We start from the raw sequence: 70,046 nt of genomic DNA, 5'->3' as shown, positions 1-70,046 counted from the left end.
ATGACACAAACTATGTAATAAGTGTATGTCATAATATATTCATTTATGTCATCAGGCACAAGCCTCACCCACAAAAGTAGGCCAGGACTCTGAAATTGAGAGGTGCAACTAACTGCCTTGTCAAAGTTCAGGAGCAACAATAATTTAAAACATCCGGTCAGGCTGACTTGTCTTGACAAACAAACGCAGCGGAAAGTTCTGCTTTGAGCTCAGAATATGTCAAATGATGGTCCAGACCATTGTGACACATTACTGTGATTTAAAAGTACAGAATTCCCATTATATTTATGCACTGTCCCCCTCTCTCTGAAACTGTGAATCAATGCATAGGCTGGCTTTATTCATGCCAGGAACCACAGACTCCAGTTCTTCCTTCAGACTCATTTTTACTCCTGTCTCCTGGACATGAATGAAATTGCCTTCAGAATAAGCGCATGTCTTTATCTCTCTCTTGCCACCTAGACAGAATCTGCGTCTACTTGCATGCACTTTACATACATTTCTTCCATCGATTTGTATGAAATTGTGCCACCTCTAAAATCAAGTTTGCATTCAGTCTGAAAACACCTTAAACTCAAAAACAGGTCTCGAACCCCTCTGGGTCGTTGTTGTTTTGTATCACAATAGTTTAAAGCTGTTCAAAAAATACATGAAAAACAAAGTCTAGCACAAGGCGTCCTTTTTATTCTACATGCATAAGTGTAGATGTGGTTTGGTACCTCAAGTGTCAGCTAATGATGGGAGAAACACAACTATCAGGTTCTTTATCAAACATTTTTCCTGGGCACATTTGATTAATCCACCAAAGTGTCACACACTGATGGATTCAGGCCCATTAGTACAAATTACATGAAATCTTTGCTTCAACTGAAGATGCTGTTTTACAAAACCTTCCATTTGTTCGAGAGCCACCTTCATGATTTAGTCTAGAAAACATGTTTGAATTTTTGTAATTTAAGTAAAGTCTATATCTACTTTAAATCTAGGTCTAAGATTAGCTAATATAACAAGAAGTTACGAAGTTAGTAACTAGCCAACCTGACCATTGGAACAGCATTTGCCTTGAAGGACTTTTTGATACCAGTGTAGCCCCATTTTCTCCAAATAACACACGTCTTCTCAAGGGCAGCTTGAAATGTATATAAGTTTACATGCAACTTCATGCAACTTCACACTTATTTCCGAGTTCAGACATTTAAGATTCAAGCTAACTTTTGAGGCTAGATATTGCAGATTTAAGTTTTCTCTATTTACTTGTTTGTGCTTGTTAAACTTTGCTCCACAAAGGTGCACATCATCCCCTCTCTAAGATTACTGATGAACACCCACGGGAGGCATTAATTACGTCAGTATTTACTGAAAACATTTACGAGTAAGAGTTTGAATATTTAATGTGTCTAAATGAGTTATCAGGGGATTGGGGATTTCGCTCTGTGACACCTCAGAGTATTTCACCAAACTAAAAACAACATTCCCATAACAACAATAACTCACCTCATTATCTGGAAAGGTTAGCAAAACTCTTTTGAGAGAGACTTTTACTGACTTGCATGTAATGCTGTTTTCTGTTTTGTTTTGGGCATTAGATGTTAAAGCAGAATAATATAAAACCTAATTTAAAAATCTAATACACAATCTACTGCTATATGTTAGTGTACTCTTTTTTTAAACCGTAGGGATACAACACATGGCCATCTGATGACAAATCCAAATTTGGACAAAGGGAAGGAACTTAAATGGTAGGCTGAGGTACCTCAATCAAGCAAACATGCTCTGGAAAACAATTATTTTTACAGCTTAATGTTTTCGTAATGGAACAATAACTCGCAAAGCATTACCCAAAATCTATCTTTAAAGCTGGAGTGTGTAACCTTTGTCGCAGTTCTGTCTCTCTGTATTTACCTTGGATGTGTTATATTTACGCATTCTAATTGCCCACCAATATCTTCCTGGAACTATCTGAAGTCTACGTGAATGACGTGACGATTTTGAATAAGATAGCTAGGAGCAAGGGGTTGAACGCATTTTGAACTTCATTGATGCGTCTCTACATGGCTCTGCTGTCAAAGTTCAGGAACAACTGGTAGCCAACTCTGTCGAGACCGTTGCTCCCCAATTCAGCCCTGGCAAACCAATCATTGCTGGTTGACGTAAAACGCATCACTACTGGTGCACCAGCATAGGAATGTCTGTAGTTTGCTCTTTCATAGAAGTCCAGTATTCTTTGTTACATGTACCAAAAACTTGACTTGCTGGTGGAAATACTATCACAGCCACATGGTTGTCATTGTCCTATTGATGGGGTCCAGAATGGGAGTCTTATCTGTTATGAGTCTGTGAGATGCAGATGAAGAGAGACAAAGGAAGGAAATTGAAATGCAAGAAAGTTGGCATGCTGTTGAATGGTAAGAAACTCCTTGTGTCAAGACCATGATGGTTAATGAATAGTAACCCTCATCCCTGAAGTGTTCTGTTTCTGTCTGCCTTTAGGCCTACATGTAGACCTCAATGATCTAAAACCAATGCAGAGCTATCAGTGCACAATTGGATGCACCAGGCAAGACTCCCACCACCCAGTCAATGGATGAGACACAGCAGGAAACAAGTCGAACTCACTGGGTTTCATATAAGGACCTCATCCTTTCTTAGGTGTTGCCACAAGGCTTAATGCTAATTAATTCCCCTAGACATAACAACACACAGTATCTCTAGTACTACCTGCACCATGACGTATCACATTACATTTAGCTGATGCTTTTATCCAGATCAACTCACAATCAGTGCATTCAAACATGTGGATACAACCCGAAAATTGCAAAAATCATGCAAGTACATCAACTTTAAATATCAATGCTGAACTGCTTCAGTGCTACATTTACAACCAATAAAAGACAGAGAAAGCGTTTTTTTATGGGCCAAGGTGCAGTCTGAACAGATGAGTTTTCAGTCTTTGACAGAAGATGGGCAGAGTTTCTGCCTTTCTGATGTCAATTCAATTCAATTCAATTTTATTTATATAGCGCCAAATCACAACAAAAGTCATCTCATGACACTTTACAAATAGAGCAGGTCGAGACCGACTCTTTATAATGTTATTACAGAGACCCAACAGTTCCCACCATGAGCAAGCACTTTGGAGACAGAGGACAGGAAGAACTTCCTTTAAGAGGCAGAAACCTCGAGCAGAACCAGACTCTAGGTGGGGGGGGGTCATCTGCTTTGACCGGTTGGGTTTGAGAGAGAGAGTGAGACATAGAGAGGGAGGGAGAAAGAGAGTGGGAGAGACAGACAGACAGACAGACAGAAAGAGACACAGAGAAAGATAGACGTCCAGGCAGGCCTGAGCCAGCCCTAACTATAAGCCTGATCAAAAAGCAAAGTTTTAAGCTTCCTCTTAAAAGTAGAGAGTGTGTCTGCCTCCCGGACCCAAACTGGGAGCTGATTCCACAGGAGAGGAGCTTGATACCTGATGGCTCTGGCTCCTGTTCTGCTTTTGGAGACTCTAGGAACCACAAGTAACCCTGCATTCTGGGAGCGGAGTGCTCTAGTGGGGTAATAGGGTACTATGAGCTCTTTAAGATATGATGGTGCCTGACCAGTAAGAGCTTTGTAGGTGAGGAGAAGGATTTTAAACTCTATTCTAGATTTTACAGGGAGCCAGTGCAGAGAAGCTAATACAGGAGAAATATGATCTCTTTTCCTGGTTCCTGTCAGTACACGTGCTGCAGCATTCTGGATCAGCTGGAGAGTCCTCAGGGACTTATTGGGACAGCCTGATAATAAGGAATTGCAATAATCCAGCCTAGACGTGACAAATGCATGGACTCATTTTTCTGCATCTATTTGAGACAGGATCTTCCTGATGTTTCAATGTTACAGAGGTGAAAAAAGGCAGTCCGTGAAGTTTGTTTTACGTGGGAGTCAAAGGATCCTGATCAAAGACAACTCCGAGATTCCTCACGGTGGCGCTGGAGGCCAGGGCAATGCCATCTAGGGTAACAATATCCTTAGATACTGTGTTTCTGAGGTGTTCAGGGCCAAAAACAATAACTTCTGTCTTCAACGAGGTCAACATCAGATAATTACAGGTCATCCAGGTCTTTATGTCCTTAAGGCATGCTTGGAGGTTGGCTAACTGATGAGGTTCTTCTGGCTTGATCGATAGATATAGCTGGGTATCATCCGCATAGCAATGAAAATGTATGGAGTGTTTTCTAATGATATCTCCTAAAGGAAGCATATATAAGGTGAATAGTATTGGTCCAAGCACAGAACCTTGTGGAACTCCATGACTGACTTTGGCGTACATGGAGGATTCATCGTTAACATGTACAAACTGAGTACGACTTAAACCAGCTTAGTGCGGTTCCTTTGATACCAATTAAGTGTTCGAGTCTCAGTAATAGGATATGATGGTCAATGGTGTCGAATGCAGCACTAAGATCTAACAAAACAAGTACAGAGACAAGTCCTCTGTCTGATGCAGTTAGAAGGTCATCTGTAACTTTCACCAGTGCTGTCTCTGTGCTATGATGAGCTCTGAAACCTGACTGAAAGTCCTCAAGCAACTTATTGTCAAGTAGAAAGTCACACAGCTGGTTGGCGACTGCTTTCTCAAGAATCTTGGAGAGAAAGGGAAGGTTAGATATAGGTCTATAGTTGGCTAAAGCCTCTGGATCAAGAGTGGGCTTTTTAAGAAGAGGTTTAATTACAGCTACTTTAAAGGACTGTGGTACGTAGCCTGTTAATAAAGACAGATTGATCATGTCTAGTAAAGAAGTGCTGACTAAAGGTAAAACCTCTTTGAGCAGCCAGGTTGGGATGGGGTCTAAGAGACAAGTTGATGGCTTAGATGAAGAGATGGTTTTAGTAATTTGGTGAAGGTCAATGGGAGAAAAGCAATCTAAATATACATCAGGTTTTACAGCTGTTTCTGAGATTCCTGTGTTTGAAGGTAAGATACCACCTGAAGACAGGAGGTGATCAATTCTGTCTCTAATAGTTAGAATTTTATCATTAAAGAAGCTCATGAAGTCGTTACTGCTGAGGGTTATAGGAATACATGGCTCAATAGAGCTGTGACTTTCTGTCAGCCTGGCTACAGTGCTGAAGAGAAACCTGGGGTTGTTCTTGTTCTCTTCTATTAATGTTGAGTAATAGGCTGCTCTGGCTTTACAGAGGGCCTCCTATAAGTTCTAAGACTATCTTGCCAAATTAAACGTGATTCCTCCAGTTTGGTGGAGCCAAGTTTCCTTTCAAGTTTCTGTACTGTTTGCTTTAATTTGCGGGTTTGGATGTTATACCATGGAGCCGACTTTCTTTGTTTTATTATCTTCTTTTTAAGAGGGGCAATAGAGTCAAGTGTCAGTCGCATTGAGCCTGCAGCACTGTCAACAAGATCGTCCATTTGGGAGGGACTAAGGTTAGCATAGGAGTCCTCAGTTGTATTGAGACATGGCATTGAATTTAATGCAGATGGAATCACTTCCTTAAATTTAGCAACAGCACTATCAGACAGATATCTGGTGTAAGCTTTTTTGCCTAATGGCGTGTAGTCCAGTAATAGGAATTCAAAAGTTATTAAATAATGGTCCGATAACAAAGGATTCTGTGGAAAGACAGATGTTCAATTTCAAGTCCATATGTCAGAACCAGGTCGAGGGTGTGATTAAAACAGTGAGTGGGTTTCTGTACCCTCTGACAGAAGCCGATCGAATCCAATAAAGAGGTAAATGCAGTACCAAGGCTATCCTTATCAACATCCACATGAATATTAAAATCCCCTACAATAATGACTTTGTCTGTTTTAAGGACTAAACCTGATAAAAACTCTGAGAATTCAGATAAGAATTCAGAGTATGGACCTGGAGCGCGATAGACTATAACGAATAAGACTGGCTTCAGTGTTTTCCAGGTTGGCAGTGAGAGACTCAGAACGAGGCTTTTCAATGAGTTATAATCCAGTTTAGGTCTAGAGTTCATCAACAGGCTTGAGTCAAAGATGACTGCAGCTCCACCTCCTCGGCAGGGAGGGATCCAGGGATGTGAGTATTAGTATGACTGGGCGGAGTGGATTCATTCAGGCTGACATACTCTTCATGACACAGCCAGGTTTCTGTCAGACACAGTAGATCAATGTGATTCTCTGATATTAGCTTGTTTACTAATACAGCTTTAGATGACAGAGATCTGATGTTTAACAGTCCACACTTAATTTTCCTATTGTTTTGGCCTATAGCAGTGGTGGTCTTAGTTTTTATTAAGAGAAGCGTGTAGGACTGCGACTCTGCATCCTGGTCTGGACTCTGGGTTGTCACGGTTTTGGTTCACTAATAAAGTCGGTCAGATTTCTAGATATGAGAGCTGCTCCATCCAAAGTGGGATGAATGCCGTCTCTCCTCATCAAACCAGGTCTCCTCCAGAAAGTCCGCCAATTATCTACGAAGCCCACATCGTTTGCTGGACACAACCTCGACAGCCAGCGGTTGAATGATGACATGCGGCTAAACATATCATCACTGGTCAAATTGGGAAGGGGCCCAGAGAAAACTACGGAGTAGTTTTTGCAAACGTACACACCGACTCCACGTTAATTTTAGTGACCTCCGATTGGCGTAATCGGGAGTCATTACCGCCGACGTGAATAACAATCTTACTGTATTTACGTTGATCCTTGGCCAGCAGTTTTAAATTTGATTCAATGTCGCCCGCTCTGGCCCCAGGAATGCATTTCACTATGGTCGCTGGTGTCGCTAACCTCACGTTTCTGACTATGGAGCTGCCAATTACCAGAATCTGCTTCTCAGCGGGTGTGTCGCTGAGTGGGGAGAACCTGTTCGAAACATGAAGTGGTTGGTGGTGAACCGTGGGCTTCTGCTGAGGGCTATGCTTCCTTCGGACAGTCACCCAGCCTCCCTGGCTTCCCGGCTCCCGGAGTGGTAGCTGGGCCCAGCTCATAGTGAGGGAGGAGCAAACTGATTAGCAGTAGCAGAGTGTAGCGGATGGGTTGCGATATATGGTTTGGCAAAGCCCTGGATGTAGAATGGGCTTGAGCCATGCGCAGTATGGTAAGTACCAGTGTCTTGAATCTCATTCGAGCAGCCACCAACCTGGCCAGTACAGGGTGCGGAGGAGCGGGACAACTTGGGTAGCCGGGCTGCTGCATTCTGGATGTGCATTTGGGTGGCACATGCAGGTTCATGTTCAGGTGTGAGATGGACACACCACAGAGTTCTCAATGGTAATGGAGAGGTGATGGTGGAAGATGCCTTCCCTGGATGGAAGAGCAGCTCAGTCTTGTTGAGGTCAGGTGGTGTGCAGACATCCACTGAGAGATGTCAGCCAGACACGCAGATACAGCAGGGTTTCAGACCAGGGAAAAGACAGAATTAGTTGAATGTCATCTGCATAGCTGTGGTAGGAAAAGCCATGTGAGTGAATAACAGAGAAAAGTGATTTGGTGTAAAGAGAAAAGAAGAGGGGACCCGGGTACTGAGGCTACAAGGTTAAGACACAGATTCTCTCCAAGTTACCCTGTAAGTGCAGTCCTTGAGGTAGGATGTAGTTTAGTTTTTAATAATTGAAAGACTGTTGATTGTTAATATGTCAAGCTACTAGTTTGCATCCTTACCCATCTGTTGACGGTGCTGACAAGTGATGATGGTGGCTGATGGAGGAACTCTGGGCCTCTTTGCCATCGATGCGGATGCCTTAAATGCTCCAAAGATAGGCATCACACAGGGGTTATTGACGGAGTCCACATATTGCCAGCTCTTGACTTCTGTCAGATCTTTGGATCTCTGTGATACGGGTTCCCACAAAAACCTTGTATCGTCAGAATCCAGTATAGGACAGTGGTAGAGTGGGACTGGAGTGACTTGCTGGAGGGGGATGGTAAGTTCTGTCTGGAGAACTTTGGCTAGCTCAGCACCAAAGTTTGCATCTTTACCCATCTGTTGACGGAGCTGACAAGTGATGATGTCACATGCAGTGGGTGTGAATACAGAGCTCATAAACAGTATGTGAGGACAGGCAAACCCTGCAGACCAGCTCTGCCCACATGGAAACAAGCCTCGACCCTGTAAACTGTCTGCACAGGGAAAAAGATGCACCGATGACTTTGGGCTTAGAATGTGAACTTAGAAGCAATGTCAGCTCTAAAGATTAGTTATAATTGTTGTCAATGTACGAACTAGAGAAAACGTATTTTGCTATTATGCTCCAATGTCAATCAATAGGTTAACATTTCAGATGTCTGTAATGTTTCTTTAATATGTCCTACAAAAATCAATCACAGGCCAACATCACTGTTGCACTGCAGTATCAGGGGTTACTAGGAATAGTGTTATTTTCTATTTTAACTACAGTACCATGCTGTGTGTTTCTCTTCATTAATGGGACCTTGTTATTCACCTTGAGGAGTAAACCAGTGTTTCGTGAGACCTCACGTTACATTCTTCTGTATAACCTCCTTTTTGCAGACACTGTTCAGATGGCACTGAGTCAGTTACTGTACATACTGGCTGCTTGTAGAATAAGACTGACGTATCCTGTATGTGGTGTTCTTGTCATGCTTGCTGATCTCACAAGTGTGATCTCTCCTCTCACACTGGTGGTGATGTGTCTGGAGAGATATGTAGCTGTGTGCTACCCACTGAGGCACGCTACCATCATCACCATCAGAAACACAGGGGTGGCTATTTGTTTGGTTTGGGCCTTCAGTTCACTAAATATCCTCACTCGGGTTCTGTTGCTGTTATGGTTCCCATTTGAAGACCTGGAGAGTCTGCATCTGAAAGACTTTTGTGGCAAAGAAAGCATGTTGCTTGATCCAATGTCTGATCTTTATGACCAAGCCTATTCTTATTTTCTGTTTGTATCAGCTGGTGTGGCAGTCGTTTCTTCTTATATCGGTGTGATGGTAGCAGCCAGGTCGGCCTCCACAGACAAAGCTTCAGCCCATAAGGCTCGTAACACGCTGCTGCTGCATCTGGTGCAGCTGGGCCTCAGTCTCTCCTCAACTATACACAACCCCTTACTCCTAGCTATCTCAAAGGTCCTAGAAAGGATAGTGTTGGTGCGCATTCAGATTGTTGTTTATGTGTGCATTGTCATCTTTCCCAGATGTCTGAGTGCTCTCATCTATGGTCTCAGAGACCAGACCATCAGACCCATCCTCATGTACCATCTCTGCTGTCAGTGGAGATGCTTACTGTCTCTCTCACTCGTCCCAGCCAAGGCAAAAAACAGCATAGTTATCACTTAGATATAGATGAATATTATTTTTAACAAAATGTGTAAAGAAGTGGTCTGTTCATTTAAATGTGAAAGCGCAATAAAATATTTTGTCTCTAAAATCAGTGAATAATTGTGATAAATGATCGTGATCTCAATGTTGTTGAAAATAAACGTGATTATCATTTTGGCCATCATGCAGCCGTAATCAGAGCCACAAGACAACCTGAATATAACAGTGAGCCTTGAAATATCCTTTAAGATAAATGAAAATGTATATGGGGACATGTTTCATTCAAGAAAATGTGATCAAGTTAAGTGACTTAAGGAAAAACATGACTTTTTATCATAATATAGAACTAAGGGTAAAAATATTTAAAACACAGTGACCTAGACAGAACCACCACCTCCTATTCATTTTCTAGAGATGAATCAAACGGAAGCAGCACAATGTTAAAGGACAATTCTGTTTCATTAAATCATGGGTCTTATTTTAGTAACTCTGGTTGCCGTTTCAGACAGTTATTATAACATTGTACCCACCAAAGTAATTGCTGAGATTTCTGAAATGTAGACCAACGGGGCAAGAAAAACGAGCCGTCAGACAATCACAGATGTTGTGGCCTCTTGGAAGCTTGTATAGCATAGCGGAAATGAAATCCCCTAGACATGAAACCAAATCATTTTACCAGTATAACCTGTTCCATGACAAAAGCCACAACTACAAAAACAAGCCCAGAGTAGTATGAAACCATCGTTATCCTTTAGCTAGTCCTTTTAGTTAGTGAGTGGATCATAAACGATAGCATGCTAATATGTGAAATGTGACAATGTTAAAATAATAACATTAGCATGCTAACATTCATACTAATGTGCAAATAAAACAGTATGACTCTGCCTGAAATCAATACCTTTGTTTACTCGTTTACTACTTTCTATGTACTGCATACTCAATAGTGAGCAGTCAAAGAGATTTCGAACTGACTGTTATATATAAAAATGTGCAGCTGCCTGTCCAAAGCTGCGGTTCAAAGACAGTTTTGTGAGGATGGGAACATGTAGGACTCACTGGTTTGGGTTGGACAACAATGGAAAATGATTCAGGCCAGAGAATAGGTTCCAAGAGGATACTTTTAATTCCAGTGCATGGAGGTTACAACAGTGAATGTGTGTGGTTCTGAAAATTAACAAAGGAAGAATATCTTTAAACCCAATCTTCTAAATGTATAAATTCACAATCTTACAAAGAAATCTGGTGAAACAGCTCTCCATTATAAGAAATGTTACATTTGGTATTCAGAGAACCATGGTTATTAACATAACTTAAACTAGCGTTCGCCCACTTTTTAAGGTCCTCGGGACACAGTATTAATTTTACAAACACAAACAGGAAACTACACAAAGGTTTGCACGTAAACAGAAAATACATTTGCTCTACAGTTGAAGAAGCATGAGAAGGTTCTCACTTATTCACTCACGCACAAATCACGATAGAGACGTTTAAAGGGATTAATTGTCCCGGCTGACTTTAACTGAACTGTCTGTCGCTGTCCTGAAGCGGGTGCTGGCAATATGCATGTCCGTGCGCTCCCCGTCGCTCGCCCCAGTCATATGGGAATGTGCAAAGTGGCCGCCCACGAATGTCTCCTGAGAGATGAGAAACAGGGAAAAAGTCAATCAGGCCGTATTGGGACTGTCTTCATTATGGGGCATTGGAAGTGGAACCAGGCGGGCAGGTCTTTAATTTGGACAGCTGCTGCCCGTCCCAACAGGCCAGAGAGCCCATGGAAGCTGTGGGTCCACAATGAGAACCACCTGGACCACCTCCACTGTCTTGCTGTCCCTCCTTCATTTCTGTCTCTCCTGGAGGATGGGCAGGTAGTGGCGAATGAATGATGACCAGAAGTGGTCAGCCTGGACAGGCCATGACTTCAAAGGTGCTCCCCTAGGAGGTCACTGGAATCGTACATCACCTGGGGGAGAGAAGCATCGTGGTGTCCCATGAGGAGGATACTTGGTGTTATTGGGTCCGTGTCTGTGGCATCTGAAGATTAGTAGCCCAAAGGCTTGGCGTTCAGAATGGCCTCGACTTCTACAAGCACAGTCTGTAGTACAGGTTTAGGGATAGTCTGTTCCTGGAGAGAGACCTCAAGAGCTGTTTTGATCGATCTTGCCTACCTTTCCCTGGTATCCCTGAAGTGTGGGGCGCTTAGTGGATTGAAGCGAAAAGTGATCTTCTGTTCAGCCAGCTGGTCGTTCAGGTGAGGGGCCATGGATTCAAACGCAGCTTCCGTTCCATGCCAACAAAGTTGGTGCCATTGTCCAGAAGGAGTTCGGATGGGCTACCATGCCGGGCTATAAAGCGTCTCTGCTGTGCCTTCTTCAGAAATAAACCATTTAAAGCATATCCCTGCCTCCCGTGTCCTGACAAGACACCCCATATTGGTGGCAAATTTTCCTAACCAGTAGAGCTTTCCTACAGTCTCAGTGCCATTAAGAAGGCTTCTGAATCCATGTTTTCAAGGAGATCGAGGTGTATACAACAGGTGGTCATACATTTGTACACTGTTTCCCATCTCTTTTCCTGATGGCAGCCAATTCTGGTGTGATATGGAGCAGTCCACCCCAGTCGAACAAAATGGAGGCTTGAACAGACACAGCCGAGCTGGGGTAAGGTCAGCCGTCCTCGGAAACCTCAGGCTTGGCCTGCCCATGGTGGCACTCTCGGCATGTGTGCTGCTGTCTTCGGATGGCTTCCCTTACCCATAGAATCCAAAGCCTGCGGTGAATTTCGTCCAGCTTCGGATCAGCAGTTTTGTGGTGGAGTGGTGTGGATCCAAGATAACGGGGTGGATCGTGTCCATCTTGAGAGCTTCTGACTGTTGCAGCCTAACACCTATCCTAAGTAATCCCGTTCCCTCGTCATATTCTGGTGCAAGGGACCCAAGACGACTGTCTGATGGAAGTGAACGACCAGCCTTGAGGACGCTCATCTCTTCTGGAAACAAGTCCCTCTGAGACTGCACCATGAGGTGCTTCTCTGCACTTATGTCATTGGTGGTGTCACAAGGAAGGCTCATGCCAGGGTCAGCTGTCCAATGTAGGGACCAGGCTGTAGCTTGTAGAAGTTCCTTCCAGGTGGAGAACATGGTAAAGCCCAGGTAGCTGTGGAGGTGGAACAAAGATGATGTTCCCAATGAAGGACGACTTCTTAAGCTTGATGTCCTCAGGTTCTGACTGAGCCTCAGGCATGGTCGGCCACTGCTCTGGTGGCTGATGGAGGAACTCTGGGCCTCTTTGCCATCGATGCGGATGCCTTAAATGCTCCAAAGATAGGCATCACACAGGGGTTATTGACGGAGTCCACATATTGCCAGCTCTTGACTTCTGTCAGATTTTGGATCTCTGTGATACGGGTTCCCACAAAAACCTTGTATCGTCAGAATTTGGATCAGTGGTAGAGTGGGACTGGAGTGACTTGCTGGAGGGGGATGGTAAGTTCTGTCTGGAGAACTTTGGCTAGCTCAGCACCAGTGAGGGTGGCACTCTGCTCAAGGCGGTCTAACACGGAATAATTGACCGACTATTGATTGTTAATATGTTCAGTTTTTAAAGTTTGCATCTTTACCCATCTGTTGACGGAGCTGACAAGTGATGATGTCACATGCAGTGGGTGTGAATACAGAGCTCATAAACAGTATGTGAGGACAGGCAAACCCTGCAGACCAGCTCTGCCCACATGGAAACAAGCCTCGACCCTGTAAACTGTCTGCACAGGGAAAAAGATGCACCGATGACTTTGGGCTTAGAATGTGAACTTAGAAGCAATGTCAGCTCTAAAGATTAGTTATAATTGTTGTCAATGTACGAACTGGAGAAAACATATTTTGCTATTACGCTCCAATGTCAATCAATAGGTTAACATTTCAGATGTCTGTAATGTTTCTTTAATATGTCCTACAAAAATCAATCGCAGACCAACATCACTGTTGCACTGCAGTATCAGTGGTTACTAGTAATAGTGTTATTTTGCATTTTAACTACAGTACCATGCTGTGTGTTTCTCTTCATTAATGGGACCTTGTTATTCACCTTGAGGAGTAAACCAGTGTTTCGTGAGACCTCACGTTACATTCTTCTGTATAACCTCTGTACTGTTCACCGTTTTAGGAATACAAACTGACAGGGTTCATTGTGCTTTTATTCAATTACAACGACAAGAAATGTGTCATGTCTTAACTGTTGCTCTAAGATGTCATATGCAAATCAGTCTCAGTCCAATGTCAGTGCTGAAAAGCAGTATCAGGGGTTACTGGAGAGAGTGATGTTTTCCACTCTGACTACAGTACCATGCTGTGTGTTTCTCTTCATTAATGGGACCTTGTTATTCACCTTGAGGAGTAAACCAGTGTTTCGTGAGACCTCACGTTACATTCTTCTGTATAACCTCCTTTTTGCAGACACTGTTCAGATGGCACTGAGTCAGTTACTGTACATACTGGCTGCTTGTAGAATAAGACTGACGTATCCTGTATGTGGTGTTCTTGTCATGCTCGCTGATCTCACAATTGTGATCTCTCCTCTCACACTGGTGGTGATGTGTCTGGAGAGATATGTAGCTGTGTGCTACCCACTGAGGCACGCTACCATCATCACCATCAGAAACACAGGGGTGGCTATTTGTTTGGTTTGGGCCTTCAGTTCACTAAATATCCTCACTCGGGTTCTGTTGCTGTTATGGTTCCCATTTGAAGACCTGGAGAGTCTGCATCTGAAAGACTTTTGTGGCAAAGAAAGCATGTTGCTTGATCCAATGTCTGATCTTTATGACAAAGCCTATTCTTATTTTCTGTTTGTATCAGCTGGTGTGGCAGTCGTTTCTTCTTATATCGGTGTGATGGTAGCAGCCAGGTCGGCCTCCACAGACAAAGCTTCAGCCCGTAAAGCTCGTAACACGCTGCTGCTGCATCTGGTGCAGCTGGGCCTCAGTCTCACTTCAACTATACACAACCCCTTACTCCTAGCTATCTCAAAGGTCCTAGAAAGGATAGTGTTGGTGCGCATTCAGATTGTTGTTTATGTGTGCATTGTCATCTTTCCCAGATGTCTGAGTGCTCTCATCTATGGTCTCAGAGACCAGACCATCAGACCCATCCTCATGTACCATCTCTGCTGTCAGTGGAGATGCTTACTGTCTCTCTCACTCGTCCCAGCCAAGGCAAAAATCAGCATAGTTGTCACTTAGATATAGATGAATATTATTTTTAACAAAATGTGTTAATTTCTTCACAATTGAAACAGAGAATGAGAAGGGTAGAACTTTTTAAAAGTAGAGTGGGATGCTATTTATGACATAAAGTGTATAAATACTTAACATTAGAGCCACAGGACAGCATGTATATATCAGTGAGCCTTGAAATATCATTCAAGATAGATGAGCTTTAAAACTCTGAAAATGTATCTGGGGAAATTTATAAGGGATGTCTTTTATTCAAGAAAATGTGATCAAGTTATGGCACGAGTGCACTTTTTATTACTTACAAAAAGGTATAGTCCACTCATAACTTCAAAGTACAATTACAGAACAAAAGAAAACTAAATTGCATCACTTAGTTTTGCACCTTCATCCTTACTTCTGTTTTACAGGTTGAACAAAACTAAGGAAAAACATCACTTTTTAACCACCACCTCCTATTCATTTTCTAGAGACGAATGAAACGGAAGCAGCAGACCAACGGGGCAAGAAAAACGAGCCGTCAGACAATCAAACTGGAAGTGAGCCCACCTGAAATGATGGTAGTAATGTCTCATTTCAAGGGAAATCAGTGTGCACACAACTACAGTAAGTACAGTAAACTGAATGTTTACAGCAGACAGTGGAGCTCACAGGAGTTTTGGTAAAGCCAGAATCCTTGCTATTCAGTGTATGTTGTGGCCTGTTGGAAGCTTGTATAGCTTAGTGGAAATTAAATCCCCTCGACATAAAACCAAATCATTTTACCAGTATAACCTGTTCCATGACAAAAGGAATGTAACTACAAAAACAAGCCCAGAGTAGTATGAAACCATAATTGTCATTTATCTCGTCCTTTTAGTCAGTGAGTGAATACTAAACAATAGCATGCTAACATGTGAAATATGACAAAGTTAAAATGCCAACATTAGCATGCTAACATTCATACTAATGTGCGAATAAAACTGTATGACTGTGCCTGAAATCAATACCTTTGTTTAGTACTTTCTATATACTGCATAGTCAATAGTGAGCAGTCAAAGAGATTTCGAACTGAAACGCAAACATGAATTCAAGCATTTGTTTGACTTTAATAAAATTACAATAACACTATGAAAAGAAACTGACATTGTTTGAACTATCGAATTTACTCGAGTTGCCAGATTTGAAGGCCAAGTTAAACATGACATTGTCTTTATAAAATTGCAGATAATTTAAGGTCAGAAACCTTTTCACTGCCAGTTTAATGTTGTCAGTGTCCCGTCGACCGCGTGGCTGGGTCACGTTTCAATAAGTCAGTAACACATGAGTTTCGTAGGAGAAGGTAATGCACTTAACTACACAATATGGTATCCGTGTACAGAAACAGCATGGCAGGATACACAGGTAATTAGGCCTCTTTACGTGGCTCATTCCTATGCACCAATAACAGTAGGCTAATCAAACAGAGGTACCGGCTAGCAAAGTTTACACGTGATAACTGTGTCTGGTAGCTTCCTCTGGAGTTTATCAATTCATACAGAAGAATGTCCATAGTCGAAAATAAGTCCGTTCTCAGTCTCAGCAAGCATATAGTGCATAAACGTACACAGTCCGAATTCGGACACTCAAATAAGATGGCAGCCTGTTAATATTAATACATTATGTATTGAATAGGGAATCTCTGTTACGCGGAACTACTGGATACTTGGTGTAAATGAATACGTCTCTTATCGGGGGCAAAGTGCAGAGCCGCGAGCCGGAGGATGAGAGCAAGGCAGGGGGAAATTGAGCGGGGAAGCCGGGCAGAGGGAGTCTAGAGATCCAAAGTGCAGAACAGAAGTGGGTCTTAGGCAGGAGTCAGGTCAGGACGGCTGTAGGCACAGAAGACAGGTATTAGCGATACGGCTAAACACAACACAAGAAAACCTTGGGGGCTGAAACGAGACTGACTGAATAACTGACTCTACGATCTGGCAGCGTGGTGGAGTTGAGGCCTGGTTTAAATTGCAGAGTCAGATTGGAGATGATTAGCAGCTGGGCGCCCGACACCTGCACACCTGATCCCACTCCTGTAATCAAGCATAGTGACACACAGACAGGGAAAGAGAGAGAGACTCCTTCTAGGAAGCAGAGGGCATAACGATCTCAGGCACAGCATAGGTAAAAATTGTATTTTAGTTTGTTGACATGCTGAACAATTGACTTTGTGACCACACTTTCCAGACAAGAGAATAATGATATGGAAGTTGATAAAGACTAGCTAAAGCCAGAAGTGCTTTTTCTAGACTGTGTACAAATGTCCGGAGTGACAGAGGCATTATCACTAAACTGTGTGTCAGGTTATTGTACTCCGCGTGTTGATGTACGCATGCAGGCTTTGGACTACAGCAGTCTCGCCTGAATCCTTTTCATACCACTTGTCTCTGCGATCTCAAGCTCATGAGGACCAAATGGCAAAATAAGATTCCTGATACTAATGTCCTTAGTCATGCTTGCACGCCGAGTATCCATTCCTTGCTTAGGAAGTGACAGGTCAGAGGGCCCTGACACAGTCACCGTATGAATAACATTCATCTCCTGAAATAGCTTCTACATGGCGAGATAGCTGAAGGAAAATGTGCAGCCGCCCGTCCAAAGCTGCGGTCCAAACACAGTTTGAACACCTCCATGAAAAGCCTGGGAATCGTTGTTGATACATAGGAAAAGCAAGCTTCTGATCGGATGACAAGGTGAAGCATCACTGACAAAAGCTCTGAAACAGCAGATAAATGACAGATCTCAGAAGCACTAAGTAAGACCTGCTGACACTATAAGAATCCATGATTTGTAGAGTTGGGAATTCCAAACCCACAATGGACAAGACCATGAGCATCTGTTTGGCACTGATGTGTTCCCTGGGATGGCTACTCATTTGTTGGTTTGGCTGGTGGCATCACTAAGAACGACTCCTGCCCTGCCTGGTGGTACCACTCCTGAAAAGAGTATACCCTGCGACGATTCTGCGCGTCTTCTCCTCTGCAGTCGTCCTCATACTTGTGTTGTCGTTCTTTTGGGAGTTTCCATTCCTGCTCGACACCGTGGTGTGCACTGTGGACAGATCTGGAGAAAGGACACAGGCTCTGCATGTGCAATCTCTTTGTGAAAACTTTGACAGTGGCTGCCATTGTGCAGCGCGTGTTGTTGTTCTTCATGGCATTCCTCTCTTTACAAATCCTATGTGTGTTCGGTTCCTTGTGTGTGTTTTTTTGAAGGAGGTGGAGGAGAAGGGATTTGCTTTGTGGCACCACAGACCAAAGAGCCACTCAGCGACAAGGAGAGTGTGCATCATCTGCAATTATTCATGGTGGAAGTTTGCAGGGACCAGTGCAAAGAGTGCTGAGCTCCTGGCAGTGAAACCGACGGTCCCCTCGATCAAGGATAAAGTCAGGATCTGTCTGGTGCCTTCCTGCTATGTCTGGCCCAGTAGTTGTGACAAAGGAGAACCTAAGTGGTAATAGTTTTCATCTTCACAGTTAGTGGTTTCCTTAAACATTACAACATTTTCATGGCCATGTTTTAAACGGTCAAAAGCAAAACATACACAAGACTGCAAGAGAACAAATTGACAGTACATTCCTCATAATTTCTACAAGTTGAGTAGGTGCTGCTGCATCATGGATATGATGACGTGGATCAGGGGATTGAGGAGGTGGTGCTATAGAGGTTACATCACCAATTAATCATTTGTTAACAATGCTGGCATGTGATTGTGTCATGTGAAGTGATGTGTGGACAGAGTTCATAAACAATATGTGAAGGCAGACAAACCCTGCAGACCAGCTCTGCCCACATGGCAACAAGTCGGGTCTCTACCCTGCTGAAAAGCATGTGGATGATTTGGGGTTTTGGATGTGAACTCAGTGTCATTCTCTGCTCTAAAGATGAAATATCTTCACTGTTGTAGGAATACAAACAGGAAAAGATTCTTTTTGTTTTCGCTGTCCGCTTGCATCAAGAGTTTAACATGTTTTATGTGTCTTCAATGCTTCTATGAGATGTCAAATGCAACTCAAGCTCAGGCCAACATCACTGTCGGTCGGGGGTTACTGGAAAGGGTGATGTTTTCCTCCTTATCTACAGTACCATGCTGTGTGTTTCTCTTCATTAATGGGACCTTGTTATTCACCTTGAGGAGTAAACCAGTGTTTCGTGAGACCTCACGTTACATTCTTCTGTATAACCTCCTTTTTGCAGACACTGTTCAGATGGCACTGAGTCAGTTACTGTACATACTGGCTGCTTGTAGAATAAGACTGACGTATCCTGTATGTGGTGTTCTTGTCATGCTCGCTGATCTCACAATTGTGATCTCTCCTCTCACACTGGTGGTGATGTGTCTGGAGAGATATGTAGCTGTGTGCTACCCACTGAGGCACGCTACCATCATCACCATCAGAAACACAGGGGTGGCTATTTGTTTGGTTTGGGCCTTCAGTTCACTAAATATCCTCACTCGGGTTCTGTTGCTGTTATGGTTCCCATTTGAAGACCTGGAGAGCCTGCAGATGAAAGACTTTTGTGGCAAAGAAAGCATGTTGCTTGATCCAATGTCTGATCTTTATGACCAAGCCTATTCTTATTTTCTGTTTGTATCAGCTGGTGTGGCAGTCGTTTCTTCTTATATCGGTGTGATGGTAGCAGCCAGGTCGGCCTCCACAGACAAAGCTTCAGCCCATAAGGCTCGTAACACGCTGCTGCTGCATCTGGTGCAGCTGGGCCTCAGTCTCTCCTCAACTATACACAACCCCTTACTCCTAGCTATCTCAAAGGTTGTTGACAGGATAATATTTGTGCGCATCCAGATTGTCATTTACTTGTGTATTAGCATCTTCCCAAGATGTCTGAGTTCTCTCATTTATGGTCTCAGAGACCAGACCATCAGACCCATCCTCATGTACCATCTCTGTTGTCAGTGGAGATGCTCACTGTCTCTCTCACTCGTCCCAGCCAAGGCAAAAATCAGCATAGTTGTCACTTAGATATAGATGAATATTATTTTTAACAAAATGTGTTAATTTATTCACAATTGAAACAGAGAATGAGTAGGGTAGAACTTTTTGTGGGATTTGCTGCATGCTAGTTATGACAAAGTGTATAAATACTTACTAGTGCAAAACACCACAAACTGCAATATGATGAATGCATGAATACAACGTCGCTGACGTTACCTCAGTGAATCCCCGTCCTTGTCCAGCGTCAACTCAGACATCCATAACAGCAACGCTGTACAGAACGTCACGTCAAGTTTAAGTATAATTTTATTTATATTTTGCTTCCAGGAGATGCACTGTGAATAAGGACCAGCCTTATGTTGATGCAAAGATTGGTACATTTGTAGGAAAGCAGCACAACATGGAAGTGAAAGAAGTGCTCTGTTCATTTAAATGTGAAAGCGCAATAAAATATTTTGTCTCTAAAATCAGTGAATAATTGTGATAAATGATCGTGATCTCAATGTTGTTGAAAATAAACGTGAACATCATTTTGGCCATCATGCAGCCGTAATCAGAGCCACAAGACACCCTGAATATAACAGTGAGCCTTGAAATATCCTTTAAGATAAATGAAAATGTATATGGGGACATGTTTCATTCAAGAAAATGTGATCAAGTTAAGTGCACTTTTTATTATTTACAAAAGGTATAGTCCACTCATAACTTCAACATACAATCACAGAATAAAAAAAAACTTCATCACTTAGTTTTGCATTCTCTTCCTTACTTCTGTCATACAGGTTGAACAAACCTGAGACTAAAGGAAAAACATGACTTTTTATCATATAGAACTAAGGGTAAAAATATTGAAAACACAGTGACCTAGACAGAACCACCACCTCCTATTCATTTTCTAGAGATGAATCAAACGGAAGCAGCACAATGTTAAAGGACAATTCTGTTTCATTAAATCATGGGTCTTATTTTAGTAACTCTGGTTGCCGTTTCAGACAGTTATTATAACATTGTACCCACCAAAGTAATTGCTGAGATTTCTGAAATGTAGACCAACGGGGCAAGAAAAACGAGCCGTCAGACAATCACAGATGTTGTGGCCTCTTGGAAGCTTGTATAGCATAGCGGAAATGAAATCCCCTAGACATAAAACCAAATCATTTTACCAGTATAACCTGTTCCATGACAAAAGCCACAACTACAAAAACAAGCCCAGAGTAGTATGAAACCATCGTTATCCTTTAGCTAGTCCTTTTAGTTAGTGAGTGGATCATAAACGATAGCATGCTAATATGTGAAATGTGACAATGTTAAAATAATAACATTAGCATGCTAACATTCATACTAATGTGCAAATAAAACAGTATGACTCTGCCTGAAATCAATACCTTTGTTTACTCGTTTACTACTTTCTATGTACTGCATACTCAATAGTGAGCAGTCAAAGAGATTTCGAACTGACTGTTAGATATAAAAATGTGCAGCTGCCTGTCCAAAGCTGCGGTTCAAAGACAGTTTTGTGAGGATGGGAACATGTAGGACTCACTGGTTTGGGTTGGACAACTATGGAAAATGATTCAGGCCAGAGAATCGGTTCCAAGAGGATACTTTTAATTCCAGTGCATGGAGGTTACAACAGTGAATGTGTGTGGTTCTGAAAATTAACAAAGGAAGAATATCTTTAAATCCAATCTTCTAAATGTATAAATTCACAATCACAATCTTACAAAGAAATCTGGTGAAACAGCTCTCCATTATAAGAAATGTTACATTTGGTATTCAGAGAACCATGGTTATTAACATAACTTAAACTAGTGTTCGCCCACTTTTTAAGGTCCTCGGGACACAGTATTAATTTTACAAACACAAACAGGAAACTACACAAAGGTTTGCACGTAAACAGAAAATACATTTGCTCTACAGTTGAAGAAGCATGAGAAGGTTCTCACTTATTCACTCACGCACAAATCACGATGGAGAAGTTTAGAATCAGAATCAGAATCAGAATCAGAAACTGTTTATTGCCAAGTAACATACATTACAAGGAATTTGCTGTGGTCTGAAGGTGCTATTGTTTTGATAACAAATAAGTAGAATATAAAAGCTAAAATAGAATAAAAATAAAAAATAAAAACAAGATAAATAACAAACAGTGCAGTTTTTGACCAGAATAAAGTAAAGTGTCCAGATAATGTGTCCAGTAGGGGGTGGGTGCGTTAATGTAACGCAGTGGGGACAGGGGTGATGTACGTTAATATAACGTATAGCTTGTGTTTGTGTTCTGGGGGGGGGGGGGGGGGGGGTGTCAGTGTGAGTTTATCAGGTTGACTGCAGAGGGGAAGAAACTGTTTTTGTGGCGGGAGGTTTTGGTCCTGATGGACCGCAGCCTCCTGCCAGAGGGGAGGGGGTCGAACAGATGGTGTCCGGGGTGGGAGGGGTCGGCAGCGATCTTCCCTGCTCTCCTCAGGGTCCTGGAGGAGTACAGGTCCTGAAGAGATGGGAGGTTGCAGCCGATCACCCTCTCTGCAGAGCGGATGATACGCTGCAGTCTGCGTCTGTCCTTGGTGGAGGCAGCAGCGTACCAGACGGTGATGGAGGAGGTGAGGATGGACTCTATGATTGCGGTGTAGAAGTGAACCAGCATTTTTTGTGGCAGGTTAAACTTCCTCAGCTGCCTCAGGAAGTACATCCTCTGTTGGGCTTTCTTGATGAGGGAGCTGATGTTCAGCTCCCACCGGAGGTCCTGGATGATGATGGAGCCCAGGAAACGGAAGGACTCCACAGTGTCCACTGGAGAGTCACACAGGGTGATGGGGGCGGGTGGGGCTGCGCTCTTCCTGAAGTCAACAACCATCTCCACCGTCTTTGAAGCGTTAAGCTCCAGGTTGTTGCTGTTGCACCAGGTCACCAGGTGGTCAATCTCCCACCTGTAGGCAGACTCATCCTCTCCAGAGATGAGGGTGGTGTCGTCCGCGAACTTCAAGAGCTTGACAGACTGGTGACTGGAGGTGCAGCTGTTGGTGTACAGGGAGAAGAGTAGAGGAGAAAGAACGCAGCCTTGAGGGGAGCCGGTGCTGATCGTCCGCGAGTCTGAGACGTGTTTCCCCAGCTTCACGTGCTGCTTCCTGTCAGACAGGAAATCTGTGATCCACCTGCAGGTGGGGTCAGGCACGTTGAGCTGGGAGAGCTTGTCCTGAAGAAGAGCCGGGACGATCATGTTGAAGGCAGAGCTGAAGTCCACGAACAGGATCCTGGCGTAAGATCCTGCGGAGTCCAGGTGCTGGAGGATGAAGTGTAGGGCCAAGTTGACGGCGTCGTCTACAGACCTGTTGGCTCTGTAGGCGAACTGCAGGGGGTCCAGCAGAGGGTCAGTGATGGATTTGAGGTGGGACAAAACCAGGCGTTCAAATGATTTCATGACCACAGAGGTCAGGGCGACGGGTCTGTAGTCATTTAATCCTGTGGGCCCTGGTTTTTTGGGGACGGGGCCCAAGGGATTAATTAAAGGGATTAATTGTCCCGGCTGAGTTTAACTGAACTGTCTGTCGCTGTCCTGAAGAGGGTGCTGGCAATATGCATGTCCGTGCGCTCCCCGTCGCTCGCCCCAGTCATATGGGAATGTGTAAAGTGGCCGCCCACGAATGTCTCCTGAGAGATGAGAAACAGGGAAAAAGTCAATCAGGCCGTATTGGGACTGTCTTCATTATGGGGCATTGGAAGTGGAACCAGGCGGGCAGGTCTTATCTTTAATTTGGACAGCTGCTGCCCGTCCCAACAGGCCAGAGAGCCCATGGAAGCTGTGGGTCCACAATGAGAACCACCTGGACCACCTCCACTGTCTTGCTGTCCCTCCTTCATTTCTGTCTCTCCTGGAGGCTGGGCAGGTAGTGGCGAATGAATGATGACCAGAAGTGGTCAGCCTGGACAGGCCATGACTTCAAAGGTGCTCCCCTAGGAGGTCACTGGAATCGTACATCACCTGGGGGAGAGAAGCATCGTGGTGTCCCATGAGGAGGATACTTGGTGTTATTGGGTCCGTGTCTGCGGCATCTGAAGATTAGTAGCCCAAAGGCTTGGCGTTCAGAATGGCCTCGACTTCTACAAGCACAGTCTGTAGTACAGGTTTGGGGATAGTCTGTTCCTGGAGAGAGACCTCAAGAGCTGTTTTGATCGATCTCGCCTACCTTTCCCTGGTATCCCTGAAGTGTGGGGCGCTTAGTGGATTGAAGCGAAAAGTGATCTTCTGTTCAGCCAGCTGGTTGTTCAGGTGAGGGGCCATGGATTCAAACGCAGCTTCCGTTCCATGCCAACAAAGTTGGTGCCATTGTCCAGAAGGAGTTCGGATGGGCTACCATGCCGGGCTATAAAGCGTCTCTGCTGTGCCTTCTTCAGAAATGAACCATTTAAAGCATATCCCTGCCTCCCGTGTCCTGACAAGACACCCCATATTGGTGGCAAATTTTCCTAACCAGTAGAGCTTTCCTACAATTTATGGTCCTTCGAGCCGGATTGTGCCAATAATATGGCAACCAGTAGAGAGGGATCTAGTCTCCCAGCTTCACCACGTGCGCACTCCAGACGCACAGTGCGGCTCCCAAGATACTTGGAGGATTATATAGTGGAATATAGAGGCCAACGTAGCGCAGAGCAGATGCACAGGCATGAAGAGGAGAGAGAGCGACTCAGTCCCGCTAGAAGCACATCCTCCCTGCCACCAATGCACCTCACGAATGAAGCCATCATTCATCAGGTTTTGGAGACTGCAAGACAACAGAGTGAGACAGCTAAGAAACAAATAGAGCTTTTGGAGTACGTCCTGCAGCACCATTCCTCTCGGTCCTCAGCTCAGTCATCAAGGAGGTCATCACGGCTTCAGACACCGGTTCGCCAACTCCACCCGCTGCAGAACTAACTCATAAGCTAGAAGATTTGAGTATCCACCAGCAACAGTGGTCTTTGCCTCCCCCTCTCAGCCGAGTCACTCATCCCCCTCAACCTGTGATCAGTCTACACCGTAGCCTTCAGTCGGTTAAGCAGGAGGAAGAATCAGAATCAGAATCAGAAACTGTTTATTGCCAAGTAACATACATTACAAGGAATTTGCCGAGGTCTGGTGGTGCTATTGTTTTGACAACAAATATGTAGAATATAAAAGGTAAAATACGAATGAAAATTAAAATGAGATAAGATAAATAACAAACAGTGCAGTGTCCAAAATAAAGTGTCCAGATAAGTGTCCAGTTGGGGGAGAACGAACCCACCCTCACGTCTACAGCAGAGACTCACTACCTGGATCAGCCTAGCGGTTATAACAGAGTGCTGCTGAAGACTACCAGGACAGAGTGTTTGACATGTATGCCATGCTAGCTGATGGTTCGGAGAGAACCATCCTGCTCTCATCTGCAGCACACCACCTGGGACTACAGGGTCAAGCAGAAGACGTAACTCTCCGTACTATCCGCCAGCACCTTAAGACACTGTCAGGTTCACGGGTCTCCTTCGCCATAGCTCCAGCATCTCAGACAAACAAGAAGTTCCCCATACGAGGTGCTTTCACCGGTGTACACCGAGGCCTGTCTCAGTACAGCTACCCAGTTTCCCAGCTACAGAAGACTAACCTTGGCTGGACACTCCAAGGTCCGGCAAAGTACCTGCAACAACAGCTTCCAACCACCCACTGCTTATTCACTGCCATTTCCTCTCCTTCCGTAGAGCTGTTCAGTCAAGTTGAACGGCTATGGCAGTTGGATACGCTGCCTTTCAAGAGCGAGAAGTTAGTAACTAGATCCAGCGTAGAACAGTGTTTCTACGTCGACAACTGTCTGCAGAGTCTGCCCACTGAAGAAGCCGCACGTAGCTTTGTGAACAAGCTGAGAGCCCTCCTAGCCACAGGTGGCTTTGACATCCGCCAATGGGCCAGTAACCGACAAGAGGTGATCAGCGACCTGCCTAAAGAGGCCAAGGCTGACAGCAGTGAAAGATGGCTTTCCCAGACTTCTGGAGAAGCTCAGGAGTTGACGCTAGGCCTCAGTTGGCACTTCATGAAGGATACTCTCCATTACCGACATCGACCAGTTGCCAAAAGTCAGACGACCATGCGAAATATCTATAAGATATTAGCAATCCAGTATGACCCTCTAGGTTATATCTTGCCCTACACCACGAGGGTCAAAGTTCTGGTCCAGAGACTGTGGACCAAAGACTGTGATTGGGATGATCCATATCTATCTGCGGATCTCCTGCAAGCTGGGACCACACTCGAGCTTCACGTCTCCATCCCGGAGCCGAGAGAGTCTTTGCAGAACTCAGGCGCAAGTTCTGGATTCTCAAAGGGCGTGAAGCTGTGCGTCGCCACCAGAGATCCTGCCCGGAGAGCCAGAAGTGGAGAGCGAAGCCAACTATCCCCAAGATGGCAGATCTGCTTCCTTGTCGTCTTCACATCATGAAGCCTGCTTTTTACTTGACAGGAGTGGACTGCTTCGGCCCGTGTCAGGTTAAGAAAGGTCGAGGTACCGAGAAGAGATGGGGAATAGTTTTCAAGTGCATGACCACTAGGTGTGTCCACCTAGATGTACTGCAGAACATCGATACTGACTCGTTCCTTATGTCACTGAGAAGGTTCATAGCACGACGAGGAACCCCCTTGGAGCTGCTCTCTGACCGGGGTACTAATTCCCGCGGAGGGGAGTCAGAGCTCCAAGCAAGCTTCCAGTCCATGGCTACTGAGCTGCAGACCCAGTTGGCAAAGAAACAGATCCGCTTCCAGTTCAACCCACCGAACACACCCCACTTTGGTGGAACTTGGGAGAGGGAAGTCAAGTCTATCAAAGCAGCGCTCTATGTTACTCTCGGAGCACAGACAGTGACTGAGGAAGTCTTGCGGACAGTACTGGCTGAAGTGGAGGGAATCCTCAACTCTAAACTGCTCGGCTATGTTTCCACTGATGTAGCTGATGTGGACCCAGTAACTCCCAACTACCTCCTTATGGGGCGGCCCGACTCCCCAAGTCATTTACCCTTAATCCGATATCCTCAGTCGGAGACGGTGGCTGCACACCCAGGTGCTAGCCAACCAGTTGTGGACTCATTTCCTGTGGCATTATATATGTCCCCTGCAGTCAAGGCAGCAATGGGCCAAGGACACAGAGAACCTCACGGTTGGTACCGTGGTAATGGTGATCGATCGGAGACTACCTCAAGCACTGTGGCCAGTCGAACGGGTCACAAAGATCATCGAGAGTGCCGACGCGAAGGTGCGGAGCGCTGAGGTACAAGTGGATGGGAGGACCTACACCAGGCCGGTGGCCAAGCTTATTGAGTTGCCTGAAGATGCCCCCACAACCACCCCTACGGACAGTTGAGCATTTCCAGGAGCTAATTCACGCCGTGAATTAGGGGGCGGCTGTGCCAAAGGCTCGGACTATGATGCTTACCTCGTTGTGAGGCAACACCCTCTGCACGCGGCTCGCGCTGGTCTGCAGGCAGAGTTAAGTTTTGTTTTCCCACTTCTCTCCACGGAGATGACAAAACAGCTGATTGAGCTCGTTAACCAGTTCGTGTGCGTCAATGACAGCAAGTGAGTGCTCATAGTTATGTTTACAATGGTGTTTGACATGTTATCTGTTATTGATATTATATAATTTACCTGCCGTTTCTGAGTAGTGTGCCTGCAAGTGTGTATTGTGTGTAGTTTATTGATTATTTATCAGCATTCCGTTTGTGACCTGTTAGCTGTAAGCATCTATGTAGCATGTTGTTCCCGTAGTTATTCAGTTGAAGTTTATTTGCCATGTTTATGCACATTACAGGGTAATTTAGTTATCTAGTAGACATTGTAAACTGAAGTTGATGCCCTTTTTATTTCTTCTTATTTAGAACCACACCTACTGTAGCGATTTGCCTGTAGTGCCTGTGCATCTGCCTTTAAAGTGCCTTCTTCAGAAATAAACCATTTAAAGCATATCCCTGCCTCCCGTTTCCTGACAAGACACCCCATATTGTTGGCAAATTTTCCTAACCAGTAGAGCTTTCCTACAGTCTCAGTGCCATTAAGAAGGCTTCTGAATCCATGTTTTCAAGGAGATCGAGGTGTATACAACAGGTGGTCATACATTTGTATACTGTTCCCCATCTCTTTTCCTGATGGCAGCCAATTCTGGTGTGATATGGAGCAGTCCACCCCAGTCGAACAAAGTGGAGGCTTGAACAGACACAGCCGAGCTGGGGTAAGGTCAGCCGTCCTCGGAAACCTCAGGCTTGGCCTGCCCATGGTGGCACTCCGGCATGTGTGCTGCTGTCTTCGGATGGCTTCCCTTACCCATAGAATCCAAAGCCTGCGGTGAATTTCGTCCAGCTTCGGATCAGCAGTTTTGTGGTGGAGTGGTGTGGATCCAAGATAACGGGGTGGATCGTGTCCATCTTGAGAGCTTCTGACTGTTGCAGCCTAACACCTATCCTAAGTAATCCCGTTCCCTCGTCATATTCTGGTGCAAGGGACCCAAGACGACTGTCTGATGGAAGTGAACGACCAGCCTTGAGGACGCTCATCTCCTCTGGAAACAAGTCCCTCTGAGACTGCACCATGAGGTGCTTCTCTGCACTTATGTCATTGGTGGTGTCACAAGGAAGGCTCATGCCATGGTCAGCTGTCCAATGTAGGGACCAGGCTGTAGCTTGTAGAAGTTCCTTCCAGGTGGAGAACATGGTAAAACCCAGGTAGCTGTGGAGGTGGAACAAAGGAGATGTTCCCAACGAAGGAAGACTTCTTAAGCTTGATGTCCTCAGGTTCTGACTGAGCCTCAGGCATGGTCGGCCACTGCTCTGGTGGCTGATGGAGGAACTCTGGGCCTCTTTGCCATCGATGCGGATGCCTTAAATGCTCCAAAGATAGGCATCACACAGGGGTTATTGACGGAGTCCACATATTGCCAGCTCTTGACTTCTGTCAGATTTTGGATCTCTGTGATACGGGTTCCCACAAAAACCTTGTATCGTCAGAATTTGGATCAGTGGTAGAGTGGGACTGGAGTGACTTGCTGGAGGGGGATGGTAAGTTCTGTCTGGAGAACTTTGGCTAGCTCAGCACCAGTGAGGGTGGCACTCTGCTCAAGGCGGTCTAACACGGAATAATTGACCGACTATTGATTGTTAATATGTTCAGTTTTTAAAGTTTGCATCTTTACCCATCTGTTGACGGAGCTGACAAGTGATGATGTCACATGCAGTGGGTGTGAATACAGAGCTCATAAACAGTATGTGAGGACAGGCAAACCCTGCAGACCAGCTCTGCCCACATGGAAACAAGCCTCGACCCTGTAAACTGTCTGCACAGGGAAAAAGATGCACCGATGACTTTGGGCTTAGAATGTGAACTTAGAAGCAATGTCAGCTCTAAAGATTAGTTATAATTGTTGTCAATGTACGAACTGGAGAAAACGTATTTTGCTATTACGCTCCAATGTCAATCAATAGGTTAACATTTCAGATGTCTGTAATGTTTCTTTAATATGTCCTACAACAATCAATCACAGACCAACATCACTGTTGCACTGCAGTATCAGGGGTTACTAGGAATAGTGTTATTTTCTATTTTAACTACAGTACCATGCTGTGTGTTTCTCTTCATTAATGGGACCTTGTTATTCACCTTGAGGAGTAAACCAGTGTTTCGTGAGACCTCACGTTACATTCTTCTGTATAACCTCTGTACTGTTCACCGTTTTAGGAATACAAACTGACAGGGTTCATTGTGCTTTTATTCAGTTACAACGACAAGAAATGTGTCATGTCTTAACTGTTGCTCTAAGATGTCATATGCAAATCAGTCTCAGTCCAATGTCAGTGCTGAAAAGCAGTATCAGGGGTTACTGGAGAGAGTGATGTTTTCCACTCTGACTACAGTACCATGCTGTGTGTTTCTCTTCATTAATGGGACCTTGTTATTCACCTTGAGGAGTAAACCAGTGTTTCGTGAGACCTCACGTTACATTCTTCTGTATAACCTCCTTTTTGCAGACACTGTTCAGATGGCACTGAGTCAGTTACTGTACATACTGGCTGCTTGTAGAATAAGACTGACGTATCCTGTATGTGGCGTTCTTGTCATGCTCGCTAATCTCACAATTGTGATCTCTCCTCTCACACTGGTGGTGATGTGTCTGGAGAGATATGTAGCTGTGTGCTACCCACTGAGGCACGCTACCATCATCACCATCAGAAACACAGGGGTGGCTATTTGTTTGGTTTGGGCCTTCAGTTCACTAAATATCCTCACTCGGGTTCTGTTGCTGTTATGGTTCCCATTTGAAGACCTGGAGAGCCTGCAGATGAAAGACTTTTGTGGCAAAGAAAGCATATTGCTTGATCCAATGTCTGATCTTTATGACCAAGCCTATTCTTTTTTTCTGTTTGTATCAGCTGGTGTAGCAGTCGTTTCTTCTTATATCGGTGTGATGGTAGCAGCCAGGTCGGCCTCCACAGACAAAGCTTCAGCCCATAAGGCTCGTAACACGCTGCTGCTGCATCTGGTGCAGCTGGGCCTCAGTCTCTCCTCAACTATACACAACCCCTTACTCCTAGCTATCTCAAAGGTCCTAGAAAGGATAGTGTTGGTGCGCATTCAGATTGTTGTTTATGTGTGCATTGTCATCTTTCCCAGATGTCTGAGTGCTCTCATCTATGGTCTCAGAGACCAGACCATCAGACCCATCCTCATGTACCACCTGTGCTTTCAGCTGAAACTCTCAGTCAACCCAGCCAAGCCTCAGGTCTAACCCTAGGATATATTTTACTAATTTTTAAGTCATTATTTACATTGTCATTATTTTTTTTTTTTTTACTGTGTAAAGTTTATCTGAAGCTAAATGGTAAATGATCTCACTTATATAACGCTTTTCAACGTTTGCGGTTCCCAAAGCGCTTTACATTTTCTTAAAAGATGTGTGGGGTATAACTGGGCCACTGAACAGGTGCAACAGCGGGAATAAGTAGGTTAGCAAGGTCCTCCGGCCTCCCTGGGTCTCTGGGGGCGTATGTGTGTTAGCCCGTCCCTGTGGTGAACTGTTAAAAAGACCTTAGTAGATATGTTAAAAGTGCAGTGTCAAAACCAACAAGGTTGTATGCAATAAAAAGTGTTAATAAAGGTATAAGTGCTAAAATGTGGGGTTAATAAATTAAGAAAGAAGTGCTTTAAAAAAAAGTGCTTAAATCACTCAAAACACACAACAATAAATCAATATATACAATAAAATAGGAATAAAAGTGCAATCATAATAATAACAATCATTTAAAGCTGGATGCATAAAAAGTATAAAATTGTTTGTATACTCCAAGTCAGCTTCAGTTGTGCAACTAAAAACATAAAAGTACAGGTCTAATAAGTGCTGTATAAAAACTTCACCATCCCGGGACGAGCTCCGAGTTCTTCCCTTAATTTATCTTGTTTTGTTATTTTATGTATTTATCCGCCTGTTTTCTCTGCGGGTGGTATAATGAAACGAGAAATAAAAAATAATAAATAATTAATAAATAATTTATAAACATTGACAACAGGGTGGGAGAAAAAAAAAGGGGGGGGGAATCCTTGTGTGGATTTACCCTTAAAATAAAAGGATAAAAACATGCACAAAAGTGCTGTGTATATAAAAAATAAGTGCAATAAAGTCAAACAGTTGTATAAAAACAATTCAGTATATTATTATATAATATATAAAAGGAGAATGGATAAAATGTTAGGACTATTATTTATTTTCTTTATGTATATTTGTGTGAACTAAGTAGTCTTTCAGATTTTTGTTTCTGCGAAAGTTTCTACGACTTATATAGCGCTTTTCAACCTTTGCGGTTCCCAAAGCGCTTTACAGCTAAGTCTCATTCACCCATTCACTCGCCAACGAGCTGCCATGCAAGCTGCTGGTTAGAGTTCAGTGTCTGCTCAAGGACTCTAACCAGCTCCACCTCCCGTGCGACAGTGCTAACCACTGCGCCACCGAGCCGCCCTCAAGCTAGTTGAGGCTTGGCAGGCTGGGTTAGCTGAATCAAGTGGATATCTTCCAAGTTAGGGTTTTCTTTGTTAAAACATGTTGAATCCTCATATTAGCTTGATTGAACTTTAGAATGAACTGGTGATTTTGTCCTCCATCTGTTCCATTGGAATCACATTGGGAAGGGATTTCCTCAGTGGCAGTATGGAGAGAAGGAATAATTACAACAAAGACAAAAACTGTTTCAATGTACACATGGGCATAGGAGTATTGTTTTAAGACAGACATAATATTTAATATTATACTTAATATCATTTTTTAAGATATTTAATATAGAGTGAGAATAAAGAATAGAGTGAATCATTCAAGACATTCAAGTATGATTTGCAGCACTTCATGATGATATTCATGGCCTTCTGTGTATACATTTATATATATATATATATATATACACCATGTATGGACGAGACTCCCACCTGTCTCCCAGTTTCTTCCACCCCTCCACATGACACACCTTGACCAGGACTCTATCCCCTGGACTGAAGACTTGACTCTTTGCTTTTTGATCATAGTACTTCTTCTGCTGCCCCTTAGCATGCCACGACATCTGGTTGGCCTGGGCGTAGGCCTGTGATAGACAGTCGTGGAGCGTTTGGACATAATCACTGTACTCGCATGGCTCGTTCTTGGTGGGGAGCCCAAAGATCAGGTCAGCTGGGAGTCTGGGATGTCTACCGAACATCAGGTAATATGGTGTAAACCCAGTGGAGTCATGCCGTGTGCAGTTGTATGCGTGTGTCATAGCATCCAAATGCTCATGCCAGCAGAGCTTCAAGTGAGGCTCTAACGTCCCCAGCATGTTTAACAGGGTTCTATTGAACCTTTCGGTGGTCCCATTGCCCTGAGGGTGGTAGGGGGTGGTGTGGGTCTTAGTGATACCAGTACACCAGTACCAGTGCACAGTTCTTTCACAACAGCACTTTCAAAATTGCGCCCTTGGTCTGCATGCAATTTTGCTGGGAAGTTTCTCCATAGCACCTTAGCCACTGTGCAGGCTTTTTGGTCTTTGGTGGGGTAGGCTTGTGCGTAGTGAGAGAAGTGGTCAGTCACAATTAGCACATTTTCAATACCACCTTTGGATTTCTCCAGGGTCAAAAAGTCCACACAAACAAGCTCCATGGGTGTGATGCTGTGGATGCTGACCAGGGGAGCTCTGAGACCTGCAGTAGGAGTCTTCCGCAGACAGCACCTCTCACACTGCTCACACCATGCCTTGATTTCCTGGAACATTTTTGGCCAGTAAAATCTTTCTCTTATCATTTGCAATGTCCTCTCAAATCCCAAGTGCCCTGAGTCGTCATGAAGAGCAGTTTTGACTGATGTGCGGAGACTCTCTGGCAGTAGAAGCTGCTCCACTGCCCCTCTCTGACAGTCTTGAATGCAGCGGTACATGATACCATCCTTTACCATTAACCTCCTCCACTCCTTTAAGAGAAGGCACACTTGCCCACCACCTCCGACCCTCTCGCTGCGGCGCGGTTTTTGGTTCCGGCACTTGAAGTGCAAGACTGGGCCGATGACAGGGTCTTCCTTCTGTGCTGCACGAATCTCCTGTATTGTCATGGCAGGGAGTGACTCCGTCCCCACGTCCCCATAGGGCTCACTCGATTCTGGGAGTTGGCTGGGCTCAGACTCCACGGAGGCAGCAGCACTCACACCTGGAGGGTTTTCTGGTTCGGCCGTGGTTTGTGTCTCCTCCTGTTCACTGGTCCTCACCTGCTGAGGGCAAGTTTGTAAGACCTGGGTTACTTCCTGGTTGGACAAACGGGAGAGGGCATCAGCATTCGTGTTACTCTGACCCCGTCTGTACTGAATGTCAAAGTTGAATGCAGACAGCTGCGACACCCACCGCTGACCCGTAGCATCCAGCTTCGCTGTGGTCACACATACTTGAGGGGGTTGTTGTCTGTCTGGACGGAGAACCTGCGTCCGTAGAGGTGGTCATAGAACTTATCTGTCACCGCCCACTTTAGAGCAAGGAATTCGAGTTTGTGCGCAGGATACCTTGTCTCCGCTGGGCTCAAGCCCCTGCTGGCGTAGGCTATGACCCTCTCAGCTCCATCCTGCACCTGTGCCAAAACAGCGCCAAGCCCTCCCCCAGAGGCGTCGGTTTGAAGGAGAAACGGCAGGCTGTAGTCTGGGTAGCCCAGTACTGGAGCAACCATCAGCTTTCCTTTTAGGGACTGAAACGCCTCCTCACACTCATTAGTCCACAAGAAGGGTGGATCAGGACCTGCGCTTTTCTTTCCACCTCTTTTTTTCTTCCTGGGGTCGCCAGAGGTGAGGCGGTACAAGGGAGCAGCTAAGGCGGAGTAGCCCTGCACATACCGCCTGTAATATCCAGCAAACCCCAAAAAACGCAGCACTTCTCTCCGGTTGGTAGGCCTCGTCCAGTCCTTGACCCTGCTGATCTTCTCTGGGTCTGTCCTGATGCCCGCCGCAGACACCAAGTGACCCAAATACTGTACTTCTTTCCTCACCAGCTGACACTTGGAGGGCTTTAACTTCAAGCCATGCTCACGGAGCCGATCAAACACCAGCTGCAACCTCTCTAGATGCTCATCAAAGGTTTTGGAGAAAATAATGAGGTCATCGAGATAAATCAGAAGATGAGTGAAGTTGAGATCACCAAAGCAGCAGGTCATGAGTCTCTGAAAGGTGGACGGCGCGTTCTGCAGCCCAAACGACATTCTGTTTGCCTCAAACAGCCCCATGGGAGTACTGAACGCCGTCTTGTGCCTGTCCTGCTGTGCTGCTTCCACCTGCCAGTAGCCAGATGTGAGGTCAAGAGTGGAGAAGTACTTTGCTTGACCCAGAGCCTCCAGGGCCTCCTCTATTCGTGGCAGAGGGAATGCGTCTCTTGTGCTGCAGGAGTTGAGCTTCCTGTAGTCAATGCACAGTCTCAGTGACCCATCTTTCTTAGTTACGATCCCTACTGGTGATGCATATGGACTCTTACTAGGCCGGATGACTCCTGCAGTCTCCATCTCACTCAACACTCGTCTGACGTCCTGCCACTGGGAAGGGGGAATCTTGCGATATGGAAGCTGACCAGAGTCGACCAGGGGGATTTCATGCTGCACAGTTTTTGTGTGGCCGTAGTCTGTGGGATGCTGTGAGAACACACCTGCATTCCTCTTCACCAGCTCTTTAAGGAGGAAACGCTGGTGTTCATCCTCCACCACTGCTTCACCAAGATCCACGCCACAGCCTGCCACCACCTGATCGAAGCTCAGACAGGCCTTGTTGTCCCCTTCATTTTCACCTCTCAGCTTTTGAGGGTCTCCCTGCTTTTTGTCAGGAAACTCCACAACATTGTCGACCAGGAAAGCATTGGCCAGGTTCATTACTCTGACAGGGGCACAGCCTCTTTTCACATCAGCAAGCACTTTGGCAACCAAAAGGTTTTGAGGGAGCTGCAGTGAGGGATGGCCTTCAATCAGGGCTGTGTAAGTCTTTCTTTGTGGGCCAGTTCTAATCTTGCACATTAAGTCCATCTCTTTTCCCCCAGGAACGCGGATTTTACGGCCAGTATATACAGCAGGGCCCGCCCTGTCATTTGTTTCACTGTGTTTGATGTCTCCAACCTCCAGCAGAGATGTATACCACTCTGGATGGCTTTCTTTGACTTGGTGGAGAAACTGCTGGCCATGGGTTGCTTGAAGGTGGCTTTTGGCAGCACGAATGACGTTGGTCCCTACAAGCAGAGGAACTGAGGAGCGATATTCAGAATCCAGAACGACAAAAGCTGGCACAGTCTTGTACTCTTTTCCCAGTATCTTCAGTTCAATGCACAGAACACCGTGGTAGGGCACGTTCTGGCCTCCAGCGCCTTCTATGGGTACTTTAGAGGACTGTAGCTTTTGCTCTCGAAGGATGGGGTGGTTACGCCAGTATCTGTGAGTAATACTTGTGACTTGGGAGCCAGAGTCGATGAGAGCCCTGCACTTTATTCCATTGACTTCCACCTCCCCTTCGTTCCTGGGGCCCACTAAGGGAGGGCCCTTTCCCCCCTCACTGGTCTCTTTTTCCTGCAGTAGGGGACCTTGCTGCCTGCCCATGGTTGCCCCGGCTTCATAGGTGCGATCCTTGCATACACCTCCTCATCATTAAGTCCTCTCAAAAACTGCCGAGTGAGTTTACTGTCACGATCAGGAAAGGGCCTGCCTCCTCCTTGACTTTCTTCCAGCCCGCAATGTAGACTCCAGTGAAATAGCATAAGAACAGGCAGACTCCCCTGGCCGCTGGCTGCGCTCATAGAAGTCGGCCAGTGGATCCAGGGAGCCCTGTGTGTCACCATACTCTGCCCTTAATTCCTCAAATGCCTTCTCCGGGATCTGTTCGTGGGGGGGGGGGATTCAGAACCAGTTTTCTGGCCTCTCCACTCAAGTGTCGCACCACAGTAGAAAAGCGGAGGTGTGTGGGCAGCTCTATCGCCTCCAGAAGATACTGCATATCACGTACCCAATCATCAACAAGCATCTTGCTATCAACACAACCGGTGAATACTTGGACGTTCTTGACCTGATGAGTCTGCATGAACCCGCCGTAAGTCATCTGTGAGACACCTGGGTTAGCCATGGCAATGGAAGAAGTCTTTAGGGGTGGGTCAGATGGGTACGAGTGCATGAGTGGGTTCGAGGGTTGAGGCAGGGGCATGATATGTGAGAAGGCACCAGGGTACATGATGGAGCGAGGGTTAGCTGCCGGTGCCTGTAGCTGCACCATATTCAGAGGGCTGGGCATTGTTGTGTTTGGGTCCCATGCACTGGTGGCAGGCGGGGGTATGGGGGTGGCAGGGTCTTGAGGGTAGTGAACAGGGGCTGGTGCTGTACGCACCTGGGGGACAGGGGTAGACTGGGGGTAGCCAGCGTAACTTTGGGATCTAGGCTCAATGGGCTGGGTGGGGTAATAAGAGGCGGCTGGATGCTTCACGGAGTGCTGTGGCCCAATTTGCATTTCTGGTTGGATGGAGTGTGGGGGGCTGTGTAGGTGCGGGGGGCTTGGGACTCATAGGGGTTAGGTTGAGGTGGGAGAGCAGAGCCTGTAATCTGCACCACAGGCTGGGGCACAGGAGCATCCACTGAAGACATGACACTTGACAAGATGTAATCTGACCTGTTTGTCTGGCTTCTCTGTCCTGTGACTGGCGTGACATCAAAACTGGGCAAGGGGGCCTGCATTGAAGCTCCAAAGCCTTGAAAGGTGGGTGCTTTGGCTGGAGTAACATAATAAGGTGACAGCACTGGGGGCCGTGGGGTTAGCTGTGAGCCTACTTCGGGCCTTGGGGGATGCCTGTAGGTGTGGGGGTCATGGACGTGGTGCTGCAGGTGAGGGTCAGCTAGCCTGGTGATGTCTTTGATAAGCTTAGGTCTCACTGCTTGCTGTGGGCTCACTGTGCCAGGGTCTGCCCCATCACTCAAAGGGTGGATTTGGGTCCCATCTGTGCCATGGTGGTAGCTTGCTGCAGGGCCATGAGAGGATTGAATGTTTGAGGCCGCTGCAGAAGGTGCCTCCAGCCTCATTGGGGAATCTGTGTAGTCATTCAACATTTTCTTCTGCTTCTCAATACACACTAGCTGGGGCTGGATAGGTATGCTGCTGTTGTATTTGAGACTGTGTAGGTGAAATTATTATATCTTCTATGATACAGTGTAATGAAATATGTACAACACAATTATCAAACTTTAACCATAACTTACAACAACATGAGTTATCCACCATTTGTCAGTACACAACTTTCTGTCCAACTTCAAGAATAGTAATTAATACCAAAGTCAGAAATGATGACACTGCAGGCACTTTAATGTCCCACTCTATTCTTAGAAGGATATGCAGTTGAAGGTCGATGTTCTTCCACTACAGTCTCCAGAAGCAGGAATGCAGCAGGAAAGCAACAGTCCCTTATGATGTCCAGCGTCGTCTGGACTGTATAGCACTGCCAGTCTCAGTCTCTCTCAGTCTTTGGTCTCGGAGTGTCACAATCTGGGTCACGGCACCAAAGATGTAACCCACTGCCTCTGCACGCCCGCTGCCAGACTCTCTGCACCTCCCCTGGACTCTGCGTTGTGTATTTTAGTGTGTGGAGTGTCGTGCGGAGAGAAGGAGGCACCAGACGCAGGATTCAAGATTGTGGCTGAGACCTGGACTGCACTTTATTTCGCAGTACCACTCCTCGTCGCTGCTACTGGCTATCCCAGGGGTTGCCGGTTTCCTACCACCTTGCGGGGCAATACAAAGTAAACTTTGACAAACAACATGGCGTCCTACACGGAATAAATTTCAGAACTACAGTGTCCCACAAGTGACAAAAAGCGTTAATTGCCGAACATGCTGTGGCGCAAACAGCGCAACAGTGCCACCTGGTGACCCGAACAGGCAACTGCCCTACATATTGATAGCATAGAATTCAGATGAACTGAGAACTCTAAAAATGTCATTAACATGAAGAAATGAAGTACACCTCATCACCTTTGTGGTTGACATTAGCAGAAAATGCACATTACTCTTTACTCTGAGTAACTTGTTCTTAATACTGGCATAAAATGTAATAAAACCCCAGCAAGCAAGCAAGCTATAGCCGATTTTGTTCATCATGCCGTGGGCAGGTATACTGTAGCAGTATTTCATATCATTTATTATGGAGGGGCCATGTGCTTGAGGTCCCTGATGGAGGCCCAACACTGGTTGAAATGGGCACATTCACAATTGAGAGCAATTTGAGCAACTGAGGCCAGAACAAACTCTGGCAGATTACTTGTCACATGTCCGCCGTGGATGGGCGGCAATGGCTGCAACGTGATCCTCATGGGCAACTGCGCCCATCAAAAGTACATCTACTTTAAGTGCTAGTTTTTGCCACTGCCAGGCTCAGACTGTTATTCTAAGTGTAACATTATGGAAAGGATCCCTACAGAGAAGAGTACCAAGAACTCTGACTAATGTTTCCACTGTTGTCTTCTTGCAGCAACTCACCTCTTGCAAGAGTTCAGAGCAAGACTTCTCCATGAGCGAGATTTCTGTGTCTGGTTAAACAAAAAGGATCTTACTCTTTAACAAATCTCAAATCTTAAGCTCATAACTAATATGCTACCAGTGTCCGGTGTGTGTTAATATGTCTAAAACCTGAGGGAATCCAAGTGCACTCATCTGGCGATGAAGGATGGGACGTTCTATGGGTTCTTGCTTGGTGCGCTCCCAGAGGTTGGTGTTGGTGATGGTGTCTGGCCAGTAGACTCCCAGGAAGCGTCTGAGGCAGCGGTTGGTCTGTAGTTTGTTGAGTATGTTGATGGTAGTTTTCCATATTTTGAATCCATACAAGAGATTCTTTCTTTGCGGAGAGAAGGAGGCACCAGACGCAGGATTCGGGATTGTGGCTGAGACCTTGACTGCACTTTATTTCGCAGTGACACTCTTCATCTCTGCTGCTGGCGTTCACAGTGGCTGCTGGTTTCATAAACTTTTTTTTAAAGAAATAAATCTCTTACTCAAACAATAATTAACATTAAGAAAATAACATATATGGAAATGAATACTACTATCAAGTTAAATTAAATACAGCATCTCTGAAAGGAATAAATTACCAACATAAAACATTCTCAAATAGAGTTAGCGGTTAACAGAAAAGCTAATGCTCCGTCCTGCCCGGCACACTCTTTGTCTACTCATTTGCAGCATGCTAACCACACTCATAGCCACACCTCACTAACATCGTCAAATGGTAACAAACCACGGTTAATTAACACTTTCAACTACGGCGGACTTTAGCCTGGCATGTAAATAAACAGCACGCATGAACAAGTTAACAGAATGGGTGGTTTTAGCACTGATATTTGAATATAATGCAGGACGCTGTTACAATGCTTACCTTGAGGGGCAATTGAAAGTAAACTTTGAAAAACATGGCGTCCTACACAGCGTAAATTTCAAAGCTATGGTGTCCCACAAGGTACAAACAGCATGAATTGCTGAATATGCTGTGGCGTAGACAGCACAACAGTGCCACCTGGTGACTTACATGCCTATATCTTGAAATAGCTGTACGTTCAGTTTGGGTCTTCCTTCTCTGGGACTCAGGCGTTTCAGTTTCAGCTGCATCTTTGCTATGATTTTCCTCCTGTATACATGGTCCTGACCTTCCATGTTGCAATGTTGGTAGATTGTCTAGGTGTCAGAACATTCAGACGCATCGTCTCCTTACAGTTTTCCGAATGGCCACAATCGAAGACAGAGGGAAAAGCCGACTGTAGTAGAGAACAGGGAGGTGTCGGATTGTCGATTACTTAGTTACTGAAATTGTAGGACGCAGCCCTCCCCAGTTCTGACATTGGAAAGGTATGTGGGGGGGGACTGAAGCTATTCGACCATCCAGTTCTGATTAAGTATAGTGGCAACTTAAACCCTCATAATTTTCTGCTTCAGTTTGTGCCCTCCTCTTGCAGGAACTCTTTGATAAGGGCCAAGCTGCCTTCACTGCACAAAGACTGTGGCCGCTTCACAACCAGGAGCAGCCCATTGGTCAAGTGTTTTCTATAGGGGGTCCATAGGATGAGGGCCCTAGTTAATGCTCAGTTCCTTGGTGGAACTCACAACTGGTGTTGGATGGGTCATCAGGGCAGTATCTCAATCCTCTGGAACTCGTGGGTCTCGATATATTGTCCATGAAAACGGTGCTCCTCTTATCCCTGATGTTGACATACTTTGTCAGTGTGACTCTCATGGAGAGCTTCTGCCTACTGATCTTCCAAACACCATGACGTCTTCCTTCAGGTCATGAGTTAATCATCTACAGGCTCATTCCCCCAGTGATCGAGAACTCATTGTGAAAGAATTACATAACCCATTACCAATTAACATTACAGATCTAGTTATCTCGTTACCATGTGATGGTATCAAGAGAAGTGCGTGAGATGACTGGCTTCTTAAAATGCATGTGAGGACGGGCAAACCCTGCAGACGAGTTCTGCTCACATGGAATCAAGCACGGCCTCCAACCTGCTAACGTTTGGCACAGGGAAGATGTATGATGATGATTTTCTGTTTTGCATGTTGATTCAATAGACATCTCTGCTAAGATGATGGCTTTTTACTGTTCTAAGAATACAAACTGTACAAGATTAATTGTTCTTCTGTGTTATAATTACATCACAAGGTAAATGTTTTTGTAGGTCTTATTATTTTCTTTTAGTATAGGTGCTATTTCAGATGATTCTTATTTATTATATATCTGGATATACCCTTAAGAAGTACCATCTTCATTTCAAGGGGGTCCCATAAATGCCTCTCTAATATGTCGTATGCAACGCAGACCAACACCACTGTTGGACTGCAGTACCGGGGAACACTGGAAATTATCTTGTTTTCTGCTCCAATTACAGTACCATGCTGTGTGTTTCTCTTCATTAATGGGACCTTGTTATTCACCTTGAGGAGTAAACCAGTGTTTTGTGAGACCTCACGTTACATTCTTCTGTATAACCTCCTTTTTGCAGACACTGTTCAGATGGCACTGAGTCAGTTACTGTACATACTGGCTGCTTGTAGAATAAGACTGACGTATCCTGTATGTGGTGTTCTTGCCATGCTCGCTAATCTCACAAGTGTGATCTCTCCTCTCACACTGGTGGTGATGTGTCTGGAGAGATATGTAGCTGTGTGCTACCCACTGAGGCACGCTACCATCATCACCATCAGAAACACAGGGGTGGCTATTTGTTTGGTTTGGGCCGTCAGTTCACTAAATATCCTCACTCGGGTTCTGTTGCTGTTAGAGTTTCCATTTGAAGACATGGAGAGCCTGCAGATGAAAGACTTTTGCTCTGACATAGCCATCTTTCTTGGCCCAATGTCTGATGATTATGACAAAGCCTACACTTATTTTCTGTTTGTATCAGCTGGTGTGGCAGTCATTTCTTCTTATATCGGTGTGATAGTAGCAGCCAGGTCGGCCTCCACAGACAAAGCTTCAGCCCGTAAAGCTCGTAACACGCTGCTGCTGCATCTGGTGCAGCTGGGCCTCACTCTTGCTTCAACTATACACGACCCCTTGGTTATTGCCATCTCAAAAATCCTTGACAGAATAGCAATTTTTCGCATCCAGAGTATTCTTTATGTGTGTATTATCCTTTTTCCCAGATGTCTGAGTGCTCTCATCTATGGCCTCAGAGACCAGACTATCAGACCCGTCCTCATTTACCGTCTATGTTGTCGACTGAAACTGTCGATCATCCCAGCCAAGGCTGAGGTCTTACTCTAGGCTACACAGAATTATTATTATCATTATTATTATTTAAGAGATGTACATTGATCTGAAACAAAGCTCAATTTCTTCAAATTTTAAATATAGAATATTAATGAAAGCATTTAATGTTCTAAAAATTCGAGCCAAGTCAAGTTCTGACGAGATGACTGGCTCGCAGAGGTCATGAAAAAATATCAGGTTGAAGTGAAACGTGTGAACGTCCTCAGTCAGGAAAAGTGAAAAAACTGTTTTCTCTTGTCTTTTGTTGCTGTGCACTTCTTCATATTTAATTTCTTGCATTCTTCTGTGCGTGTTACTTGATGCTGTGTGCAATAGTGCAAAAGTGCTATATACATAGAATTACCTTGCCTTTTAATGTGCTTGTATAATTTGCCCAAAAGGGGGATTTGATTTAAAATTACAGCTTACATTTTATACCAATAATGTAACATGGCAGTAGACAGTGTGTAAATTAACCAACAGATGAAAATACAAACCTGCCTGTAATGTATCTTAAAACCATCTTAAACTCATCCTGAATGATTTGTATTTTAACCAACTCATGAACCTACAGCCATAACAACTGAGAGCTCACCTGAGAGCCTGTAGCTCCACCTGCCTCCAGTCACCTGTCACTGCTACTCCACCATGTCCCTGATGAAGATGATTCATCACAACTTCATCAAAACTTCAGTTTTCACGCAGCACGTTCTTTGAAGCCCGTCAGGAATATGTTTCCATTGAGAGGAGTACTGTGGGAATAATGCAGGACTAAAACCTCTGCACCACCTCTCAGTTCTGTTAAATCAAGGCCTGAAACCTTTTGTTTGTTTGTTTGCCACTGACTTTACTGCTATGAAGCTTTATTCCACTTTAGCTTATTTTTCTCTTCTATTATATTTTAGTCTTTTTCTATTATATATAATCAATGTAATATTGCTTTGTGTTTCTTGTATATCTTGTTTTAAAGCCTTTTTACATCTTATGTATAGCACTTTGAATTGCCTTGTTGTTGAAAGGTGCTACAAATAAAGCCTCCTTTCCTTGACTAACAATAGCTAGCTTACAGAATTATGCTAGTTAGTTTACCTAGATGTTAGTTAAATGTTTAGCTCGTGTTAACTTAGTTGCAAACATTTTGTCATGCGAGCCAGCTAATGTTCTGACTTACATTTTCACTCTTCTTCAAATGACCTGGCGTCCTCCATTTTCAGAATACAAACTGAGAAACTTTATGATGAATAAATAAATTAGATTAGATAAATTTGATAAATTAAAGTTTTGCTTTACTTGAAGATAGCGTTACTTTACTTTTCTCGTGAAAGAACAAAATGGTGGCGATGAATTAAAGTAGTAGAAACTGCACTAACGTTAAGTGGGTTTATCAGGAGGTTTATCGAGCCAATCACAGCCCTCCGTCTGCAACCAACCGAACAAGCAGCAGAACTGAGAGTAAAGGTGGAGGTTTGACTGGGAAAAGGCCTCAGACACTGTCAGTGACAGACACATCTGTGTAGTTTTGGTCTTGCACGTGGGTTAAATTGTTTTTTAACAATTACACCAGAAGGATGTGCTCAGTGAGATAACATGACATTACTCGACCTGTGTTCTTTTATTTATCATAATATCTGCTGTGTTTGGAAGCTGCCTTTTCAGCTGTCATGTTTCAGAAAGGTGGGAGAATGGCTCCACACCACCGCGTCTCCACTACAATAATATGGCCACTACGGGGCGCAATGGTCTATTTTTTCCGCATTTGTGTAAGCTAGACAATGGCAGTGCTTTTATTTTGAACGTGAGAACCGGAAGTGTGCGTTTTATTGTTCGTGTTGACTCTGGTCCTGGTCCTGGTCCTGCTCGCTCAGCCTCCTCCTGTCGTCGCCATGGTGCAGATGATGGAGTCGCAGTGCGAGTATTTCATGTATTTTCCGGCGGTGCCCATCACGGATCTGTCGGACCCGGCCCGCTACCGCACTCTGCCCCGCCGGAGTCACCTCTACCTGGGAGAGACAGTCCGCTTCCTCCTGGTGCTGCGCTGCAGGGACGGTGGGGCGACGCCAACCGAGCACGGCCCCGGTAAGGAAGGCGGGGAGCCCCCATCCGACCAGCTCTGGGTGAAAGGGAAGAGAGATTGTAGTGTCTCTATAACATTCATTAAGGGGACATATTGTGATTATTATAGCCTATATTGTTCTGAAAGGATATTTTTAACATGGAATCTGTGGAGAGTTTCTCCATCTTACTTCATCTCTTTACACACCAGACTCAGGCCAGAATACAGGCACATTTGCAGTAGCCTACAAGAGTATGAGAACAGGCAACCATGACATGAAAATATGATTTTAATACGCTATATGACCTGTGACATGCAACACGGATCTCTATCTATTTTTACGGTACAACACAAAATACAAAATTAGAAATAAACATAAAATAATTCATAAAATCATCAATAAGAACCAGATAAAATGTCACACTCTGAAGAGCAGCTTAAAATCCTGAGACAATAAATTCGTATGAGAACAAAAAGTGCAGGTGTTACTGCCAGAAGATTAGCTGCCATAAAACTGACTCCATCTGCAGAAATCACTTCTGTTTCTTACAGTTTGAAGGGTTCATGCACGTGACAGAACAGCTGTTCTGTGACATTCTCTTTTAATGAAAATGAATGTCGTGTTTTTCAAAAAGATGTTTACTCTCTTTCTCTGAAATTATCATAAAGTGTTGATCTCACAGTCACCAAAGACAACTGGACCAATCAAGGGTTACAATTCAAATGAACATTGGACCACACTCGAGCTCCAGAGAACACTGGACACCAAAGATAGAACTCCAGTAAAACCAGCAGAGAAATCATTCGGGGTCAAGGATTATGAAGCTAATGAAGATTTTCACATGCGTGAATTTATGTGTGTGTGTGATCATTTTCCAGCAGGGGGCGGTGATGGCACTCCGGCAGGCTTTGGGACGGAGTCGGCCAGCAGCCGGGCGTGGAGGGAGCTGGCCGGGTCTCTGTGCGCCGTGGCCAGCGTGAGTCCGGGTGAGAGTAGCCGCCATCGAAGCAACCATCACCAACATCACCACGACTACCAGAGCAGCGGGGACGAGGCCAACGAGGACGGCGAGGAGGACTACATTGCAGCAGCAGAAGCAGCCATTGCGGCGCTCGGCAGCAGAGTGGACTCCCGGTGCCGGAGCTTCAGGGACTGCAAGCCGCTGCTCATCCACAACTCATCTGGGACGGCGGCAAGGGAGTTCCGCAGGGCACCTGTTCAGGTACAGCGGCATTGATACTCACATTGATAGACCAGAGAGGAGGGCAGCAAGTCCAGCATGGCTCCAGGGATGTCGTCAGTCTTCCAGGTCTCAACAACTGTCCAGTGGATTGCTGTGTCATTCATGGTCCCCAGAGGATGAATCCTGCTTACTTTGGTGATCCTGAGGTATCATGTAGCGCCACCATCAGGTCAACATGTCAACGTGTCCAACACTTTGGTTTATGACCAAATACCTGCAGAATTAATGACATTCATCAACCTCAGCTGTCCTTTGTATTTAGTGCAAATTAGCAAATGTTAGCATGCTGGCATGCTACTCTATGATGGTGAACATGGTAAACGTACCTGCTAAAGCACTGCGCTGGACTGTACATGTACTAAACGTCATGTTTCTTCATGTCAGTCTCCTCTGGATGAGCCGGTGGTGTTGACGGACGAAGTGATCTTCCCTCTCACCGTCTCTCTGGACAAACTCCCCGTCAGCACCCTAAAAGTCAAGGTCAGGATGAACTCAGAGTTCAGGACGTTTGGTAAAGTGTGAAAGCTGTTAGCAAACTAAAGTGTGATCCAGAAAACTGGTCCACAGAACGGCGATCTGGGGTTTGCTTCAAGCTAATATATAATTTTCAGTTGAGTTCCAACGTTGTGCAGACACCTGACTGGTTGAGGATTTGATTGTTAATTGTTTATTTGTGTTCAGGTGATGGTCACGGTGTGGAAGAGGGAGGCGGAGAAAGCGGAGGTTCAGGAACTCGGTTACCTGACCGTCCTGCAGCAACGAGAACCAACACACACCTTCAGACACGACCTGAACACCTTCAAGGCTCAGGGTACGACACACACTCACATTTGCACTTTCATACTTTATACAACCCTCATTACATAATCCATTTCCCAGCCCCTAACCTTAACCGTAAAACCAAGTCTTAACCCTGGAGGTGACGCATTGCTACATGTAGTACCAGCTGTAGACACAAGGGGGCAGTGTGACCCACTCATTACAGCCAGGTTAGTTTATCATTCAAACATTCAAATCATGACAAGACATGAAACCGCTGCATTTCAATACAAGAAGCTGTATAAACTCAGAAAAAGACTAAAAGTAGAAATCAAACAGACAATCCAGCAGGTAGAACATGAAACACATTGTTTAGTTTATAGAATAAGAAAAGGGAAAAACTTCAGATATCTCTTAAATATCTCAACATCACATGATAAAAGGGGTGTCAAACACAGAGAGAATACAGCAGCGCTGAAATGATTAATTGATTAGTAGATAAGATATTAAAAAACTGTTTTGATAATCGATTAACGTTTCAGTCATTTTTCAAACACAAATGGTGAAAATCATGTTCCAGCTTCTCATGAGAGAGGATTTGCTGCTTTTCTTTGTGTGTGGATCAAGACATTTGAAGACGTCACCACTGACTAAACGATTGTTTGATCCACAGTGAGCACCACCCTGACCGTCCTGCCGCCTCCCACCGTCCACTGTAAGCAGATGACCGTCTCTGGGAGGCACCTCGCCGTCCTCAAAGGTAGGACATCATTCTTTATCAGTTCTGCTGTCGTCATTCAATTCAATTTTATTTATATAGCGTCAAATCACAACAAAAGTCATCTCATGACACTTTACAAACAGAGCAGGTCGAGACCGACTCTTTATAATGTTATTACGGAGACCAACAGGTCCCACCATGAGAAGCACTATGGAGACAGAGGACAGGAAGAGGGACAGACAAAGACACAGAGAGAGAGACAGGCAAAGACAGACAGACAGAGACAGAGAGAGACAGGCAAAGACAGACAGACAGAGGGAGAGAGACAGAGATGTATGGCAGCACTAGCAGTAGAAATAGCAGCTATGATTATAATAATAATGGAAATATGACTGATAATAGTAGTTACAGCTGTAATAGTGACTGAGATATGATTAATAATAGCAATAACAGCTTTAATAGTAACAGAAATATGAATAATGATAATAACTGCAGTGATGAGAGTCAGGCAGGCCCATGGCAGCAGCAGCCAGGCGCACCAGGACCACGACCCCCCCCCCCCATTTCAGTTTACAGTTTAGTGACCACAATGCAGCTACAGTATAAAATGAAATGAAGAGTTAGTAATGAATCAATTGATTTATTAACTACAGCGATAGAGTCACAGGTGAAACTAGAGGACATGTTTAGTTCCAGAGGTTCCAACAGTTTGGTCCAGTTGTTCTCATTTAGAACACAAACCGGGTTCTGAATCTTCTTTCTCGTCCTCTCAGTGTTGAATGAGTCCTCTCAGGAGGAGGTGAGTATTCGGGATGTTCGGATCTTGCCAAACCTCAACGCCTCCTACCTTCCCATGATGCCAGACGGCTCCGTGCTGCTGGTGGACAATGTGTGGTACGTACAGAAATATGTGTATATATATATATATATTATATGACATTATGTTATCACGACAGAACAGAACAACACATCGTTCTGTTGCTTTCACACGAGTCTGATGTTTGAACTGCTTCGTCTCCTGCTCTGCAGCCACCAGTCAGGTGAGGTCGGCATGGCGTCTTTCTGCAGGGTGGACAGCCTGGCCTGCCGCCTTCCCAGCATGCTCAGCGCTTTGGAGGAGCACGACTTCCTGTTCCAGCTGCACCTCAACGACACGCTGCAAGATGACTCCAATGAGGTTTGGACCCGTTTGTGTATTTGTCTTAAGCTTTAGGTTGTTTTGAGAATGTGATCTTGTATATTATTCTCATCAGGGATTTTATTCAGAACAAATTCTGTGTTTTATGTTTCATGTTGTCGTCTGTAACTATCTTGGCCAGGACGCTTTGTTATTCTCAGCCAGGCCCTCTTGGTCAAACAAGGGTTAAATGCATTTAAAAATCCATAAATCCAAATACAGAGACCCTAAAAAGAACTCTGGGACTGATTGTGCGCTTTAGTCGGTATTTGGCTCCAGGTTCGTGCTTCGTGACTCGACTGCAGCGCTTCAGGTCGAACGCCCCCCTGTGGTCATGATATTTCCTTTATGTCATCACAGTATGTGTGTTGTTTTGATTTCAGGGGCTAGAGGTTCCTCTGGTCGCAGTGCTGCAGTGGTCAACTCCCAAGATGCCTTTCACCAACTGTATCTACACCCACTACAGGTGAAGACCGAGCAGGACCGTTAGGCGAAGTAGGCGTTCGTCTTTCGGACAGCCTTTGAAAGTCACATTCTTGTCTATGTGCCCGTTACATTGTTAGATAAAGCTAATGGTCGCAGTGCAGCGTGCGGTTCACCTCATGCTGAGAGGAGTCTGCAGTGTACAGGGACTCTCTTCTGGCTGTCGCTTACTTTGGGATCCACGAGGTTTATTTGCTCACCCCTGTGTAAGAAGAAGAAGAGACATCATATCCTTAATATGATCCAAACCGAGAGAAGACTCAGAACTGGAATACTGTGCATGTATGTGTGCAGTCATGTAGGAGTTCATCTTTCATTTCATCAGTTAAACAAAAGATATAATGATAAACACCCTGTTAAGTTAAGGTGGAACTGGAAGATAGATACGATGCAGCCATTACTGGAAAATAATGATTTGACAGCGAGTGTTAGTTTGTAAGTCAGGGGAACCTCTAAAGTGCTGCTGTTCAGTATTTTCTTCATGTTGTCCAGGTCTTCCTTAAAGCAGACCTGTTCTACAACAGGTTTATTCATTCAGGCATATTGTAGAGAACTCGACACCTTTTCATGAACGTCTGTCCGACTCTCCTCACTCTGCCCCCCCCCCCTCCAGGTTGCCCAGTATCCGTCTGGACCGGCCGCGGTTCGTCATGACGGCCAGCTGTCCGAGCACCGTCAGGGTGAAGGAACACTTCAAGGTCAAATATGTTCTGCTCAACAACCTGCAGGACTTCCTGGCAGTTCGGCTCGTCTGGACCCCAGAAGGTCAGCGTGCGTGTGTGCGTGTGTGTGTGTGTGCTTCAGCCTTCGTGAGGACCAGTCACTTTTAGACCTTGAGGGTTTGAACTTCTTCTTCACTGCTTCAAAGGGCTGTTTGAGGGTTAAAGTGCAACACACTCCAGCTGTGTCTCAGAGCAGATGTTGAGGATGTAACTGACCTGTGTGTGTGTGTGTGTGTGTGTTCAGGTCGCGGTCATGGCGACGATGCCGCTCTGGCTGCTGTGGTCTGTCACACTCCTCTCAGTAATCTCGGTCACTGTCGGAGAGGAAGCACCCTGTCCTTCAGCGTGGCCTTTCAGATCCTCAAACCAGGACTGTACGAGGTTCGTCGACTCTGAAGCACCAACAGCATTTAATGTATGAAGTAAAACCTCTTAAAGCCTGGTGGTTTCCTGCCGTAAGAAGCCTGTTTCTGATACAACTGAACATCTGCTAACGTGTTTCCTCACCTCTCTTCACGATGCAGCCTGTTCTCTCCTGTTTCCTCCTGATTAACGCTCCGTCTCTCTGCAGCTGAGTCAGCATATGAAGCTGAAGCTCCAGTTCACGGCCTCGGTGTCCAACCCTCCGCCTGATGCTCGGCCGCTGTCACGTAAGAAGCAAACATCACTCTGCTTCTCTTTTAGATTAGACAGGAGGTGATAGAGTAGGCGGATCGGCCGATGTCATCGGATATCAGATCAATATCGTGTGAAGCTTCAAACGTCTCTGCTGCTTCAGAGAGATTCATTCAGTTTGACAGTTTTTGCAGTTAAACTGTGTCATCGGCACATTAGTGGGAGAAGAAGAGAATAACTGAGAAATATGGAGATGTCCACGAGAAAGACATAATCCTAAGTTTGAGAAGATTTCCACCTGATCACATTGTGGCACTGGGCCTAAACTACACCAGTAAGGTACATTCATATTTCAGATGTTGCAGAGCTTCAGCTCCAGTCTGTCCGTCACCAGACGTGTTTGCTGCGTTTAGTTTCTCTGTTGAACGTTTCATGTCCTCCCGTCACCACCCAGGTAAAAACAGCCCGTCCAGCCCGGCGGTTCGAGACCTGCTGGACCGACACCAGGCCAGTCTGGGTCGATCTCAGTCCTTCTCCCACCAGCAGCCGTCTCGATCCCACATCATGAGGTAACAGACAGACAGTGGTGCAGTTTGGTGCTCAGCAGCAGACAGACTCAGTCAGAGACGAGCGTTTAGCAGCTAAAGAGACAGATGTTTCTCTTCAAGTTTCATCCAATCAGATGTGTGTGTGTGTGTGTGTGTGTGTGTGTGTGTGTGTGTGTCAGGACGGGCAGTGCCATGGAGCGGCGGGCCATCACCCCCCCGGTTGGCTCTCCGGTTGGTCGGCCGCTTTATCTGCCGCCGCAGGACAAGACGCTGCTGTCGCTGGACAAGATCGCCAAGAGGGAGTGTAAAGTCCTGGTGGTGGATCCTGTCAGCTAGGGAGCAAGGACGCAAGGAAGCAAGGAGGGAAGGAAGGAAGCAAGGAAGCAGCGAGGAGAGGCCTCCAAAGAAGAAAATAATCAAAATATCTAATCGAATTTCTTTTAACATCGAAAATGAATCTGTGAAAACAAAAAAAGGAAAAGTCAGAAACACTGCAGGACGAGCCTCATAAGGAGATTACAGAGAGAGAACGTCAGAATCTTTCCCTGAAACTGAACCTGCTGCTTCCTGTTACTGTAGGAGAGCAGGACGTCTCTTCAACAGCAACACAAAGACGACTGTACAGAACGAACAAATGAAGTATTTAAAGTAATGTATTATCATGTTTCTGTATTATTTAAAGGTGCAGAGATGTTACAGGGAAAACATTTGTTTTAAATGCAGAAATAATCACACAGGAAGAAGAAGTGGCTGAATTCATCTTTTATTTCAGTGTTATTATCTGTTCACAATCAGTATCAACAGGTTTCATAATGTCATATAACAAGTCACAGCTCTCTGTTTCCTTCATTTCACAACCTCAACCATCAAACATCAACTCTGCAGCGCAGCTTTCGGTCCAGACTGAACGTCTCAACAGCTGCTGGATGGACTGTGATGAGATGTGGTTCAGACCTTCATGGTCCCCTCAGGATGAACTGTAGTAACTCTGGTGATCCTCTGACTCTTCATCAGCGCCACCATCAGGTCAACATGTTCATGTGTCCAACACTTTGGTTTATGACCAAATACCTGCAGAACTGATGACGTTCATCAGCCTCAGCTGGACTCTGTTTACTGCTAACTAGCTAATGTTAGCATGCTAACATGCTAAACTAAGATGGTGAACATGGTGAACATTGTACCTGCCCAACATCAACATGATTGTGAGCATGTTAGCATGCTGATGTTAGCATGTAGCTCATAGCACCACTGTGTAGCCTGATGACCCCTAAAAGACACTGCAACAGCTAGCTGTTAGCTGTTTGAGCTAATGTTAGCTTCACAGACTTGACAGGACACGGGGAAAAAAAGGAAAATCATTTTTGTCATTTTACTGTAGTTTTCAGGGCCGCTGCTGTATTGTTAGTGTTTCGTGTTAGCTGTGCCTTCAGAAACACAACCAACAAATGTAAGAAGGAAACATATTTAAATCACAATTTAAATGCAGTTTAAAGTTCTGCTCTGTAAGCTTGAATCATGTGAGGCCTGTTGTCATGCTCATACGCTGCAAATAAGGTGTTTATTTTGATCAATGAAATATGAATCTTAAAAACTGCAGCTTCTTCGTGTGATGAAACTGTTTGTGCATGTGATAGAACATTTACTACAGGTCTGATTGTGTTTGTCTTTCCTTCCTGTCAGCTTTTTATTTCCATAAAAATGTATTTACAGGCAGTGATCACAGCAGGTGATAAGTCAATGTATTGATTAGTAGGTTAATATGAACAACCAGGTTTTATATCCACATATATAGTTGTGTCAGTCAAATGAATTCCTTTTAGTAAAAGTTAAAAACAAACTGGAGAAAATGAGTAAAAGGTTTCGTAAAGAAAATGAAAGTATTGATATGAGTGATGATCACATACAGCTGTTTCATATAATAATCCCTGTTGAAGAAGATGGTGATTTAAATGGCCACGCTGTTCTCGATGTGGGCAGGACAGAGGTAAGGATACGGCAGCTCCAGTTGGCTGTTGCGCTCTGTGATGTCATCAGAAATAGCCTTGAGCTCAGCCTGCACCTCCTCCACCAGCCTGCGGTGGGCGTCGTCTCTGAAGATGGCCTCTTTGTAGTGACACAGAGGAACCTGCAGGGGGAGACACAGAGGGTTAAAACTGCTGAGTGTCAGATTAACTACAATCAGCTTTAAATATATACTGTATATATATATATATATATATACTTTTGCTCATGCAAATGTTTTGTACATAAATATATGATAAAGTAAGATAAAGACAAGCAGTAAACATACACAGTACCCACTTATACTAATACTGCAGTAAAGTGACGCAGTAAATAATATGAACATAGTTAGCCTGCTAACGTGCCAGAATGTAGCATGTTAGTGTATATTGTGCCAACATTTAGCTTGTTAGCATGCTGTGTTAGCATTGTTATGTTTTCTGGTTGATTCATTTTGAGGAAAATATAAATAAAAGGAAAGGAAAATTCAAATTGAACATTTTAAATGACGACAATAAAAAGGCCACAGACATGCAGGTATGAGCTCGTTTAGACATGAAAACTGTCTCATCACAATATGTTTCAATTATTGTTCAGCTCAAACTTCTCTGAGCTTATAACAAACCGTGAAGCTTGTGAGTGTTTTGTTGTTAACCTGTAGATGTTACAGTTACGTGTTGGACGTGTTAGATCGGTTCTTTCAATCATTTCAGAAATTAAAAGAAAGCCTCCTCAGAAAGATGAAGATTCAATGTGTTTCATGCGTTTGATGTCCCTGTTTGTCCTGCTGAGCAGACGGGACGGTGTGGGTGGAGCCTCACAAAGTTGACGGCGGGCTGCGACAGCAGAGTCAGCACCGTCAGGACGCGACAGGTGGAGTTCACCTGCGGCAGGAAGGACATGATGTCGTCCTCCGCCACCGAGCCTTTGACCTGCGGAGTAGGACGCAACATGGAGGCCGGACAGTTTGGCATCCAGAGGGCGAAATCCAGCTGGAGGACACAAAGAGAGACAACTGAGAACAATATCAATAATATCTTCAAGGTGTTTCCAGGTGTTTCCAGGTGTTTCCAGGAGTGGTTTCAAAGTAGTATGAAGCCTTCAGCGTCTCAGAGGGAGCTGACGTCTGATAAATGATAAATAGATAAGCGTCTGCTCATCTCTGCTGCAGGCCAGAGGCTCCAGGCTACATTAGCCACTACTAGCGTAACACAGCACAACCTCTCACACAACTGTCAGAGGGAGAGGTGCATTGTGGGTAATGTAGGCGCTACGTTTTGACAAAGAATGTGTGGAATAAAAAGACGAGATACGGTTCTGCTGCGTCGATTTAGATCCCTTTTTTTGAAATGTTACTGATATGTTTGTATCACGTGATGAAACTGTTGATTACTGCAAATTCTTTTCATTCATGTCGAAATATCTCAGTTCAGATGAAACAAAAACTGCCCAGTTAAAGAAGAAAAGAGACATTTGAGATGATGTTTCACTTATTCAGACTTTGATAAGATGTGTGCTGGGAGCGTTTCCTCTGACTGCTCTACAGCGTGTGACGACATCGAGACAAATCAAGATGGAAACTGCAGCCATGTGCGATGTCCTGTAGGTGACCCACCTGGGAGAAGTTCACTGCAGCATGTAGCGCTGAACTGCAGAAGATGATCATGGTGACAAACTTGGACAATTCTGCTTTTGTCTGGAGAGACTGGGGGAAACCTGAAGGACGGCAGGAGACACAAACTAAAACAGCTGCTTCACTTTATTTCCAGGGGACAGATTATGGACCAACCTCGTCTGTCTCTCCAACAAACAAACAAACAAACAAACAAAGACCTGAGTTGTGGCTGAATCCGTGTGTGTTGATGTCGGTGATCCAGTGTTGAAGCTCAGAGTCCTGCTGAACCTCATCGTCTCCACTGTAATACAGATCCACCCAGCTGCCCACAAACCTGCCACACACACAAACACACACACACATGTTCAGCAGACAAATAAAGGAATAACAGAGTCTCACATTCTGCCTCTCTGTCCTGGTTGAGGTGTGTTTGTTTACCTGTGCAGTGCGTCCCAGACTCTCCGTGCGTCCTGGGCGTAGTAGTTCTGGGGCAGTTTGTCCACCCCGCGGTCGATCAGGTCGTCACAGACACACAGAGATCGATAATAAATCCTGTCCGACGCCCGGGACAGAAGAACAGGTATCGCCTCCAGACCAGAGCCCATCGCCTGGAGGGACGAGACCAGCACAAGACCAGATCACTGCAGCGCACCCGTTTCCACATCTCCCTCTTTAATGTTCCTGTTACAGGTGACGGCGTACCTTATCAAACACCCCGTCAGCAGCCAGCAGCGAGGCTCGGGCCTGGACGTTGATCTGCAGCGACGTCCTGACGTGTGGCATCAGCAACTGTCCAGCAGCCAATCAGAGAAGAGAAGACTGATTACAAAAACACAACATGTACTGCAGAGGAGAAACATTTGAATGTGTGAGCAGTCGGAGGCTGCTGGGGGGTGACTGGGAACGTTGGTTATGAGGCTTCTTCTTCTTTGTCTCTATGAGAGCTGAGAGTGAAGCAGGACAGACAAACAAGCTGAAAGTCACTATGAAGACTCACTACCAGAGACACCTTCTGACATTGTTTTCACATATTTCATACGTTGTTATTATAACAATATTAATTACAGCCACTTTAATGAACACGTGAATATGAAAAACTAAAAGCTTGGTGCATATGTATCCAGGGTGTAATGGCTGCGCTGCACACCTGCATGAAAGTGATTGGCTGTTGCTTGTCAGCTGGCAGCAGGTGATCAGCTGCTCCTGTTCACTGAACTGTTCATGTATTTTGACGGTGAACAGTTTGAATTAAAGCTAAATCACCGTCTCTGACGTTCAGCTTCACTACAACATGAAGGTGAGTTGGTGTACCTGGTGCAGCGGGTGCAGCTCTGGCAGCTGTCGCAGCGTGGCCACGCAGCACAGCTCCCCCAGCATGTGAGTCCTCAGGTAGTGGGAGGCCAACTGGTGACACTGGAAGTCTGCACTGCGAACCCAGATCTTAGCCAGCAGCCAATCACAGCGGGGATCAGAGGGCAGGAAGACCGGGTTCTGAGGACCGGGTGTCTGCTGCAACTGAAGGAGCGGATCATCACCGACTGACTGACTGATTATTTGAGTCTTTCTTCTTCTACTCCACCACATCAGATATCAGGTCACAATCTTAACAAAGTACATTAAATATATTATATAAAACAGCTCCACCTCGAGCAACTACAACACTACAGTGTTAATTGCAGTAATGGTAAGCAGTATAGTAACTGGTAAGTACAAATATGTAAATACTTCTTCCTCCCTGCTGATTGATCGATTACTTTAAAATGTCAGTGATCTGCCTTCACCTGTACCAGAACACCTGGAGCTCACCTGGATGGCGATGGGGAGCAGCTGTCCCTGCTGGTTCAGGTGGAGGAGGCACAGCGGAGCCGACAGATACGCCTGCTTCCCGTTGACCACGTTGGCTGGGACGCCGTCCAGAACCTCGTAGTTCAACAGGTAAACGGTCCCTTTCTGTCACATCGGACAACATCAAGATAGAGCAGCTGTAATAAAGTGCACAGCTGGAGCCCAAGAACAGCTGGAAGTCAGAGAAGAAGACACCTCACCTGCAGCTCCTGCTCAAGGGAGGAGCCTTCAGGCAGGAAGGGGCGGAGCATGTCGGAGCTGACGGACAGGTTTGGGGGAAGGAGGCGGGTCTGACGCAGCAGCAGAGGGTTGCAGCCATTCAGACACTGGTAGCCAAAATACCAATCCTCCATCCAGTGAGCCTTCACGAACCCTGACAGGGGGGAGACAGATCAACCTGTTCCTGTTAGTCTGTACGGGTCACAACAAAACTCTCCGTGGAGGCAGAGGAGGTCCCCCTCCTCTATTTTTTGGAGGCAAGAGGGAGATCAAAATATAAAAAAGAGTAACTGATATTGAAATAAACCAAATCTCAGTTTTCAAATTCTGATTAAAAAGCTTCATTTTATGGGGGGGTGGGGAGTGGGGGGGCAGAGGAGGATGGCTCCTGCTGTCCTCCTGGAGGACTGTTAAGTTAACGGCCAGACTGGATTTGGACTGGGGGGTGCGGCGCCTCGATACTGAATAAAGATGTAGTTTGAATGTTTTGCGTCTTACTGGCGGTCTTGTTCTGGTGTCCGCTGTGGGCGAAAACCGTCTCCAGCTCTGTGAAACTCGTCCAGGCCTCTGCTCGGCCAACGAAGCCTTTCAGGTAGTGCAGGTTAGCGGCTGGACTGAGGACAAACAAACAAACACAACAGCTGTCTGTCTGTTTCCGTCCCACGCTGGCCAGACTTCAGTCAGAGTGTAGGCTACATTAAGAGTGTGACTTCACCTCTTGTGAGTGTAGCTGAGGTTCGGCCCGAGTTCAGACGCACTGCTCAGGTCAACACACTGTGGAGCACCATCGACGAACTTACGCCATCTGTCATAATGACGCAACGAGAGAATAAATATCTCAAAACTGCTGTCAGAGTTTGTAAACTCTGACAGCAGCAGGCGGCCTCAGAGAGCAGCTAGTAGCAGATGGCGTCACCTGTGTGTCTCCAGGTTCAGGTTTAACCTCTAAACTCGCTAGACCCACCAGTGTAGGGGTGTCCAACCTGCGGCTGGAGGGCCACGTGTTATTTTATTTTAAATGAAAGTTATATTTGACCTGCTGACTGTATCAAAATGCAGTTCCTACTGTGGACTCTAGGTGTCCCTGTCACTACATGTGCCTTTTCCAGCAGAGACTGTGACAGTCACCAACACTGGACGTGGCAGACGTCTCTCCTGACAGGAATTGTCACGTGATCTACTGGTTTAGTCGTGGAACCTTTCTGGAGCCGTTCTATTCACTGGGAGCTGAAACTGTAAACCAGATGTGTCTGTTTGCTGCTTTACCTGATGAGCTTCTGTTGAAGTTGCAGCTGTCTGAGTCGCTGCTGCTTCAGCTTCTCTTCTGTCTCGTCCTTCAGCAAACACACTATATAATATAATAATAATAATAATAGTCACCGAGTATATGAAATACTTGTTTTATGACAACAACTAAAATGACAAGCTCTGAATTCACTGACTGACTCCCTCCTGTTCTTTCATGGTTTTCTCTGAACCAGTAACCCTCCACAGGTCAGGTCTACAGGAAGACGTTATTCATCGAGAGACCTGTATGTGCTGCATTATGACCAGCATGGAGAAGTGGAACATATCTACGGCATGAGAGACTTGGCAGGTGCAGGAGGTGATCTTACACTTTCCACTCCGCAGCTCTACGTCGCCATCTGCTGTCCGCAGCCACCTGTCACACGGGAACACCTGTGCTTCTGGACCGCCAGGTCTCGTTCCACCTCGCCCCCCCTCCTCAGCCTGTCCGTCTGCCAGCCTGCGGACCTCCACCCGGCTGCAGTGCCAGTCCAGGTCGGGGAATCCGGTTCGAGCATCCAGATGAAGCCGGACCAGAACCAGACGACCCAAAGGCCCGTTGGCCCGGACCCAAACCGGACACGTCTGTCAGGACGGGAGGGAGAGATCGTCATTTCCCCTCTTTAAATATTCTGGGTTAAGGTGCCTTCAGACAGCAGTGTGGTAACTGCTGCATCTGACTGGGCTACCTGGGACCCCAGTATGGACCTGTACCACAGACTGGAGGGTGCTCCTATCCACCAACTCTAATCTCCAAAACAGAGGAAAGGTAATGTGTCATGTCATGTGATCTTCCTCAGCAGGTGGAGCTGAAGATGTTCAACCTGTCGCTGAAGGACTTGTCGTCCACGTTGACAACTAGCATAGCATGTTTAGCTATGCTTCTTAATAAACATTGCTCATTGGCCTGTACTGGTGATTGTTGTGTAATACCATCAGCTCCCCCCTCATGGTGCCTTCAGATGGGCTCCTGTTTACTGTGTTCATGAGTCCATATGAACCCCTCTTGTGGTACCCGTGACCTCGTGAGTGGACATTTTCTGACAGCTCAGAGTTCACGAGATGTGACGTGAAGTTAACATATTGTAATTTTTGAACAATAAATAACATTATTGACTAGAAATGTCATTATGTAAGAAGACAACACAGGAACAAGACTGATATAAAGACTTATCTGTTTAAATGAAATGATGTCAATTTATATTGTCACATGTCGTTCAGGTCCTAATGAAATTAGAACTTTTGTATCTGCATTGAGAGACAATATATATATATATATATATATATATATATATATATATATATATATATATATATATATCATTGGCAGTTTATTTTCATATTTTGACAAATTCTTTGCAGAAGGTCGACTTACTGGAACTTTTCCGAGGCAGACCTCATTAAGTAAGATGGTAGGCCTCTTGTGCTGAGACTGTTTTGTTAAACTACATTTCCAAAGTCAATAATGAACTCAATATTTTAGTGTTTATTTTTCTGTGTGATCTATTGGAATGAATGAAGACGTCAGAGACATTTAAAGAGACACTAACTGCTCGGTTGTGTTGAGTCTCCAACAGGAAACATGACGAAACTCACCGATCCGGGCAGGAGATGGTGGTCACCCTCGTTCACGCTGATGGGCAGAGTCTCCCCCTGCGAGCCAATCAGGTTGAGCCACAGGCGACTGAAGGTTCCACAGGTGGGACCGGGTGAGGTGTGGACCGTCACCTCAAACTCCTGACTGGAAGGCTTCATGTCGGACATGACGGTGACACAGCTGGTGAGGAGAGCGCCAGGATCAGTCCGTGTCCTGCTTCGATTATGTTCCCAACAGAAACAGTTTCACTTCAAGCGGGCGACGCATTAGAGGTGTTCAGTACGTACGAACGAATCTTTAAACTAAACTGGATCACCAACTGAATCAGTAGCTTTTAGCAGTGGAGCTCCTCTCTGGTGACTGAGAACATCGTTCATGACTTCCAGGCCAAGGAGCGTTTCATGCAGTATTTTCTGGGGTTACTGCTTATGTAGGGCAATAAGAACAAAAATGTTCACATCCCATGTGTATATTTGGGGAAGTTGTGATGATGATGATGATAAGAGCTCATTTGTTTACCTGATATTTGACTTGGAAATGAGCGACAGCGACTGTTGCGTGGGCGTTGTGTCACATGAGACTCGTCATCATCACAGAGATGTAAAAAAAACAAAGAAATAAACAACACTGCACTCTTTTATCTCCACGGTCACTTCCTTTTTTCATTGGTCCCCGATGAGGAAACTTCCTGCTCTGTGTTTGACTATCAGAGGAATCAGCTGAGCCAATTTAAAATAACACACTTTGTTCAGATTATAACCGACAGGATGACACGTTTCAAATAAACTTCTCCAGGCTGTTCGGTTTTGTTTGCTTTCCTGTTGAAACATTTCATCATCAAATGACCTTGTTCAGCTGACCTGCGGGTTACACTAGAAGTAAACTGGTAAACTGTTTTAGAACTAGTTTTTCCCAGGAAATGATTTGTGGCCATTACAGACCCTGAAAGTGAAGTGAGTATAAGTTCCACCTACTTTCACTCCATAAACTGTAGTAGTATTGAGTTCATGGACAGCAGCTTGATCCGTTGTACAGATTAAAGTAGAGAGAGCAGACTATCTTCAACAAACTGTTTACTCCAGCTATAAACAGGATCTGTGCTACAGAAATGCTTTCTGTAAATGGAAAATAAGACCAGTCACATCACTGATAAAAAGAGAGAGAGGCTGCTGTGACCTTTGACCCTTCATCAGTTAATTATTGTATTGTTTGTGTTATTTGTCATCAAGCCTTGGATAAAAAGGAAATAATTAAATGAGCTTAGTGCCACTGAGGACACTGTGGACATGTCCTCTGGGTTTTCTCAGAGTTTTAATGATCTAAGCAGGAGTTTACATTCAACACAAAGGTGAGTTTTTAAAGGTTGATTAAAAGGTTGAATTAAAATGAAGGGATTTTTCTTACAGAATTATATCCTGGCATCCAGCAGAGCGTTTCGAAACAGCATTTAGACCAACTGAAAATATACTGTAACAGTTAAATTAATATATAAAATGTGAAGAAAATCATACCGATGGAAATGTTCTTGAAAATGTGGGGTCCTGTGAAGCCTCCTCTCCTCTCTGGGCTGTTGATGAGTAGAATAGCAGCTGCAGGTACAGCACACATCTCGTTTTTTTTAATTATCTGCCCACCACAACACATCCACATCCTATTGGTTGAACCTGAACACCTGAACAATTGCCTACAGATAGCTTTACATATAGTTAGCTAGTTTCAACTACTTTATACTGTTAGCTAGTTTAGTCCAGTCCCAACCTAGGGGTCAGGTCCCTCAAAAGAAACCAAGTTTGAAATGTTTCTTTGGTGGAACATTATTATATTCTTATCATATATCATTAAGATATGTTAAGAAACGATTTGGCAACAGGTTCCATAGTGTAGCGGTTATCACGTCTGCTTTACACGCAGAAGGTCCTGGGTTCGAGCCCCAGTGGAACCAGTTCATTTTCTGTACTTAATTGAGAGTGATTTTAAGTACAAAACACAAAACTACTGTATTAAAACATTAATTACATTATTAAATAATAATTTAATTTTTTCTTACTTTTCGCTTTCTGATTTAAAAAAAGGTGTACAATTTCCCCATGGGGATCAATAAAGTATTTGTGATTCTGATTGTCATCCTTTACACTACTGTTACACGGTTATAAGTCTTATTTATCGAGTCCTAGGTGATGTTAAGAAAGTGAAAAAGTGGAGATGCCGGGGATTGAACCCGGGGCCTCATACATGCGAAGCATGCGCTCTACCACTGAGCTACATCCCCACACAGTGCACGTTGAGAGCCAGGGATTGCTATTTATCTGTAAACAGGCGTCAAATTTTACATTAAGAAGTCGAGGCTATTAGCTAATTAATTTTAGTTATTTTAGTAATAGTAAAAAAGAAATTCCAGTCAGCTGTAGAAAGGTTCATGTTCACTCTTTATTTTTTGCTCGATGTGATCATTTTCATGTAGCCTTAAGCTCTGTAACAACAAAGCACAAAAAGTGACATTCTGTCTCTGTCACCGCCGGCCTCTCTGGGTTAGCTCGCTGACCGAGACCCCGTTATAACGTCAATCATTCAAATAACGTGACAAGAATCGGCCTAAAAAACCCAACCCTATAACGTTAATACACCTTTGCTTTGTACCGTTACATCGTTTATTGTTGCTTAAAGTCAACGCCGTTTATCATAATTCATCACTTAGTGTCATCGATAACGTTAACTGGTGGAGTAATGTGGCAAGCTAGCCAACTAGCAGAACCACTCGGATAGTGTTTTGCTAGCCATGTTGTTTGCGAGCAAGCTAAATTACAGTTAGCCAGCTAGCTGTAATTTAATTACGCTGCATGGGTCTGGCGTTTGTTGTGTGGTATCGTTCGCTGATACCGTGATTAGCACGGAAAGCTAGGCAATTAATCAGTCAGATCAAACCCGGGAGTCTGGATGAATTAGCTGACATTATCCACTCAAGACAGTATTTAGCTAGGTTAGCTAGCTAGCTACTTGGACTTTGTGTTGGGCCCTGTGTGTTGGTGGGTGCCGGTCGTTTGTTGACGTCAGCGGACTGAGCCGAAGAGGCTGAGCACTCGACGTCACATCCTACATGTAGTACCTGTCGTGGAAGGATCAATCCTGAGTACATAACATTACCTGTGACTGAAGTCGGAAACAGACCGACATGCTGCTTTATTTACTGCAGAATACTTTATTGATCCCCGGGGGGAAATTATACAGCATCGGTGCTCCCATTCAAGAGTAGAAAGTAGCGTAAATTTAGAAAGGAATAAAGGAGAAAAGTAAGAAAAATATGAAAACAAACGACTGTAACAGGCTGCATGCACGGTCGGCGCATGCGCACTTAATAGGCATTATTCAGTAAAGTAGCAATAAAATCCCAAACGAATACTTAAGTACACTAACAAGTGCAAGCATGTGTTCTTTGTTGGATTATTGTACTGTAGAAGTTGCTTCAGTAGCCTATAGAAAGAGACAGAACAATCGGTCCAGTTTTTCAGATTGTGAATGTTTGTCACTTCTTTCTGTGTAAAAGTCATTTGCTTTTAGTGAGACCATCCGGTAAAATGAAAGCTTTATTCATAAATGTGACAGCTGCTGTTTATTCTCTTTCACCTGCAGGCAACTGTCCTGCTGCCACACCTCCAAACTGTAACTTAAATAAACCAGTCTAACCAGTCCTGTGCCCACAGAGGTCACACAGGTTTATTTAGCTGGGATCAAAATACAGGTGACACAGGACCTGACTCCCCCTCCTGCTCCTCACAGCCCCCCACCCCCCTTTGAGAGCTTTCCTCACACCTCGTTCCCCAGTCCCCAGGCTCACGGCACTCTTCAACCTGACGACTCCATGCTGAGGATGTTCTATGAGTCTGTGGTGGCCAGTGCTATCCTCTATGCTGTTGCATGCTGGGGCAGCAGGCTGAGGGTGGCGGACTCCAACAGACTCAACAAACTGATCCGCAAGGCCAGTGACGTTGTGGGGGTGGAGCTGGACTCTCTGACGGTGGTGTCAGAAGAAGTCTTTCAGAAGTCTTTTTTTATTTATTATATCTTGATCTTCTACTTATGTCTCTATTGCACTATCCTGTATGCTGCTGAAACAATGCAAACGTCCCCGCTGAGGGATTTATAAAGGATTATTTTATTTTATTTCATTTTATGCTCAATATTACCACTGCGTCCTGTAATACAGCTTCCGACCACCAGAGGCAGCAACGAGCTAAAGACGCTCGCATCTTGTCGTCGGTCGGCGGGAAAAAAAATCCCAAAAACGATACGTCATCTTGGAATTTACATGTACTGTTTTGAGTTTAATGGGATTTACTGTCATTCTAGCTGACTAAATCGTGTTTTTGTTACTTTACACCTACTTGACATCGACATAGATTAACCTGAACGGCCGATGAGACGTTCACGTACCATCCCACAGGCTCAGATTGTCACATGTGTCAGTAATAAACCTTATATCAACGGCGGACGTCTGAAATGGCTGCTTCTCTTGGAGAGCCATTCAGGACGGACCTCCATCACGGATACCAGAGGAGTGTTCATCACCTCTAACACCAACAGCGCCTGGAAACAGAACCGCAGCAGCGGACGGTAAGTATGATGTTTGAAGCCTACACTAGTTTAAGGCTTTATTCAGATCAAATCAGGCAAAAACTGAGACGGATTCAACTTTTGGAGAAACGCAATCCGATGTCGGAGCCCCAGAGCTACCACGCCACTGTACAACTGCACGGTAATCGCCAGAAAGTCTGAATGCCGTCTGATACGTACAATAACCACAAATAGTAAGGTGGTGACGCAGCAATGACGTAAGCTGCGATGGCCGAGTGGTTAAGGCGTTGGACTTGAAATCCAATGGGGTCTCCCCGCGCAGGTTCGAACCCTGCTCGCAGCGAGCTCTTTTCGTTCCGATCCACACATTGTGTAACCAAGTAGGAAAAACACCACTTCATTCTGGAGAAAAACATCTCATAATAAAAGGACATTACTTTTCGCATTTATTTATTTAATGATACTTAAGTCATTTGTCAAAGTGGGCTACCGCCATGGCTACAGCAGAGCCATGTCGAGACAGAGTCGCATCAAGGAAGTTGTTGTCTTTCCGTCTGTCTGTCTGTCTGTCTCTCCCTCTCTCTGTCTGTCTGTTTTTCTGTCTGTCTCTTTCTCTCTCTTTCTCTCTTTCTCTCTGTCTGTCTGTCTGTCTGTCTCTCTCTGTCTGTCTCTCTCTCCGTCTGTCTCTCTCTCTCTGTTTGTCTGTCTGTCTCTGTCTGTCTGTCTCTTTCTCTCTGTCTCTCTCTTTGTCTCCGTCTGTCTGTCTGTCTGTCTGTCTGTCTGTCTCTCTCTCTCTCTGTCTCTCTCCTGTCTGTCTGTCTCTCTCTCTGTCTGTCTGTCTGTCTGTCTGTCTGTCTCTCTCTCAGTCTGTCTGTCTCTCTGTCTGTCGGTCCTGGCAGAGGTGAGGTGTCCCACAGCTCGTCCCATATGGTCTGTGTGGGACCACGTTGTGTTGACAGGAGCTGCTGTATGTTGTTGATGTCCTCGCAGAGATCAGCAGCTACATGCTGTTTGACTGTCTGCAACACGTCTGTGCATGTTGCTTTTCATAACAAACAGGAAGCAGAAACAAAGTGAAGCGTTAAAGCGGCGCTCTACAGATTCTACTTATTAACACTGGCCATGTTAAGTCCTGTATGTGGTCTTCTGGGGCCTCCGGAGGAGGAAATAACTACAAATGTCTAACATACAAAATGCGTTTCAAACTGGAGGTGTGGAGTTTGAAAGATGTGGCTGTTTACCAGGCAGGGAGGCTCCAGTGAAAGACACTGTCCAGGTGCATTATGGGACATGAAGGAGTTTGACCCATATCAGAGACTAAAAGTCAGGATATCTCGGCCTCGGCTGCACAGATTCTGCTGTTAATCTGCTTCTTGTGAGTCTCCCAAGTTTATGGACTTGCAACAGTAAGTCACTGGAGTCACTGGGGCAACAGGTAATGGGCACAATGGGGACTGCTAACTGAGAACTTTGTCAATATGAATATCAATATATCACAAAAACGTTGACTTTAACACAAGAAACATGTCTTCTGCTGGTAATGAAATGTCCTGATGACAGTCACGCTCCTCACAGAATGAACCCTTTAGATTTTAATGACCACATGACCTTTCCTCCAGCGCCACCATCAGGACAAACTTTATATGTTTGGCTTCACTACTGGTAAAACTCTAAAGGCTCTTTCACACATAGTTCTTGGTTAATCACTGGGATAACCCTTCAGGCACCGCTAGTGATTTTCACTGTTCACACTTTCGTCTTTTGCCTTTTTACACTGTCCAGCAGATGGCAGTAATGCAACACTTGCAATGCTGGATGCCATCCGCCATAAAACTCAACAGAAGAAGAAGAAGAAGAAGAAGAAGATGGGGCCAGGCCGGATCTGCGTGTCGGCGGCAGAAGACTGTTTTTGCTCTTATGTTTTTAAAAAGTCTTGATTGGTTCACTCGCTCCACGTCTTTCGTCAGACTTCACATGTTTGTCCCTGCAATATTACTGCTTTCATTCACAACACAGTGGTACTGGCGTTTTCCCTGAAATGTTACGAGGTCTCGAGGTGGAAATTGGCCGCACAGATTTCCCTGAATATCGATGTCTGCTCCCGTTCACACACGACCTCATGCAGGAAGTGTTCCCGAGCAGTTCAGGGACAGCCTGCCGGTGTGAAAGGAGCTTAAGAGGAGAGAACTCATCAGACTGTTGTTGGTTGTAATGAACACTGCAGCCTGTAGGGGGCACTAGCAGGAGTTTACACTGATAGACATGTTTATTTTTGTTAATTGAAGGAAGGCGGACTTCATCGGCCTCGTCTCTGTGAGATCGCAGCTCCCAAGTTATTCTCTGTAGATCTCTGTTTTCTATTTTCCTTCAGTGGTAATTTGATGTAAATGTATTCAGAAGCTGAGCTGCTGGAGGAGAATTAAACCTGAGAGGAAACACACACACACACACTGTCAGACATACACAGCCATTAGTTGTGTTTAAATGTCTTTTATATATATATATATTGTTATTATTATTATTATATTCACTGGTCTTTGTTGCTTCAGTGTTTAAATCACTGCAGAAATTAGTTTAGCAATTTTTTTCTCTGACAGAAATGTTCCATCACAGCACGGTGATGTATTAACCTCCTTCAATGAATGAATGAATGAATGTTTTAATACAAAACTGCAGTTTAAAGCTGCAACACTTTACTTTTCACCAGAGTCCCAGCTGGAAATATATGAGGTCATGAGTCCAAAGTCTGTAAAAGGTTCTTCGTTCTTTTAGTTCCATTTCTGTTGGTTTCATGTGTTCATGTGAGGAAGGTGACGGCCTCCTCATCACCTGGACGAGTGAAGTTTAAATCATTTATTCCCTGAGTCTGTTTCTGTTTGCTTTTCATCCACTTTATCAACTTTTACACCTCACACAACACATTTGGTGTTTCCAAAATTTGTGAATAGACGTAAAAACAGGTGGAGGGAAACAAACTTAAGGCCGAGATGAAATGAAAAATGTCTTTTGAACCCTTTTAGATCACAGCCCCGCTCATATTGTGCACCTATTTAACAATATATGCCAAAAACCAATGTTTTCTTCCTCTAAAACAAAACATGTCGTGTGCTTACAGAAGCTTGAACCAACCAATAATATGATGACATCCAGCCATCAATCAGAGCTAACATTCATTTGTTCGCTGTGCTGGCAGCGTGGTACGTCGGTTATGACACGCCCACTTTTCAACGTTCAAATCAAATTCCTCTGAACGTTACGTCCCGCCTGCCTTCCTGTTTCTCTTGGAAATATGTCACCATACGGAAGCTAGAGACCCTCAGACTGCTGTTTCAGCTCGACTTTAAAAACATAAAACTCTGGAGGATGGAACCAGAGAAGGTTCGTTTGGTGTTTTTGTTTGAAAAATAACTTAAATGATTAAACGATGATCAATTTTCTGTCTGTTTCTGTTGGTAATAGTTAATTTTCTGGTTAGTTTCACACACCAAAACAAAAACAGACGATGTTTGCTGTCACACGAATACGCAGAAAAATATAAATGCTGCGTGAGTTCAGGCTTCAGCTTCAAACTGTGCCGAGCCGCCTTTACGTAACATGACTGAGGCTGTATTCGTCCATTTACCTCCATTTATTATGTATGATAAGTTCTCAGACTGACGGCGTCTCTGCTGGCTGTTCTGCCTCGTCAGGGCGGGAAGAGAGAGAGTACACCATGTTTACCTCTGCTTCTATTCTCTCTCTATGTCTCTCGCTCTCTCTCTCCTGGCTGTGTGTGCAGTGAATTGAAGTGGGAAAGAGAGAGAAACAGTAACGGCAGGAGGAGGGAGGATAAAGAGAGAGAGGGAGGGAGGCGTCTGACAGAGATGAGAGTATTTATAGGTGGAGAGATGAGGAGATAGAACGAGAGAGAAGAGAGAGAAGGGGGGAGGAGAGAGACGAGAGAGGGAGGTAGAGATACAAAGAGAGAGAGAGGAAAATCCAGACACAATAAGAAGAAAAGGAAGACAAAGAGGAGGAGAGGACGAGCGAGAGACCATGCTGAGGAGGAAGAGGAGCGTGTCGTTCGGAGGCTTCGGATGGTAAGAGTGTGTGTGTGTGTGTGTGTTTCATCCTTTGATAAACGGCTGAATGATCTCATCACTTCTCTTATTCACACACTTTCGGGGTCTTTGAGTTCATTTCCAGACTGAGCTGCACCGAAGTGACATCACGGTGACATCACAGCTCCCCAAAAAATATTAAGATGAGTCAGTCAGCTGTTGTTTTCTGACCGGCAGAGGTTAAAATGTGACTTTTTTTGAATGGGATTTGGTTGAAAACTTCTTGCGTCCTGTCTTGCAGCCGTAGTGTTCATCAGTCAGTTCATTCTTTGTCAGTGTGAGACACGTGTCCTCTCTGTTGTCTGTCTCTGTTTCCAGTCGACTGACGGTTAACCATAAACATTTTGCTGCTGCAGTTAATAAATAACTTTCTGTATTCTCGAGGATTTAAAGTTATTTCAAAGTTTTAGAAGACAAAAGCTCCTGGAGTTAAGTTCTCTTTACAACCAACAGGCTGAGAAACCGACATGTCCCGTCTCCTCTGCTCTGTTTCAGGACTATGGACAGCGCCACCTCTCCACACCGTCCCTAATTTAGATCAACTAGATGATTGTGATAGCGGCAGAGGAGGTCCAATCAAATAGGTGCTGGTCCGGATGCTGTTCCGGCAGGATCAGGCACAAATTGAGTGTGGGGCTCCTTTAGGGAGGTTTCCTACTGAAATGTACTGAAATGTAAAACAAGTTTCGGTAAATGTGTCCTCTGGGGACCATAAATCTCCACTAAATCTGAACAGTCTGACTCAGCCCCTGACGGCTCTGAAGTACAGGCCAACAGGTTCGTTCTGGTCTGTGAAGTGGGCGTATTCAGGCTAAAACTGGGTGTTATGTTTCTGTTTAACCACCGATCTTAATCAAGGTACACTAAACTAAAGGTAACCATGGCAACAGCACTACCCAACAAATAACACAACAGAGACGTTCAGAGGTCTGAGACCAGGCTGTTGATCTGTATGACACTGAATGTAAACACTGACGGGCAGCAGCAGCAGGTGTGGAGCAGGAACCTGGATGTGGAGTTCAGACCACATTACATGAACACCTCCTTCTTTTATTGAAACCACACTCTTCTTCTGTGGTGGGCTCCCCTGTGTGATCGTTCAACGTTGGTTTCAAAATGGCGGCTCGTAGTTTCTGAGGAAGCAACGCTTTAAACCTGCAGTTTGCCGTCGATGTTTTAGATCTTTGAAGTATTTTCTGATATCAGACTCGTGGATGTCGAGGGTTTGACAGGAAGCAGAAACAAACGGACGGACAGAGAGGAACGTAAAGTAGCTGCTCGCTCTGTCGTCCTCGCCTCAGTGAATCAGTCTGCAGTCGGCCAGAGTAACAACTCACTGTGTGTGTGTGTGTGGAAACTCTTACACAAGCCTCTTTTCCAATCATTCACTCTCTTCGTTTTCTTTTTCTAATATGTTTCCCTCCTCTCCACTTCTACCATACCTCCGTCTTTCCTTCTATACCTCCTTCTTTCCTTCTATACCTCCGTCTTTCCTTCTATACCTCCTTCTTTCCTTCTATACCTCCTTCTTTCCTTCTATACCTCCGTCTTTCCTTCTATACCTCCTTCTTTCCTTCTATACCTCCGTCTTTCCTTCTATACCTCCTTCTTTCCTTCTATACCTCCTTCTATACCTCCGTCTTTCCTTCTATACCTCCTTCTTTCCTTCTATACCTCCATCTTTCCTTCTATACCTCCTTCTTTCCTTCTATATCTCCTTCTTTCCTTCTATATCTCCTTCTTTCCTTCTATACCTCCGTCTTTCCTTCTATACCTCCTTCTTTCCTTCTATACCTCCGTCTTTCCTTCTATACCTCCTTCTTTCCTTCTATACCTCCTTCTTTCCTTCTATCCTTCTATATCTCCTTCTTTCCTTCTATACCTCCTTCTGTCCTTCTATACCTCCTTCTTTCCTTCTATACCTCCATCTTTCCTTCTATACCTCCTTCTTTCCTTCTATCCTTCTATATCTCCTTCTTTCCTTCTATACCTCCTTCTGTCCTTCTATACCTCCTTCTTTCCTTCTATACCTCCTTCTGTCCTTCTATACCTCCTTCTTTCCTTCTATACCTCCGTCTTTCCTTCTATACCTCCTTCTTTCCTTCTATATCTCCTTCTTTCCTTCTATACCTCCGTCTTTCCTTCTATACCTCCTTCTTTCCTTCTATACCTCCTTCTTTCCTTCTATCCTTCTATATCTCCTTCTTTCCTTCTATACCTCCTTCTGTCCTTCTATACCTCCTTCTTTCCTTCTATACCTCCATCTTTCCTTCTATACCTCCTTCTTTCCTTCTATCCTTCTATATCTCCTTCTTTCCTTCTATACCTCCTTCTGTCCTTCTATACCTCCTTCTTTCCTTCTATACCTCCATCTTTCCTTCTATATCTCCTTCTGTCCTTCTATACCTCCTTCTTTCCTTCTATATCTCCTTCTTTCCTTCTATACCTCAATCTTTCCTTCTATATCTCCTTCTGTCCTTCTATACCTCCTTCTTTCCTTCTATATCTCCTTCTTTCCTTCTATACCTCCTTCTGTCCTTCTATACCTCCTTCTTTCCTTCTATACCTCCTTCTTTCCTTCTATATCTCCTTCTTTCCTTCTATACCTCCGTCTTTCCTTCTATACCTCCTTCTTTCCTTCTATACCTCTATACCTCCTTCTTTCCTTCTATACCTCCTTCTATACCTCCGTCTTTCCTTCTATATCTCCTTCTTTCCTTCTATACCTCCGTCTTTCCTTCTATACCTCCTTCTTTCCTTCTATACCTCT

General features: G+C 44.8%; 7 protein-coding genes and 3 non-coding genes across 10 annotated transcripts; 8 read left to right on the top strand and 2 right to left on the bottom strand.

Annotated features, from left to right (window-relative positions):
• Positions 1 to 8,272: 8,272 nt before the first annotated feature.
• Positions 8,273 to 9,265, top strand: LOC139295402 (odorant receptor 131-2-like). Its single transcript, XM_070917595.1, has one exon. It carries the CDS (start codon positions 8,273 to 8,275, stop codon positions 9,263 to 9,265), a length of 993 nt encoding a protein of 330 aa, XP_070773696.1.
• A 4,221-nt stretch (positions 9,266 to 13,486) lies between these two features.
• Positions 13,487 to 14,479, top strand: LOC139295305 (odorant receptor 131-2-like). Its single transcript, XM_070917475.1, has one exon. The coding sequence runs from the start codon at positions 13,487 to 13,489 to the stop codon at positions 14,477 to 14,479; it is 993 nt and encodes a 330-aa protein (XP_070773576.1).
• A 4,004-nt stretch (positions 14,480 to 18,483) lies between these two features.
• On the top strand, positions 18,484 to 19,467 carry LOC139295276 (odorant receptor 131-2-like). The gene has a single exon (XM_070917439.1). The coding sequence runs from the start codon at positions 18,484 to 18,486 to the stop codon at positions 19,465 to 19,467; it is 984 nt and encodes a 327-aa protein (XP_070773540.1).
• A 9,776-nt stretch (positions 19,468 to 29,243) lies between these two features.
• LOC139295401 (odorant receptor 131-2-like) lies at positions 29,244 to 30,209 on the top strand. Its single transcript, XM_070917594.1, has one exon. It carries the CDS (start codon positions 29,244 to 29,246, stop codon positions 30,207 to 30,209), a length of 966 nt encoding a protein of 321 aa, XP_070773695.1.
• Positions 30,210 to 40,767: 10,558 nt separating this feature from the next.
• Positions 40,768 to 41,733, top strand: LOC139295398 (odorant receptor 131-2-like). Its single transcript, XM_070917592.1, has one exon. The coding sequence runs from the start codon at positions 40,768 to 40,770 to the stop codon at positions 41,731 to 41,733; it is 966 nt and encodes a 321-aa protein (XP_070773693.1).
• Positions 41,734 to 43,544: 1,811 nt separating this feature from the next.
• Positions 43,545 to 50,376, top strand: LOC139295681 (trafficking protein particle complex subunit 14-like). The gene is made up of 13 exons (XM_070917913.1): positions 43,545 to 43,794; positions 44,654 to 44,994; positions 45,400 to 45,495; positions 45,697 to 45,826; positions 46,448 to 46,534; positions 47,269 to 47,389; positions 47,525 to 47,672; positions 48,056 to 48,138; positions 48,769 to 48,920; positions 49,122 to 49,258; positions 49,449 to 49,527; positions 49,947 to 50,061; positions 50,220 to 50,376. Exons 1-13 carry the CDS (start codon positions 43,602 to 43,604, stop codon positions 50,374 to 50,376), a joined length of 1,839 nt encoding a protein of 612 aa, XP_070774014.1. The 5' UTR covers positions 43,545 to 43,601.
• A 418-nt stretch (positions 50,377 to 50,794) lies between these two features.
• LOC139295228 (polyunsaturated fatty acid lipoxygenase ALOX15B) lies at positions 50,795 to 60,163 on the bottom strand. The gene is made up of 15 exons (XM_070917371.1): positions 60,119 to 60,163; positions 58,607 to 58,787; positions 57,340 to 57,595; positions 56,990 to 57,071; positions 56,439 to 56,528; positions 56,222 to 56,337; positions 55,705 to 55,877; positions 55,466 to 55,609; positions 54,971 to 55,174; positions 54,362 to 54,448; positions 54,098 to 54,267; positions 53,878 to 53,993; positions 53,660 to 53,760; positions 52,866 to 53,036; positions 50,795 to 52,168 (listed from the first exon to the last, which is right to left on the bottom strand). The coding sequence occupies exons 2-15, from the start codon at positions 58,772 to 58,774 to the stop codon at positions 51,989 to 51,991; spliced, it is 2,058 nt and encodes a 685-aa protein (XP_070773472.1). The 5' UTR covers positions 58,775 to 58,787; positions 60,119 to 60,163; the 3' UTR covers positions 50,795 to 51,988.
• A 313-nt stretch (positions 60,164 to 60,476) lies between these two features.
• On the top strand, positions 60,477 to 60,549 carry trnav-uac (transfer RNA valine (anticodon UAC)). Its single transcript has one exon. It is a non-coding gene; the product is annotated as a tRNA-Val (tRNA).
• A 255-nt stretch (positions 60,550 to 60,804) lies between these two features.
• On the bottom strand, positions 60,805 to 60,876 carry trnaa-cgc (transfer RNA alanine (anticodon CGC)). The gene has a single exon. It is a non-coding gene; the product is annotated as a tRNA-Ala (tRNA).
• A 2,561-nt stretch (positions 60,877 to 63,437) lies between these two features.
• trnas-uga (transfer RNA serine (anticodon UGA)) lies at positions 63,438 to 63,519 on the top strand. Its single transcript has one exon. It is a non-coding gene; the product is annotated as a tRNA-Ser (tRNA).
• Positions 63,520 to 70,046: the final 6,527 nt, after the last annotated feature.

Source organism: Enoplosus armatus, chromosome 13 (genome assembly GCF_043641665.1).
Source record: "Enoplosus armatus isolate fEnoArm2 chromosome 13, fEnoArm2.hap1, whole genome shotgun sequence".
In the NCBI taxonomy this organism is placed as follows: domain Eukaryota; kingdom Metazoa; phylum Chordata; class Actinopteri; order Centrarchiformes; family Enoplosidae; genus Enoplosus; species Enoplosus armatus.
Note: the sequence above shows the minus strand (reverse complement) of the source record. Positions and strands in the feature narration are given on the sequence as shown.

Coding starts and splice junctions, on each gene's coding strand:
- LOC139295402 (XM_070917595.1), top strand. CDS start 8,273: ATGTCCTACAAAAATCAATCACAGGCCAACATCACTGTTGCACTGCAG.
- LOC139295305 (XM_070917475.1), top strand. CDS start 13,487: ATGTCATATGCAAATCAGTCTCAGTCCAATGTCAGTGCTGAAAAGCAG.
- LOC139295276 (XM_070917439.1), top strand. CDS start 18,484: ATGTCAAATGCAACTCAAGCTCAGGCCAACATCACTGTCGGTCGGGGG.
- LOC139295401 (XM_070917594.1), top strand. CDS start 29,244: ATGTCATATGCAAATCAGTCTCAGTCCAATGTCAGTGCTGAAAAGCAG.
- LOC139295398 (XM_070917592.1), top strand. CDS start 40,768: ATGTCGTATGCAACGCAGACCAACACCACTGTTGGACTGCAGTACCGG.
- LOC139295681 (XM_070917913.1), top strand. CDS start 43,602: ATGGTGCAGATGATGGAGTCGCAGTGCGAGTATTTCATGTATTTTCCG. Junction 45,496..45,696: donor TCAGCACCCTAAAAGTCAAG/GTCAGGATGAAC, acceptor ATTTGTGTTCAG/GTGATGGTCACGGTGTGGAA. Junction 50,062..50,219: donor TCTCGATCCCACATCATGAG/GTAACAGACAGA, acceptor TGTGTGTGTCAG/GACGGGCAGTGCCATGGAGC.
- LOC139295228 (XM_070917371.1), bottom strand. CDS start 58,774: ATGTCCGACATGAAGCCTTCCAGTCAGGAGTTTGAGGTGACGGTCCAC. Junction 55,175..55,465: donor TGCTCCCCATCGCCATCCAG/GTGAGCTCCAGG, acceptor CCGCTCCTTCAG/TTGCAGCAGACACCCGGTCC. Junction 54,449..54,970: donor AGCTGCACCCGCTGCACCAG/GTACACCAACTC, acceptor GCTGCTGGACAG/TTGCTGATGCCACACGTCAG.